At 44.5% G+C, this 72089-nt stretch overlaps 1 protein-coding gene across 1 annotated transcript; it reads right to left on the bottom strand.

Annotated features, from left to right (window-relative positions):
- Positions 1-19183: 19183 nt before the first annotated feature.
- LOC309857120 (ral GTPase-activating protein subunit alpha-2-like) lies at positions 19184-52085 on the bottom strand. Its single transcript, XM_082749984.1, has 4 exons — positions 52018-52085; positions 42001-42138; positions 24639-24816; positions 19184-19263 (listed from the first exon to the last, which is right to left on the bottom strand). Exons 2-4 carry the CDS (start codon positions 42079-42081, stop codon positions 19205-19207), a joined length of 318 nt encoding a protein of 105 aa, XP_082606110.1. The 5' UTR covers positions 42082-42138; positions 52018-52085; the 3' UTR covers positions 19184-19204.
- Between the last annotated feature and the right edge of the window lie 20004 nt (positions 52086-72089).

The following is a 72089-nucleotide window of genomic DNA, read 5'->3' as shown; positions in this document are numbered from 1 at the left end:
AACATGCTCCATGCTTGCTCCTGTGGACTCCAAGTACATGAGTCCATTCTGGACCTAAGGTTCTAGGATGTAGAATCTGCCTTTGGTACATCGTCAGTTTTGAAGATTTGGAAGTCATTTTGGCTCGATTTCTAGAGACGCTACAAGTACTCGTTATAAGGGCCGCTAGGCCAGAGGGAGTCATTTTGTGTTTCAGCAGTAAACTTATATTGAACCCATGCAGTAAACTAAATTGACCCTACTCCTCCCAGAGGAGCTTACTCTCAAAGCCTAGATACAAGGGTGAATCAGGCCAGGAGAAGACATCCCATTAGAGGAGCACGCATATATCTACTAGGGTAAATTGAGATCCAATTGTCCACCCATGTGTTACCTAGCATTTTTGTTTTTGTGGTGTAGCAGACTTAGCACGACTGTGCAGTTTTTTCTGTATTGTTATCTCATTGGCCAACTCTGTACAGCCTGGCTAAACTACCGCTATAAATGTTAGTCTGTGAGGCTGGGAGTGGTCGCCTCTTTGCAAGAGAAGGCCCTGACCGGTCAATATGATTCTCGATGCTTTGTGCAAAATTAACGTTTGCTTGAACTTCACTTTGTATCAGTCTCGCTCCTTTGAATAAGGACCCTATCTTTGGAGGGCCACCCGAATTCAAATGATGAGAACTGAAACAGCATTGGAATTTTTGGAAAAGCCTCTGGAGGTAAGATCATGGGATCCTGCATGGAGCTGCAGGCTATGGCCCACTGGTAGAAGTTGGCAGCAGCCATGCTCCCCAGAGCTGGTGTGGATGCGGAGATGCCCCATCCTCTGCTGGTAGATCGTATGGGGATTCAAGTCCCCCTGGGTGGTCAGGGGGTTCGAGTCCCCCTAGATGGTCAGGGGGCTCGAGTTCCCCTTTGCGGTTAGAGGGGGTTCAAATACCCCTAGGTGAACTCCAGGGGGTTCGAGTCCCCCTGGATAGTCAGGGGGGTTCGAGTACCCCTAGACATTCAGGGGGTTCAAGTCCCCCTGGGCGGTTTGGGGGTTCGAGTCCTCCTAGGCGATCAGGGGATAAAGAAAGCCCCCACCAGTGGCAGGTTATGGGTAAGAATCGTTGGGCCTATGATTGTCTTTGCCTGGTCCTTTTGTTGTCTGTTGTATTGTTTGTTATGATTGAAGGAATGGGGCAAGCAGAGAGTAAAGGGACTCTGACTTTCATCTCTCTGTTCTTCATAATAGATGTGAGGCTTCTCATTCACTCATTTCGTGTGTTAAGGGCTATGACTGTAGCCAACTGGGGTTAGTCTAAGAGTGAGTTAAGGTGCCCATGCTGAGGCTCATTGGAGCTGAGCATGGAATATGAGTGCCTATTGGACCACTTTTGGTAAGCAGAACTGGCACTGTGGGATGAACCGACCTTGAGCCAAAGACTTTAAAAAATATTCCCCAGCAGCTGCCGAAACCCCCTTTGTTTTGGGGAATTCTTTGCCTTCTCTGGCCTGATGTGGACTGCCTAGCCCCTCCCCCTTGTTGGCGGGAGAGCATGGCATCTGAAGTGGAGATAGTTATTTGTCTGTCTCAAGGTTTTAATGGGTAATTGTTAAAGTGGCTTCCAAAGTCTTTGGTAACCTGAAACTGTGAAGGGTTGCTTGAATGACAAATGGAATTAAATTCGTTGGACATGTAGGTCTTAACCAAATGAGATATAATGCTAGACCATTAGGTCAAAATCTCATCTTGACCACCACACACGCTATCGCGGACCTTCGTAGACTCCAACTGACTGATGGATGGTGAACACCCGAGTGACAGGGTATCAGGCCCTCCTCCTCAACAAACCAAGAGTGATCTCACAGCCACAAGTGGTGCTAAATCCAGCCACACTGCTCCCAGAGGAGCTGGCTGAACATCCACACAACTGTGCGGAGGTCCTAAACCAAGTCACAGGAATAAGACTGGATCTCAGAGACATGTTCTTCCCAGATGCAGACATGACTCTGTTCATGGAAAGAGGTATGTGAGGTATGTGAGGGCTGTGGTAGTTTATCCTGAGCAGGAATTCTGGGCAGCACCCTGCCACATGGAACTTCGGCACAACAAGCAGAACTGATTGAAATCACTAAGGCACTGCAGATGGCTAAAGGTAAAACCACCAACATCAATACGGACAACAGGTATGTCTTTGCTACTCTCCATATACATGGAGCTACTTACAAAGTAAGGAGCCTATTAACAGCAGAAGGAAAAGGAATTAAAACAGAAGAGAAATATTGGGACCCAAAAGAGGTGGCTGTTATGCATGTCTTGCGACACCAAAAGGGGACTGATCTGATTTCAAAAGGAAACCAATTATCAGATCGAGATTTAAAGCAAGCAGCCTGAGAAACAATGCAAGAGCTGGTTACACACCTGGATCTATTCCTACCAGATAAACTGGAGTATTCAGAGGAAGATTTAAAGTATTTACAAAAATGGCTAAATTATATTATAAAGGAGACTGGGCTAAGACTAAAAGAGGAAATTTAATTCTTCTTCGAAGACTAGGTAAGAAATTAGTAGACCAGATACATCAGGGTACTCACCTGGGGTCACTCAAACTCAAGGAACTTCCAGGCTTCTAAATTACGATGTATAGTTCAGGATATAGTTGATAGATGTGCTCAGTGCCAGGCAGTTAATGTGGGAGGAACTAGAATTGGAAGAGGGAAAAGAGAAAGAGGTAGGGTACCAGGAATTTATTGGAAAATAGATATTACAGAAATAAAACCCAGAAAATATGGGGACAAGTATATGTTAGTTTTTGTAGATACCATTTCAGGCCAGGTTGAGGCTTTTTCCGAGAAACATGAGACGGCAGGAGTGATAGCCAGAAAGCTACAAGAAAAATAATTCCTAGGTCTGGGCTGCCTCTCACGGTTGAGTCAGACAATGGCCTTGCATTTTGAGTTCAGTCTCACAGGAATTGGCCAAGGCCCTGGGCACAAATTGGAAACTACATTTTGCCTATCAGACCTAGAGTTCTAGGCATGTAGAGAGAATGAACCGGACTCTTAAAGAGACCTCGACAAAACTAACCCTGGAGACGGGCAGTGGATGGGTGGATCTGCTTCCTTTCACCCTACTCAGGGCAAGATGTACACACTATTTAAACAGGGTGACCCCATTTAAAATGTTTGGGAGAACCCCTGCTTCTGCTCTGTTTTCAGCTACAAAAGGTTGCCCTAGGAGAAATGACTGATCAGTCTGTACTCCAGTCACTGCAGGCATTACAGTCTGTATTAAAAAAAAAAAATGCAGGGATCCAGACTGCCCACACTGGTATGGAGAAGGAGGTGGAACCACTTCCTTTCCAACCCAATCACTTGGTTTGGATATGACATTATCAAGTGGGGAGCTTGGAGCCTCGCTGGATGGGACCTTTTACTGTTACCCTGACCACACCACAGCAGTAAAAGTAGAATGCATCAGGGCCTGGATTCACGCATGTCACATCAAACGAGCCAAGGATGAAGATGACCCCAAAAGGTGGAAGCCACAGCCAAAGATCCTGTTCACTGTGGACTAAATCTAAGACTGAAAAGACTATGAGTTTGTTGTTGCTCCTATTTTTACCTGTTTATGTAAAGTATAGGTAGTTAATTAGATAAAGGAAATTAGAAAAAAAAATGGAAAGGGTTCTATGAAGCGGTAAATGGGTAAGTCATCAGCCGACTGTGCACTAGTGTCATTTACACTAGTGTAAATATACAGCCGACTGTACACTAGTGTCATGTACAAAAGAAAATGAGAGCGATAAAAATGTTAGAATTACATGCTCAATAAACCCTTTATAACCAGAGAATGTAGAACTGGATGAAAAGTCAAGGATTGGACTAATCTCCAAAGAATAGGGAGGAATGTAAGAGCCTGGGTGGCCAGAGGGAATCATTTTGTGTTTATGCAGTATACATAGATTGACCTCATGCAGTAAATTTAGATTGATACTGCCCCTTCCAAAGGTATTTACTCTCAAAGCCTAGATATAAGGGCAGGTCAGGGCAGATGAAGATATCCAGTCAGTGGGGAGCTTATATCTACTAGGTAAATTGAGATTCAATTGTCCATCCGTGTGTTACTAGCAGTTTTTTTCTATGTCTGGCAGACCTAGCACCACTGTGCAGTTTTCTCTGTGTATTGCAATCTCAAGGCCACCTGTGTATAGCCCAGCTAAACTACATCTATACATGTTAGTCTGTGATGCTGGAGGGGGTCGAATTTGGAAGAGAAGGCCCTGACCAGTCAGTATGATTCTTGATGTTTGGAATGAAATTAAGCTTTGCTTGACCTTCGCTTTGTATCAGTCTTGCTCCTTTGATTAAAAACCCTAACACTTGTGTCTGCACTGTGGAAGACTCCAGACATGTCTATGTCATGATTGGGGGTGTTCCCTTTGAGCTTTCCTTGGGTGGCCCTTCTCCTGTTCAGAAGATTGGTGAATGGGTGGGAGGGCCTAACCCCTGTGCAGGGCTCAGATTCCCTCCCCTGAGGTTTGCTTGAGGCCTGATTGTTACTTGACCTTTCCTGGCTAAGATGGAATGGTGGATTCTTGCCTTTCTCCGAAATCCAGAGGGCTGGTGCTGACAGTCAGGACCAAACACTACGAATCGGGCCATGGAGATGGTGATACCGACTCGCTTCACAAATTGCCTTTGTGAGAGACCCAGGCGGCTCCAGCGGTTTGGGATGGCTAGGGGTCCTATTGGCACACCCATGAATACTCCAACTAAGTGTAGTGATCAGGCATGGGTTTATGAGGATTGGTTGCTATGACCTCAAAGCGTTGTGACATCACAGATGCTGGCTTCACTGAAGCAGCTGTCCCTCTCCCATGACCTTGGTATCCTATGGCTTTAGGTAGGAAGCCCCGGGAAGGATAGAACAAGAGTCCTCTGAGCCTGATCAGGAACTCAGGTTGTCTTGTGGGTTAATGTCCCATTTCCCCTTTCTAGATAAATAGGAAAAAATGATGTTCATTATACCTTCCTTTAGGCCAACAATTCTCCAGAGACAGCAAGGTGTCCTATTTCCACTACAATTTCTAGATCTCAAGAAACAGTGAGGCATCTTGGGTACCAACAGCTCTCCATGGGGTTTGTCATCCTGTGGGTGAGCAAGTCCATTGTCAGTGTCTTTTCCCAACGGGTCAGTGATGACTAACGGACAGAAAGTCCCTTTTTGAGGAAAAAGGTGAGGGCATGGATATATGGTACTGCCTTTGTCCTCATCTCCTAGAGTTCTGAAACACAAGGTTAAGGGATTAGGGCTCTGTCTACCTGGTTTTCCCTTAACTTTGCAAAGTCTTCGAGAAAAGTGACGTTCTGATCAGAGCTAACTCTTCAGGAAGAGGCCTGGACTACATATATCTTAAGCCATGATTTTCTTTGCAAAGGTCAACATTGATAATGTTCTAGTCATACCTCCGTGTACCAGGAAAGAAGTAGCATATTTCTTGAAAGACACAGCTATAAAAGCTCCATTGAGAAACCGTAAAGATGGAGAAGGGATTTGCAAATTATATATCTGATAATGGACATCTATTCTGATTATTAAAAAATGAATAAAAATAAAAAACCTTACTAATAACCAAACAGAGTATCCAATTTTACATGTGAAGGAAATAATGGAAGAGACATGTCACCAAAAGGATATGGATGGCTTATAAGCACATGACAAATTTCTCAACATTTAGGCATTAAAGAAATACAAATTAAAATCATAATGAGACATGCTTACATATCTATTAGAATGGCTAAAATTATAAAGGCTAATTGTACTTCGTCTGAGCTAGATTGAGAAGCAACAAAAAATCTAAACTGTTGTTGGCATATATCATGATACAACCACTTTGGGAAATAGTCTGAACATTTTTTTAAATGCAAAATATGTTGCAGTTACACAAATAGCCATTTTACTTCTAGGCATTTAACCAAGAGAAACAAACCCTATGTTCATACAAGGACTTGTATATGAATTTCATAGCAGCTTTATTTTTAAGAATTGAAAACAATGGAAATGTTCATCAATGTCCATCAATAGAGCAAAGACAAATTATGATCTATTCATTAAAGAGATTACTATTCAACATCAAAATGAACTATTAACAGTTGGAGATTCTCAAAATAATGATGCTGAGAAAAGAAAAGCCAGGCAATGAATAGTATATACTGTGTGATTCCATGACTATAAAAAAATCTAGAAAATACAAATTTATATATAGTCACAGTCACCAAATATATTGGTGAGATTTTAGTGCCTTCTTCTGTGCTCCCATAGCTTCCTACACTTGGATCTCTGAGCATTTGTTACACCATGTGAAAATATGAACTCTTTTTCTTTATTCTGTCTTACTAGAATAAGAATCCTTGAAATTTTATGGACATTTGAACTCTCAGCTATTAGCAGAAATTCTATCACACAGTAAGTTTCCAAATATAAAAGCCAGAGTTTTACAATGACTTCTAAGCTTTTACATGATCTAGCCACTCATTTAACCTCTGTGACCTCTTTCCCTGCTACTCTTCAGTCACTCACAGTGGCCTCCTTGCTATTCCTCAGATATGCCAGGCATGATCCAACCTTATGGCCTTCAAGATAGCCAATTCCTTTGTCTGGAGTGACCTTATTGCTGATAGTTCTGGGCAAATTCATCACCTTTCCATACCTTTGTTCAATTGTCAGCTTCATTGTAACTACCCTGATCTTCCTATTAAAAATTTTAACTCCCCATCCCCTGCCTAGCAACCTTGATTTTTCTCACCCTGATCGAATTTTTCTTTTTCCCCATTATACTCATCAATTTTGAATGCACTATGCAATTTTTATTAAGGTTTATAGCTTTTAATTGTCTCACCCATGAAAATAAAAGTTCTACAAAGCCAAGTATTTCATTTACCAGTGTAGTCTGAAGTAATATCTGCCATATAATAGGTTCAATAGACAATTGGTAAATTTCAGAATAAATTAATGTTGAGAGTATACTGAATTTCATAAGTCATTTCAATAATTTTTTTTCCAAAATATAAACTATGTAAAACATACCTTAAATTTACTTTCAAAATATTTTATAGCATATAATGGACAATATACATAAGCCTTAAAGAAACAATCATATAAATAACCATTTCATACCTACTTAAAAACTGCATAATACCGCACTCCTAGATCCTCTCTGAACGTTCTAAATTAACCCTTCAAAGGAAATACATTTTTAAAAATAACAGATTTTTTTGTCAAATAATTTAATAAAATAAAAGTTTCATTCATCTATGTAGATCATAATAAATGTTTTTAATAAGCATGAAATTATAACTCTGAAGTATGCTAAAATGAAACCACCTGCGAAGGGTGAGAGAACAAAAATAAACATCATTTTTCCAAATAAGAGGAATTTATTACTTTTGAATCCAAGCATGTGGATTTGTTCAAACTGGCAATAAAGGAATATGGAAACACAAACCATAGAAAGTCATATTTTAGATTTCTAAAAGACTTTGAAGTGAAGAGTATACATTTTTTAAATGTTACATAATGCTACATAATGACAAGATGACAGGTTGTGACAAATAGCATTTTAAAAGCTCTACTCATAATGGAACGGAAGGTGTCATTTCCCTATAATTTTATATATATATCATTAATTTACTATATCTGGATACAACATATTACCAAACAGATGTTCATCAAAGACTAAATCATTTTTAATGGAACATAATAATTTGAACCTACATGTATTAATCATTTTTTTTGATCTAACATTTATAGTCTCGCTAAACATTTTATCAGTTGTCGACAAAATTCAAAAAAAAATAGGATAAAAAGTCGTGTTTGGGAAAGTAGGTTTTTTTTCAAATTTGCATTTAAATGAAAATATTTGATGATATTTTTAAAACTTTAAATGTAATTTTATATATATCTGACCTATCAGATGATATAAAATTTTTGGAGAAAATATGACATATTTTTTGATCTTGGTTGAAGGTATTAATAAAGAGCAACTTTTTGTATTATTTGTATTGTGATATCTTAGTTAATAAACATGAATAACTGATATAAAATATGTTTTTTAAAAATTTTTATTTATTTACTTGACAGAGATCCCAGGAAGGCAGAGAGGCAGCCAGAGAGAGAGGAATGGAAGCAGGCTCCTTGCTGAGAAGAGAGCCCACTGTTGGACTCAATCCCAGAAACCTGGAATCATGACCTGAGCCGAAGGCAGAGATTTTAACCCACTGAGCCACCCAGGCGCCCTAAAATATGTTTTTTTTTTTAATATATATATATAGAATTATAGTTCTTGCCAAAATATGGAACTAGCTGGAACTGAATGCCTCCTTCAAAGTCAGCTCTGGAGAAATTATGCAAGTGTAATATGGAACTATTTCAGATATTAACCAAAAACAAAGAAATGATGATAAATTCCTTAAAAGACTCAAAGTTGCTCTTGACTGGTATGTTTCAAGCTCTATTCCTGGTTTGAAGACAGGTTTTAACAGGCCTGTCACTGTAGAAATCAGCTGGATGTTTAGAGGCTATCAGAACTGTACAAAAACCTTGAAGGGGTAAAGACTTGAAAATTCTTTAGAGAGATTAGCTCCCTAAGGCATTATTCCTCCACACGTTTTCCTCCAATCAATTAAGACTGATGGATGAGGTGCACCTGAGTGGCTCTCTCATCACGTGGGTGGTGGGTTAAGCCTCTGCCTTCATCTCAAGTCATGGTCTCTGGGTCCTGGGATCCAGCCCCACATCGGGCTCTGCTCAAAAGGAAGCCTGCTTCCCTCCCTGCTTGCCTGCATCTCTGCTTACTTGTGATCTCTCCCTCTCTTTATCTCTCTCTGTGTCCAATAAATAAATAAAATCTTTTAAAAAAAGGCTGATGGATGATAAATTATGAAAACTGCTCCCTCCAAATGATGTTTCTTCATAAGGATTTAAGAATTTAAAATTGTAAGAATTTAAAATTGAAACTTGATCGTAGGATTTATCTTATAGAATAACATCAAGTGAAGGCAGTTATTATTAGTTTTGAAGTATTTGTGATTCTGAATTCTTGGCCTCATTAGTAAATTTATTTTTAAATTCTCCCATGGAGTGGTGATTGGCCTTCAGTCTTTCATTGATGTACATCATTGGGTCAAATGAGATGTGTGTGCCCAGAACTATATATAATCTTCTTTGTATTTCACTGGAGATGGCATTTCTGAGTTTTGTTCAATTGAATTTGGACAGCTGTTTTAATAGTCACTTCTAGAGTTGGCCCTGGAGAATATCTTCCTTTTTTTCTCTTCCCGATTCTCTGAAAAACCCTGACTAATTCACATTATCACAGTAATATCACAATTCAAGTTTTTCCAAACACTATAGCTGCAAAATAGAAGGAAGCTACTCAGAATGTAATACTATTGTGAATGATTGAGAAAGAAAACATTATTATAATTAAGCTACCAGGTTTCAATGTATTTTATTGTTGCTTAGAAAATCCTAGCATACCCAGACTTTACAGAGATTTGATGATCCGAAGAGGAGCTGAACTCATGGACCAAAATAACTATGCATATAAAAAGTACAATTACTTACCTAAAAAAGATGATGTGGTTAACTTTATATGGCAATCCAAGTGTTATTGGAACAGGAATTAAAAAAATAGCTTAGGGGCGCCTAGGTGGTGCAGTGGATTAAGCCACTGCCTTCAGCTCAGGTCATGATCTCAGGGTCCTGGGATCAAGTCCTGCATCAGGCTCTCTGCTCAGCAGGGAGTCAGCTTCCCTCTCTCTCTCTCTCTGCCTGCCCTCCTTGTGATCTCTCTCTGTCAAATAAATAAATAAAGAAAATCTTAAAAAAAATGGAATGACTGTACTTTTAAAAAATAGCTTGAAAGGGGCGCCTGGGTGGCTCAGTGGGTTAAGCTGCTGCCTTCGGTTCAGGTCGTGATCTCAGGGTCCTGGAATCAAGCCCCACATCGGGCTTTCTGCTCAGCAGGTAGCCTGCTTCCCTTCCTCTCTCTCTGCTCGCCTCTCTGCCTACTTGTGATCTCTCACTGTCAAATAAATAAGTAAAATATTTTTAAAAATAGCTTAAAAGTATATGATAAAATAATGATATACATATACAAAGAAAAGATACTATACTGTGAATATAAATTAAGTGAAAATTGTTGAAATAAAGAATACAATAAATGGAGACTAAGATGAATATAGCTGTAAAATGAATAAATGAGTTGGGAAAAACAAACAAACAAATTAATGACTTCTGCCCAAATGCAGCAGAAAAGAAAAAAAAAATAAAGAAAATATTTAAATAAGTACTGAGATAAATTTTGGAGAATTAAAGAAAGATAAAAATTACCAGACTTAAAATGATGCCAAACATGAGAAATCAGAAACAAAACAAAACACACACAAAACCACTCATATACATTATGGTGAGTTTTAAGAATATCAAAAACATAGAAGAGCATAAATGATGCCCAAGAGAAGAACAGATCACCTAAAATGTACAAGAATAATACTGACAGCAGAATTCTCAATAGTAATAGCATATAAAGGAGACAGCTGGGGGTTTGTATAGATGGAAAAGATATTTGAAACTAGATATTATACATCAAGCCAAATTATTGATTAAATTTGAGAGTACAGTAAAAATACAATGAAGCATGTTAGGTCTTAGAACATTTATCACACAGAGACACACATTTTAGAAAACTTCCTTGGAGGACAGCTCAATTTAGATAGAGAAAACAGAATTATGTACTCAAAGACACATTTTAAAGGAAGGATTGAATATAGTCTGCACTGCAAATATTCTTTAATCGTATGTTCTGAATTTCCTAAATTTAAGAAGTATTTGTTCAAATATTTATCTTTAAATAAACCCTAGGAGACTTTTTCTTGGATTCTGGAAAATCAAATTCTACTAAAATTTGGATACAAATCTTTTTGCCACTGATGGAAATTTTGATAGCCCTTAACAGTGGAATGCCTAATGTATTGTTACAGCAATTGTCATTTGCCAATACATGGGTGATGTGTGTGTGTTGTGTGTGTTTATTATTATTTTTGATGGTTTTACTCTTCTATGAGATTTTTAAGTAGACATAATTTTAATAAATTATGATTTGTTGAAATTTATCTGAGGTTATATATAATAAAATGAAATTTGTGTGAACTAAAGAAGTGCATCTCCATTTTTTTGTTTTAAGAGTAGACTGGTCTTTAAAAATTGTCCAAAGAAGTACATTATATTCATTATTAAATTTGATAATATACAATAAAGTATTTATGGGCATATGGAACCATATCAAATTCTACTATTAATTCATATTAATAATTACCATAAGAGGAAAAAGGGATATTTTTCAAAATGAAAATTAGCGTATTTTTCAGAATATGATATAGTGTTATTCACTGAACAGAGGGAACAAATGTCAAAGTTTAACACAGTTTACAGAATGTTTTAACATAAATTGAAATTTAAATCTGACCCAATTTCACAGTTTTAAGTAAAATGGTAGCACTTATAGTTGGGGATGCCTCGCTTGCTCATGGCGGAATGCAGCCCCTTCACAGAAGCTTCGCTGGCTGGAAGCCCGGCCAGCCCAGGGCGGAATGCCGCCTGCTTCAGGAAAGCAGAGCACCCGGGAGGTTAGCTCAGGGTGGAATGAAAACCGCCTGCCTCCCTTATCCGCCATAGAGCCTTTCTCTTCCCAGAAGTGCCTGTTGCTAGTTAGAAGAGTTCTTTCAATGTGCTTGTTTAACTATAAACTTTATCCTCCTTCTTGCTTGTCAGCAAGATGGGATTAACATTTGACCTTCCTCAATCCTTCTTTGGCTATTGTTTTCTATCCAATAAAAGTGAGACTGTCGAGTTGCTCTTGGCAGACGTCCTTTTCGACTGTTGTCCCCTGCTCCCAGTCTTTTCCAGCTGACTGGTTCGTGCCTAATTCTTCTCTCGTCGCCATCTGGAAGCGGCACCCAAGCTTTCTTGGGCTTCCTGTTTTTGGTGTTCTGTTCCACTCATCTCTGCCACCGCCCCCAGGTCCTCAAAATGGTTTTCTATGGTATCTTCCAGAAAACTTCTGATGTCCTCTTCAGTATGTAGGCTACATCAGTAGGGAATAGCGTTAAAACCTCTTCTGTTCCATGTGGATATTCACGTCGTTGAGCACCGCTTGGTCAAAGTCTGCCCTTTTCTGTTGGTCTGTTTTCTCTGGTCACTTCAGGAGTCCTTCTGTAAGAAATCCTATCCCATCAGATGCTCCTCTCACTCTCTTTCTCCCTTACTCTTGCTCTGGCTTCTTTCTTCAGATTTGCCGGGGAATGACGAGTCCTTTTCATTCCTATGAAGATAGAAGAATTGGCTAATCCACAGATACCATTTTTAGTGATATACAAGTGTATATATAATAACTGATATGGAGATGTACATGTGCACCTACATATATATTCTTTAATCTATAAAGTATGGAGGTTGGATTAAGTCTGAAGTCTCTCATACCGCTTGATAACCTGTGACTCTTTGATCAATAACTTCCATTTTCCCACAGGTCAGAGAAATGGGAAAAAATGCACATATGAACATATGTAGCACGTTAAAAAATGATCACAAATCCTATGACTCCCCATTCCCTTTGATTCACATGGGCTATGTGACTGTGTTAAACAGTGAAATAAATGTGTCAGTTTCAGGCCCAAGTCCAAAAGGAACCCCTCTCTTGGAACATTTGCTATTGGAGCTCTGAGTGGACAGGAAATAAGTCCAACAACCTTGTTACAAAGACTGCACGGAAGTGGAGGGCCATCTGAGCCTCGTCTCACAACTGTACCCATCAAAGTGACAGGCATGTGCATAAAGTCATCCTGAATCCTCTAGACCAAGCAGCCGCCTGCTGAAGGCCACCACCCACTGACCTCAGTTAATGCCGTATTAAGCATAAAAATTGCCCCATGAGATCCTGCCCCAATTTCTGACCCCCAAAACATATGTAATATGACAAAAGGGTTGTTTTAAGCCCCCAAATTTTGAAGTCATTACATAACTAATTGGGTAACATGGCAAATACGTATCCAAACTAATGGACATCAAGGAATATGTTTAAAGGCACCAAGTTATCTTAAAAAGTTCTCTGAACACACAGAAAAACAGAAAAAGACCCATAACTACAGAGAACAAATTGATCGTTTCCAAAGAGGAGGCAGCGGGTGGACAGGCAAAATGCGTGAAATACAGTGGGAGATAACAGGCTTCCAGTTACAAAATTAATAAGTTGCAGGACGAAAGGCACAGCATAGGGAATATGGTTGGTGGTACAGTACGGCGAGCACAGCATAACATACAGACTTGTCAAATCTTGTTGTTTTATATCTGAAACGAATGCAACATTGTGGGTCAGCTATAATTCAATTAAAAAATCAAAGGAAGTTTAAAAAAATTAAGAGTGAGCTCTGTTATCCAAATAGGACATACGAGATGGATTTCCCATCATACCATAAATTGAAAACGACTTCTCTTGATAGAACAATGCTTTCCTTAGTCTTAGTCCCTACTCCCTCCACAAAAACAAAACAAAACAAAACAAAAAAACAAAAAACAAAAAAACAACTACTTTTGAAAAACATCTTGGTATTTTGAAAATTATAACTGCAGTGAGTGATGAGAGTGAAAACAAACTGATAATCCACGTTTCCTCATTTCTTATCCCTTTTATGAAGATGAACAGTAAAATCATAGTGTAAGAATTAACCCGAGAGAGGTCCATTTTCCACTCACTATAATCAAGCTGGAATTCTCAACTATTATTTAGTATTAGTTGATTCTGGTGGCAAATGCAAATATGGTTTCACTTCTTGGGCACATGAGGAAGATTTGGTTGGTGAAACAGACATACCAGGTTGGCCCAGGCCTGCACTGCCAGGGTTCAGAAAATTGCAAGATACAACCTGACACTTAAAACTTCCCATCAACAACTACCGCTGCCCCCCCAACATCTTGTTTCTTCCCACAGACAGCTCATACTGAGACCTGTCCACTGTCAGGGTCAAGCTAAAGGGGGATGCCCACAAACTAGGTGGGAAATGAGAGGATGCAACTGCAGCTCTCTGGGGATGCCTAAGGCCACTGAATGCCCCGTCATGATTCTCCAGCACAGATGGGGGCAGCCTGCACCACGTGGGTGGAGCTCGAGGACACAGAAAGTACTGGAGTGGCAGTCAACAAACAAATGTGTTTGTGTAATATATAAACCCCCATAGGGTTGTCAATTGGTGGGATTCACTTTTTCTAACTGTTCACCCCATGACATACAACTTCAGGAAACCCAGAGCCCATGGATTATTGTTGAAGGGCACATTCGGACTCAATCAAAGTGTAACTAAGCGTAATCATACAAATAAATACAAATATCATTAAAAAATCAATACCACCTCAAACTTTCTTTTTCATTCCCAAATGAGCTTTTATGGGTTTTAATATCAATTAATGTGCTTATAGAACTGGTAAAAAAAAAACAGTCAATGATGAAATTTTAAAATTACCACTCTGCTTTCCCTAATTTCTGTTGATGTACTTTTATCTCACACAAAAATGAATTACTAAGGAATAAATCATACTTCACTGAACACGTTTCAGCTGAAATGATGCACCAAGATGTACAGCTTTGGTCAGGCTTATACTGTTGTTGTCAACATAGTATATGGGGTGTAAGAGCTACTGTCTTTTCCTTCTCCCATGAATATTAGTCCTAACAGATTCTTCACGTGGAAAGAAAACTTAGTCTAGAAGATACACTAATTCCTCTCCTCCCTGGTGAAAAATACTGTTAGAGGTATTAGTTTTAGATAGAGAAGCAAGTTCACTTTGGAAAAAAGCACACACACACAAAACCCTCCAACATGACCTTTAATACAGTGATAAGGGTGAAAGTGTAAACTTCATTTGGAAACAGCACTCAAAATACTGTTTTGAAGGGCCTTTACAACAGCGGTATACTCTTTGAAAAGATTTTTCAGATCAACTGATTGAATCATATTTAATTTACCTAGGGACAATTAGATAAAATTTAAAATTCCAAACAAAAACTTTTAGGACACAAATAAAATTATATGTGCTTTTATTCCTGCAACTATCTCCAAAATCTAATATTCAATGGTTTAAATTGCTGCATTTCTCATTTGCAATGCAGATGAAGAGAGGAACACAGCAGATACATGTGAGATGAGGTGTGAGGCATAAAAGGGAGCACAGGAGGCAACTGACCAGCTGTATAGCGACTGCCCCAAAGATGACCATATCCTGAGCCCAAGAAGCTCTGAGTACTTTACCTTACCTGGCAAATGGGATTTAGCAAGCATGATTAAATTAAGGTGTGAACGGGGAGAGATTATCCTGGATTACCTCGGTGGTCCCAATGTAATCATGAGGATCCATAAGGAGACAGGAGGATCAGAATCAGAAGGCAATGTGAAGTTGGAAACAGAGGGATAAAAGGTGGTGCAATGAAGGGCCACAAGTCAGGGAATGCAGGCAGCTTTAGAAGCAGGACAAGGCAAGAAAGTGGATTCTCCTCTAGAGACTCCAGAAGGAACACAGGCTGCTAACACCCCGATTTTACCACACTGACACTGATTTTTGAACTTCTGACCTCCAGAACTGCAAGATAATCAATTTGTGTTGTTTCAAGCCACTGAGAATTTGTCATTTGCTACAGTGGCACTAAAAACTACTAGAAGAACTCACTGAGACATATTGAGTCTGTACAATGGCAGGGACCATTTCTAGGTAGGACTATCTTCAGGGTGTGGTAGTACTGGATCTGGAGAGTTGACTGCCAGCATCCTTCCTCCCTCCCCCTCCCTGAACCCCAGTGCACTGTGTGCCTCCTCCACTGCAGCCCAGGTGACTCACAGGAAGCTGGCCCCATCCACACTACAGGGAAGGGGTCTGTCATGGAAGCCAGTCATGTTCCTCCTGGGCCATTCACACAGCCAGCTGCACGACAGTCAGTGCCTTGTTACTGTTCTATGAGAGACAGTAACCTAGGTTGTCCCACACACACAAACGGGAAGGGCTTTACAGAAATATCTGGGTTGTCTCTGAATGTGAACAAGAAAAGCAGTGCCCCCACTGCGGGCAGCCATCACACAGTCAGCAGGGGGTGGAAGACAAACTGGCCAGAGGGAAAGGGCACAGTAGGGAAAAATGGAGAAAATCATGGAGACAGTGTGAATAAAACACATTCTCTGCAAGCACTGCCATGAGCTGCTTCTTCATGAGATTGAAGGTTTTTTTTTTTTTTTTTTAATCTTTAAGACAGTTTGAGTTAGGATGAGACAACCATCCAAACTGATTCAGGAGGTCAGACTTTACGGAAACTAAGAAATCCAGATAATAAAAGTAGATGACTCACATGTGTGAAAAGTTTCCTTTCCCACTAAGGGCGGGGGGAAAACTAGAACCTTGAATTTGTGGCTATTCCATTATTCTTGCTATTTTTCATCACTCAAATGTATTTTTCAAGAATGAGGAAATTATTCTCAATAAATACAGTGATGGTTCCCTGAAAATTTGTAACCAAGTAGGGAACAGTCAGAGTCTCTAAACAGATTGTTTTGAATTGACTTAACAATCACACAAAATAGACTGTAAAATTTATCAAAGAGTGGGGCTGAGTTTCTTATATATGATTTCATGCAAATTTTTGTCTACCTGATGATTTTTAGTTTTTGTCTACAGGGTGAGTGAATAAAGGTGTCTCAGCATGGTCCAGAACTAATGGTGTTCCCTGGCTCACTATGAAATCCAGGGTCATTTCTGTTTCCTTTTCCATGAACTTCTCCTTCCTCTCATTTGGTCTGTTTTTCAATCGGACTGTTTGTCTTCTTCTCAATTTGTAGGCACGTCAGAGACATGAACTCCTTGAACAGCTGATGTTACAGATGCTTTTCACAGCCTGTTGCCCACATGCAGCTTTACTCTTTTTTGATATACAAATCTTTTTCAAATTTTTAAAATAAAGAGGCATGTCATTTCTTCTATGGTCTGTGGGTCTTATCTCTACCTAAGGTAGTCTACCACTTCCCAAATTTTTACATGCCCCTAGATTGTCTCCAAATTCTTTATCATTTTGTTTGTAGAGTTAGAACTTAAACCAATTTACAAGGTTAATCAACCTGAAATCTCCTTACATATGTGATAGGAAGCAAGAGTTCTAAGAAAGAGAGTTCTTTCAGCTCTGAGGGATAGAGCTTAAAGTCAATATTCAATGATAATCTGTCTCATTTTCTAGAAGGAACTGGTGGTTTCTGTTTGGAACTCTGACAATTTTTTCTTAGTCCTTTAAAGTCAAATAGGTTTACGTCTGTTTTGGTTTGAGTCTGTTCAGCTAATTCTCCCTGGGACTTGAAGGCTTTATGAACTGAAGGCATGACTGTTTTTCAGCTCAAGTAAATGCTGCATTAGTTCAGTTATAACTTCTGTTATTTTCTCCTTTTGTCCTCAGGGTACTTGCAAGGTAGATTTGGACCTGACCTCAGATCTTACTTATTCGTTTCTCATTTCCATCTCTTTGAAATTTTCCTCAGTGTTCTGGGATATTCCTTTGGAAAATCAATTTTGTGGGGCACCTGGGTGGCTCAGTGGGTTAAGCCACTGCCTTCAGCTCAGGTCATGATCTCAGGGTCCTGGGATCGAGTCCTGCATTGGGCTAACTGCTCGGTGGGAAGCCTGCTTCCTCCTCTCTCTCTGCTTGCCTTTCTGCCTACTTGGGATCTCTCTATGCCAAATAAATAAAATCTTTAAAAAATCAATTTTGTTCTCAGCAGTGATCATTACTGTTTACAGGGTTCCTATTACATGTTACAACTAGTGAATTTAAGTTTCAAATCTTTCTTGTATTTTTATGTTTTAAAAGATTTATAAAATTTATTTGACACAGAGAGACAGAGAGAAAGTGAGCACAGACAGGGAGAGTGGCAGAGGGAAAGGGAGAGGGAGAAGCAGACTCCTCACTTAGCAGGGACTCCCCACCCCCCACCACAGGGTTTGATCTCTGGCAGACATTTAACCAACTGAGCCATCCACGCACCCCAAAGCTCCCTTTCAAAATCTTCAGTAAGTATTTTGCTGCTCTTTACTGTAACTGTATCCCCCTCAGACTTCTTGACAATAAGTTTGTCTAGCTCTGTAGTCAGTTCTTAATCAATGAGGACACGTGCTCTGGACCTCAGTTTGGTGCTCCTCCACCAAGATGCTACCTGCCACTCAGGTGTGTGAACTCTTGCAGCTCAGGCCTAGTCACACTTTTGGGAACTCTGGGGCATCAGCGAAGCTACTCTAAGGGGACCATGCTTTGTGCATAAAAGCAGGCCCCTGCCATGAAGCAGCCCCTCTCAAACCTCCCCAAGTTGTCCTTCCTTACACAGCACAAAGTCTCTAAGAAACTCAACCTGCTGGGAAAGCCCATTTCTCTATGACCAAGGACCACAAGAGAGGGAAGGTATACCATGGGCCCCACACAGAAAGAGGTCTTCACTGAAAGCCTTCTAAAGAGAGTCTGCCTTTTCTTCCAGGCATTCTATCATGGCACCTCAAAATCCTGAGATCTCTTCCACTGCTCCCTCTGAGATGCCAAGAGGCACTTGGCAGTCAAATAGGTCCTTCCCACAGCCCACCTACATGATTATTGAGGGCCTGCCTGGTGCTGGGGATGGGTGAAGGCAACACAGGCCCCTGGTCTTATGCTCTGATGTCACTGGCTCTTGAGCAAAGGAAGGAAAATGAGAGGGTCCAGGAGACTGCACACAACATCATGTTTTCAGAACATCTCCCTGGCCCCCAAGATCACCTTGTCATGGCAATGTCAGCAGGGCATGGCAAGTGCTATCTCAGAAGTCCCTCTGACGCCTCAGCAACAGAGAGAGAGCCCACCCATAAACATAATCCCTAGAACCAGCATCCTTTAGGAACCCAAACCCCTATGAGTCAATTACTTTGGTATGTGTTAGTGTATTTTTACCTATGTAAAATATAAGAAAAAGAGGAATGACATACCTGTATGATTTGGGGCAGTACAGCAACTCGATTTTGAGTGTTTTGGATTATAGCTAGATACTTTTTTCCAAAAAGAAATTTATAATCCATTTAATAAAAACAATGTGAATTGCCATGTATGGAATTTTTATACTATAAATGTTTTCATTGTCTTGAGTTGTAGTAATGTACATACACTGGCGCTGGTCTCAAATGGGGGATGTCTGGAAGGAAACAGAATACATGATTAGGGGAGTGAGTGTAAGCCACCACCCTAAACAGTTCAATTTCTCACAAACATATACCTCAGCTCTATATTTGATTGGATGAATATCAACTAAAACTTTAAAATTAAAGTACCAGAAATTATTAGGGATGACATTTTTTGGTAGACTTGTTTCTGATTCTGCCTTGTGACCTGACAAAGGTGGGATGGTGACTCCTGTTACTGCTTGCTTATTATAGCTATGGCATACAGCGGTGGAAGTACTAAGTACTAAGCCACTAGAAAATTTGAGAAAGGATAAGCAATTCTAATAGTAAGGATATTTTCACATACATTATAACTAATTTAATATTTTAGGACTGAAACAAATCTAGAAGAATGTACAGACATTCTTCATCATTTCAGGTACTTTAACATCCAATACTACCCTAATCCAATCCATGGGACTTTAGTTTTATAGCCTTTTCCTTGTCGATGAATCTGAAGAATAGAATCAGTATAAACTACTTTATGTCTGAAAAAATTCATCTTTGAATTTTGACTTGACCAGCTCCACAGAATTAATAACAAGTCCCTTTCTTGGTGCAGCCACATTGGGAAACAGTGTGGAAATTCCTCAAAAAAATTAAAATGGAGCTGCCCTATGACCCTGCAACTGCACTCGGTATATACCAAGAAGATACAGATGTAGTGAAAAGAAGGGCCATCTGTACACCAATGTTCATAGCAGCAATGGCCAAAGTCACTAAAGTGTGGAAATAACCAAGATGCCCTTCAATGGATGAATGGATAAAGATGTGGTCCATATACAATATGGATTATTATGCCTCCATCAGAAAGAATGAATACCCAACTTTTGTATCAACATGAACTGGTCTGGAAGAGATTATGCTGAGTGAAATAAGTCAAGCAGAGTCAATTATCATATGGTTTCTTACTTCTGGAGCATAAGGAATAACACAGACGACATTGGGAGATGGAGGGGAGAAGTGAGTTGAGGGAAATTGGTGGGGGAGACAAACCATGAGAGACTGTGGACTCTGAGAAGCAAACTGAGGGCTTTAGAAGGGAGGCAGGTAGGGGGTTGGGTGAGCCTGGTGATGGGTATTATGGAGGGCACATATTGCATGAAGCACTGGGTGTGGTGCATAAACAATGAATTCTGGAACACTGAAAAGAAATAGAATAATAAAAAAAAAGTCCCTTTCTCCTTTAAATTTCATAATCAATACAAAAAGTTACATGGTATTGGACTTGAGCTACTACTTGCTGTATGTCCAGCTCTCTTACTTTCTTTTTTTTTTTATTTTCAGCATAACAGTATTCATTGTTTTTGTACCACACCCAGTGCTCCATGCAATCCATGCCCTCTATATTACCCACCACCTGGTACCCCGACCTCCCACCTTTTATATACCTGGAGGCACTTGCATGAGGCAGACAAGTTCTCAATAAAGAACTTTAATTCAATATATTAAAGTATACTATGTTTTCCACAGTGAATATAGACTATTTATCAAATCAGAATCAAGTTCTGAAAAAAATACCCATATACAGATAGCTAACAAATACACAGCCCGGTACCTCTAAAGGTTAGTACTTCTACATATTTCAAAAGGCATCAAGTTTTTGCTGCTTTCCCCTGATCCAAGCATGCACATTTGTGTGTATGTAAGTAAACACCCAAAGACAACTGAATTAGTAGTCCACATTCACCACATGGATTAATGCCTGTTGTGATCTCTTTCACTCCCAAATTGTTTCTGATTATTCACTTTAACTAATTTTGCCTGCTTTCCAATAATAGGGAGAAGAAAATTTGCTTCCCCACCCCAGCACCAATCAAAGGGATACTTATGTCCTGTGAGCCTTCATTTTTCATAGGGGAAAACAAACAAACAAACAAACAAAAACCCAAAAAACCCTGAGCAGTGAAACTAGAAATTCCCTCATGTTTCCTTCCTTTCTGGAGCTTACTGCCCTTAGGTTGCACAGTTGCCCAAATATTGGCCCCTCCATAAGAAGCTGTAAGTAGCACGTAGTGGATGAAAGATCCAGGATATAAGGAAGGGCTACTCTGGGCAGTTGCATGGCCTGGGATGGTCTGCCTCACCACTGGGCAAGGTCTGGGGCCTGGGGTCACCGTACCTCAACACCGTTAAGAGAAGACTTCAACGAGAATGTTTATTTCAACATCTTTGCATGAGAAAATAAACACTGCCTTCAATAAACAGTTTCAATTAAAAATTAAAATTTTAAAACTTAATTTTAAATATAATTATACCAAGAAGAATCATGACACATGTTGAATTATTTTAGGAGCCACAGTCTTCCTGAGGTACAAATAAATAGTTTGTACAAATAGGTAAAATCATTTATTAGGAAACTTTAAACCTCTTACAATAAAGTTACCATTAAATATAAGAATAAAGTGACTATTTTGTTTAAAAATAAACAAAGGTCACTTTGAAAGAGAATGGCAGCTTCCCTGTGGACATCCTCTATACCCAGCCCAATCAGTACTTACCAAGTACAAGTTTGTAGATTTTGCTAACATGGTAAATGATGGAAATAAATGAGGAAGACAATATTTTCAAAACAGTGTAAAAAGAACTTTAAAACAAGTATCTTGATTCTCCTTATTCTTCCACTCTGAATTTGTAGCCTTTGGATAATATGTGGGAAAGAACATATATACATTTAAATTTTAACTTAAATGTCTACTGAAATAAAATGCTATCTTATTAAAATTCCTATCCGAAATTTAAAAAAAAGTCATGGTGACAAATAATGTTGACAATCATGTAATGTAATCCTATCTTAAAACTCAAATTATGCTAAGAATGAATATTTCAAAACTAAATGGTTCACTTTGTTAAAAATATTCTTACTGAGTATTAAAAAAATCACCCAATGGTATCATGTTTTTAAACTCATTCTACTCATCATGCCTGTATTTTATCTTACCAGTTCTCTCTAATGACTTAGCATTCTTTCTTGTCTGCTCTCCTCTCTCATTTCCTTTCACCAGCACCAAAAACACAAAGACTCCAACGTCCTGAGAGCAGACTGGAGTATCCCTTTGCCTTCTAGAAGCTGTGCATTTTGACCCTACTGGTCCATTCCACCTGCCCAATAGGCAAGATTGCCCAATAGGACAGTGCAGTCAGGAAGGGAGGCAAGGATAGAATCTTGAGGGATAGCAGAGAGAAAGAATCACCTTAAGAAAACTGGCAAGAATTCCTATCTTACATTGAGGTCTTCCATCCATTTTGAGTTTAATATTTTGTTCTAATAACACAACTCTGGGTGGGCTCCGAGATGGCTCCTCAGTGGGGACACATCACCAGGAAGACCACACCATGATTAGAATTTAGAATCTTCGGCACCCCCACCCCAACCCCTACATTCCCCCAGAGAGGGGAGGGGGCTAAAAGCAGAGCACATCTATGTAAGGAATCCTCCATAAATATCCTCATAGCAGGGACGCCTGGGTGGCTCAGTTGGTTAAGCAGCTGCCTTCGGCTCAGGTCATGATCCCAGCGTCCTGGGATCGAGTCCCACATCGGGCTCCTTGCTCAGCAGGGAGCCTGCTTCTCCCTCTGCCTCTGCCTGCCATTCTGTCTGCCTGTGCTCGCTCTCTCCCCCTCTCTCTCTTTGATAAATAAATAAAATCTTTTAAAAAAAATCCTCATAGCAGGGGTTTCAGGAAACTTCCAGGTAAGTCAACATATCCAGGTACCAGGAGGGGGATAAAACCCAGCTCCACAGGAATAGACATTCCTGTGCTTGGGACCCTCCCAGGCTGTGCCCTTTGTGTCTCTGCATCTGACTGTTCATCTGTATCCTTTATCATATCTTTCATAAATTGCAAATGAAAACAAATGTTTCCCAGAGTTCTGCGAGCCACTCAGTTGAACCAGAGGAGGAGTTGAAGGAACCTCTGATTTGTAGCCAAGTTGTAGAGAAGTTGTGGGTAACCTGGGCTCCTCCTACTTATGACTGGCACCTGAATGTGATGGAACAGTCTCACGGGACTGAGCCCTTAACCTGTGGGATCAGATGCCATATCAAGGCAGACAGTGTCAAAGCTGAGTAAAACTACAGGACACCCAGCTGGTGTTGCAGAGTTGCCTGGTGAGGGAAAAATCCACAGCCTCAGCCACAGTGTTAGAAGTAAAGTGTTCTGTGTGAATATGGTAATATAAAAGCAGATGGGAGAACTGAAATGTTTGCTTGACATACACTGTCACACAAAATATTATGTATGCCAGGTCTTTGCTGATGTGATATAGCACATATTCAAGTTCTAGTGAAATATCATAAAGAGTCAACTCAAAAAACAAACAAACAAACAAACAAACAAACAAGCAAACATACAAAATATGGATGAGCTGGGAGAAAATAAGCAATGTTTCCTCTTTCCTATCAAGAGAAAGACCATTCCTGAATTATCCAAGATTTTGCTTTTACCTGAATAACCATACAGTTCAATAGGACTTGAAGGAAAAAGCATGTTTGGTCCTCAGCGATCCTTTCCCCTGATATGGCCGGCAAGAGTGGAGTGATTCTTGTGGATATATCTTTGCTCCAGAGTGGGGGAAAAAAAGGAGTTCTTTCACCAACGTTCAAAGGGTTTTTAAAAAATGGCCTTCATTAAAATACATCTGCCCCTCCTTTGGAACCTGCTCACGCTACACTCCAGGCCAGCGAGCATCAAGGGGTTGGAAATACGGTACAAACTCCCATGAAGCCACATCTCCCTCTAAACTATTCTTCTCTCTGCCAAATTCTGCTTCGGTCAGCCTAAGGATCAAATACCTGTCTTTGGGCAATAAAGTGATGTGCATTAATCAATCATTGGCCCTAACTGGCAAGTTCCTTAAAAACTCATGGGACACAGATGGTTGCCATGACTTTCCCAGGAAGCAGCTACTGTCTTTCCATGAATGCGGCATGAAAATACAGGGCTGGGTGAGCAGATGAATGTCCACTCGTGAAACAATCATGCTGAGGACAATAAACAGTAGTTTTGGATGGCAGATTTAAATTTCATTCACAGCCAAGAAAACACTCCAGATACATGATGTGTCTCCACTTCCTGTTGTTCCCAACATCTGAGTCCTCCCTTCCATTCCTGTTTCCACCACTTCAGTAAATGTCTCCCATCCTCATTGCATATAAAAAAGGCTCTGATTCTTTCTATTCTAATGTCTGTAAGACATTACTGTGAACAAGAGCAGGGGATAATTCCTCCTCCAAACCCATCTACGAAATAAAGGGTTCTATTCAGGATCCTGACAAGCTGAGGAATCCCTCAAGAGAACTTCCAGAGTCATTTCAACCTGTAAGGCTGGCTAAAATGTTCCTCACCATCCGCCACACCAGGGCTAGGACTGATGAGTGTCTCCACCATGCAGGTCCCTCTGGATGACATGATCGCTGGGAAACCAGGCACGAGGCAAGCAAAAATCAGCACCTGCTCTTCTGCAAAGTTTGTCTGAAGTGCTTGAAGCCACAGAAGAAACAGATTGACTCCTTCAGATCTTACCTAAAAACAAAATTAAAGGTGACAAAATTAAACACATGTTTATGCAGAGATGCACTGCAATGCAGATTCAGTTCTGAGAAAGAAAAACTAGAAGTTAAAGGTACCGTTAAACTCCTGCACCAAGTTCTTAGTGACAAGAAATCAGGCGTGCTGCAAGAAGCCCAAGGGTGAAGAGTTGGGGTCTGGAGCCACAGTGCCTGGTTCCAATGCAGGCTCTGCTTTTTGCTTGCTTAGCTGTGGCCAGTGGAGAACCACCAAACTTCTCCCTTTGCATCAGTCTCTACCTCTGAAAAATAAGGATGATAAAAGAATTTACCACAAAGTGTTTGCACAGGGATAAGTGACTTACAACAGTGCCTGTATCATCAACTGTCATTTAATCACAAAAATAATGCAAAGACATCCTCCAAATTTACAGTGTGCTTTGAATAGTGTTTTTTCTATAATATGCTTATGTATCATGGAAAGTTCTTGAAAAATCTCCGAGCTTAATAAGACCTTAAAGACCTGGCTCAGTTATTTGACCTTGAAGCCCATATATTAGGCATTTCTACACCAGCCCTCCTTTTTTTTTTTTTTTTTTTTTTTGCCTGTGCAGGTAGCTACCTTGAGGGCTGCCGCCAAATCATCACTTCCACAAAGAACCATTCAGAAATTTCTGGAACTCATATCATTGCTGGACTTCTGGCATAAGTCCATTGTTCCTGGTGGATGCTTCCAGTAGTAGGAAATGGAACATGCTCAATGAGGGCAGGGGGTTGTGTTTGACTTGCCCACTGCCATATCTCCAGCACCTAGAAAGGTGCCTGAAACACATAGCTGGCATCCAGTAAATGTGTGCAATAAATGAGTGAACTAGACAAAAATAGATATGCACTGGTAGATGTGGCCTGTGGAGTTCAGCTTCAAAAGAGGGAGAGTATTGAGAGTCCTACATGGCAGGTTGCATGGCACTGAGTTAAAGAAAATGGGTCCTACAATCAGACCAAAGGTTAAACCTCGAAAGTTGTGCGATCTTGGACAAGTCACCTACAAGAACAAAGACCCCTGTCTTCTATTGATAACAGCTGGGAAGAGAGAATCCATTTCAGAACGAAAGGGGACACAGGACGGCTGTGTACGACACTTATATTGTGGTCAAGATGGCAGTGTGAATTCACTTCATGGGGTCCCACACCATCATCCCTCACTACCATTTGAAATACATGGTAATAAGAGATGAAATATATATATATATTTTTTTCAGTGTAACAGTATTCGTTGTTTTTGCACCACACCCAGTGCTCCATGCAATCCGTGCCCTCTCTAATACCCACCACCTGGTTCCCCCAACCTCCCACCCCCTACCCCTTCAAAACCCTCAGATTATTTTTCAGAGTCCATAGTCTGTCATGGTTCACCTCCCCTTCCAGTTTCCCTCAACTCCCTTCTCTCCATCTTCCCTTGTCCACCATGCTATTTGTAATGCTCCACAAATAAGTGAAACCATATGATAATTGACTCTCTCTGCTTGACTTTTTTCACTCAGCATAATCTCTTCCTGGAAGAGATTATATATATATATATTTTTAAAAGATTTATTTACTTACTTATTTATTTGACAGAGAGAGATCAAAAGTAGGCAGAGAGGCAGAGAGAGAGAGGAGGAGGAAGAGGGCTCCCTGCTGATGCAGGACTCAATCCCAGGACCCTGAGATCATAACCTGAGCTGAAGAAACAGGCTTAACCCACCCACTTAGCCATTCAGGTGCCCCTAGATTAAACACATATATTTTTTAAAGATTTTATTTATTTATTTGGCAGACAGAGATCACAAACAGGCAGAGAGGCAGGCAGAGAGAGAGGAAGGGAAGCAGGCTCCCTGCTGAACAGAGAGCCTGATGTGGGGCTCAATCCCAGGACCCTGGGATCATGCCTTCAAGCCGAGCCGAAGGCAGAGGCTTTAACCCACTGAGCCACCCAGGCACCCCTAGATTAAATATTTTTTTTTTTAAGAGAAGAGAAAAGTTAGCAAGTGAACCTCGGTAAAAAACAAAACAAAACAAACAAAACCCAAAACTGACAAACATCTCCATGAAGCAGCAACCGCAGAAATTCTCAGTGATGCACAGATGTGTAGCGACAGGAAAAGATGTCTGGAGGCTGACTTCAAGGAGGACAAGTCGCTCCCACTGGAGATAAAGGCAGACAGAAAGGCCTGCTCGCTTGCTGCCTGAAGCCACAACTTCAACTGGGCTGCGGACTTGATTGCACACCACTTGCTTCACCAGAACACTGTGAGGTTTCCAGTAGCTCATTACATCTAAACACTACTGACTCCTTTAACAAGGTTTCCCTTCCAGATTGCCCCTGACTTACAGGGATAGGCAGTAGGTGTCCCTCCACGTGCTCCTTCCAAATTCTCTCCTCTCTCTGCTTTCTTCTGATCCACTTTTTATTTATGGGCTAGCTTTACAGGATATCCCTTCTGTGATTAAACAGGTCTTAATAATTCTACCTTTTGTAAAGGAAGCCTTCCCCAATTATTTAGATGTTGATAAATATTTACCTCTGAATCTCCATAAATCATCACTTTATATGGCACCAACATGTAGAAAATAAGAATAAAGTTACCCAATTTTCAGAATGAACCATACAAATGACAACCTACCATCTAAAGCCAGAGACAGAAAGCGAACATCTGCATAAACTAAAGTAATGCGGGTTCCTTATTCATTCATATTTATTATGCAAAATGGAAGTTTTAGAAAGATTAGAATAATGCATACTTGTTCTATTATATAGGCAACTAATCCTCTGTAAATGGTAATGTATCCATAACTCCATCTCCAATCTAGAATTTCTGAACACGAGGAGAGGGTATTAAAATCTCCTCTGTGGGAGGCAGAGCATTACAGTGTCTGGCTCTGGCCTTCCTGCTGCAGGATGAGACTTGCAATTAGTGATGGCAAATGGAATTCACAAAACATTTCTGGGCTTTAGAAGACATCGGAAAACTAGCAAAGGACTTAGAAAATGGTAGGAAAGGAAGCAGGAAGAGGGAGGTGGCAGAAACAAGTGAGCCAAAACCTGATCTGTAAGCAACAAGCTCAAGAGAAACAAATCAGGGTGCCAGAGAACAAATTCCATTTTCACTGCAGGATCTCTACAGGCCTGTGCCCTCCAGACCCCGTTCCCACCACACGGTAAGTTGGGGGAACTGAACCTGAGATTTCCTTAATAAACCAGGACCCTCAAATGGAACCAAAGTGATCCCAACCAAGAACACTCCCAGCCTCCTGGCAAAGGAAAGACAAACCCTCCAGGAAAAAACAGACAGACAAACAAACAAACAAACAAACAAAAAAAAACACCAAAAAACAGAATTAAAAGAGATTACATCTATGTTCCAATAAATCTGGTCTCAAAATCCCTTCACAGAGCATGCAAGAAATGAGGCCACTGTGAGAGACAGAAGACTGAGGGAAAATGAAGACTTTAGACACTGGAATGATCAGATACAGAATAGAAAATATTACATGTTAATTGTTTAAGAACACAAAAGAGGTTTAAAAATAAAGAAGGATCAAGAGCCTATCAAAAGCAACAGGCCAAGTGTGAACATGGAACTGAAAGAAGTTAAACAGGGACCAAAAATCACTGAGACGTAAAACACAACAGAAAACACACCAGAATGGTGGGGCAGTAGATGAGCCCCGAATGAAGGACTTCACAACACTGCACCAAGAAGTGAAGACATTCCCCAGAATGCAACACAAGGAGGCAGGAGAAGAGGATGAATGCCAGCTTGAGAGATACGAACAACAGACGGGAGGTTTAAATAAGAATCCTGGGAAGTACAGCAGAAGGACAGAGTCAAAATTTCAGAAGAAAACAGCTGAGGATATTACAGAAATGATAAATCCAGAAATACAGGAAATGCACAGATACCAAGCAAGATGAGAAATCTTCAATTAAACATTTTGTGGTAAAGCTATAGAACACCAAAAACTAAGAAAAGGTTTTAAGGAAAAGGCATTTAAAGGAATGAACAGGGTGGAAACAGGGTTTAAAGCTGCTACAGTGGTAAGGAGATTCTAGTAAAATGGTACCTGTAAAGGGTGACAGGAGTATTTTTACTGCCACTACTGCTAATACTGTGTCTAATGCACATAACAACTGAAGACTGCGAAGGTTAAGCTGGAGCAGAAAAAAATTAAACAAATTATGACCTTCAAAAGAAGGATCATGTCGGGGCGCTTGGGTGGTTCAGTGGGTTAAGCCTCTGCCCTCAGCTCAGGTCATGATCCCAGGGTCCTGCGATCGAGCCCCGCATCGGGCTTTCTGCTCTGCAGGGAGCCTGCTTTCTCCTCTCTCTGCCTGCCTCTCTGCCTACTTGTGATCTCTGTCTGTCAAATAAATAAATAAAATCTTTTTTAAAAAAAAAGAAGGATCATGCCAATGAATTTCACAACTCTGGTGATCACTTTAAAAGCATCTCTTCTTTTTATCATAGCATTTGTATCATGTCCAGGATGAGATATTACAGCACACATGATAGAATATTTTAAAACAATAGTCCATTTTGCTCAAACTCCATGTTGAAAGCAAACGACTCTGTCAAACACTTTGAAGAAGGTAAAAGTAGTGGAACCATGTTTTGTCAAGAAAGCCCAGGGAGAAAAGCAGGTAGTAAAACCAAGTAGCAGTATCGAGGAAGGGCAGCCTCAGGAAGAAAATGAACACCGTTTTCTTCTGCTTTGTTCTCTTTTTTTGTTTTCTTGTTGTTGGTATCTTTTTTTTTTTTTTTTTTGGTCTTTCCCAGAAATCACTTCATATATATACATTTATCTGTTCAACTTCAGTGAAAGTTGGGAGGAAAAGGTGCCAGAACTTTTGAATGGTTGTCTTCAGCTGAGTGCTTATTTTCTTCCTTCAGTTTCTCTGGGGTTTCCCACTATTCTTCAATAAACATGTGTTGCTTTCTGGCAGGGTAAAGCCAAATGCATTTTTAAAAGAAGTAATGGCAGGTCATCCGTCCATCCAGATCAGGAGAGAGCCCATACCAGAAAAGGCAGAGAGGGTAGTAGACTCCCCTCTGTGAGTTCCTGCCCTCTTGGTCTTTCCTCAGCCCTTGCTCTCTGCTATGTCTCTCCAGTCACACCCCAAACCCAGAGAAACAAAAGGACTCTTCAAAACTTAAACCCTGTGAGAAGGGCCACGCGGAGGCAAGGAGAGCCCTGTAAGACTCTGAGCCATGTGGTCTGTATCTGAGACTGCACATCTCCTTGAGCCACGTTCCATTCCCTCCATGCCTAATGTTGGCCTTGTGTTCTACAGAAGCAGTCAGGGCATCCATACACTCCTCTCTGTGTGCTTTTCTGTATACCTGATCCCATCTCAACCCATAACATCCAGCAGCATGCACCATCTGTCATCTCCCTTCAGTCAACCTGCAAATAGGTAAACACAGCCTGTAAAACCCACCCTTGTCCAAGCTATGTCTGGAGTTATGATCGTCTGTGTCTTTACCATCAAACTTTCTAAAAGGCTATTCTTGTGTGTGACCTCCATGGTCTCACGCCCAGGCACTCTATCTCTATGTCTGGCTTAGGACTCCACTACTCACCTCCCATTTTCTTTCAGTACTCAGTGACAACCTCCTCGATCTACCCCCACCCCCTAATCAAGCTGCTTTGCAACTTTTCACATCATCGAACATTGCTGACATTTCATTCCTTGAAATCTCTCTTCTCTAGACATCTGTGCAAAAATGCCTTCCTGGCATCAAAGCCATGTCCCTCCCCTTCCATCCACTACTCCTTTATTCTTCCCCTTTATCTGCCCAAGAAAAGAAGGAATTACCCTAAATCCTTAACTGTCACTCTCTCTACAAGGAATATATCCCTTGGCAACAGCATGATTGCATCTCTCTTCCCCCAAGCACCCATTCCTACATTTTGACTGTCCAACCAGAACCTACACCTGCACGTCCAACAGACACCTCAACTCAGATTGCCTAAAGCTGCACTCCTCCTCTTACCTCCTGCACCTGGCTCCCTTCCTGAGTTGCCATGACTGTTGTGGCAGTTGACACATCAGACTCAACATTCTGAAAGCACAGAGGCACCCCTAAGCCTACTGCAGCATTTTTTTTTCCATAGCCGAGATATGGAAGCAGCCCAAGTGTCCAGCAACAGAAGACAAAGTGGTACATACACACAATGGTATATTACTCAGCCATCAAAAAGGATGAGATCCTGATATTTACAACAGTATGGATGTACCTAGAGGGTATTGTCCTAAGCAAAATAAGTCAGACAGAGAAAAACAAATACTGTATCTCCAGGGATGAATCCTTAAAAAATGCCCTACATATTCAAGTTTTAAGGCAGGACCAGAAGCAACAGTTTTAGCATATATCACCACGATATAAAATAAAATCTTTAAAAAAAAAAAGGAAATAATAGGACAACAGCAATTAGGGTAAAAAGACTTAACAACTGTCTTGCTCAACATCACCAGCACCACACCAGCTACACGTCTGACCCCCAGACCAGCATAGCAGGTGTGAGGACAGGTCCAAGCAGAGAAAGTGTTACTTGTCACATTTTTTGAAAAATGATAAACAGAAGGGATTCCTGGGTGACTAGGCTGGTTGAGCGGCCAACTCTTGATCTCAGCTCGGATCTTGATCTCACGGTGGTGAGTTTGAGTTCCACACTGGGCTCTGCACTGGGTGTGGAGCCTGCTTTAAACTAAACTAAACTAAACTAAAATAACACCTCTGTCAAAAGTACGTGAATTCACAACTTACATGTAAGTCAAGTTCTACTTGTTCTAAGACAGCATGAAAACCAAGATGTCGTTAGCGAGACAGGAAGCAAGATAAATTGTGTATTCCATGTGCCGTGAGATGACTCCAACTGCATCCAAGTCAGCCATGGCCCTCCACACATCTGCAAGAGAGGGTATATTATCCACATTAGCACAGAGGAAACCAAGGCTCAGAGAGGTTAAAAAAAAAAAAAGAGTCCAAGATCATAGCATCATTTAGCAGCATAGCCAGAATGTATAGGAATTACCTCAAAACAGGCCACACTAGTGGAAGAATACCTTAGTGTGGAGTTATGAAAACCCAGGTAGAACGCTGCCTCAGAAAGGCAGATAATCAATAAAGGAAAAATAAAGAGGCGCCTGGGTGGCTCAGTCGGTTAAGCATCTGCATTGGGCTCAGGTCATAAATAATCCTGGGATCTTGCCCTATGTCAGACTTCCTGCTCAGCAGGGAGTCTGCTTCTCCCTCTGCCTCTGCTCCCCATTCATTCTCATAAACAAATCAATAAAATCTTACCCCCAAAAAAGAAAAAAATAAAGATTATAAGCTTACAATAAAGATATGAATGATGAGTCAAAGCTTTCAGTGACACACCCACACCTGCCTACAGTTCTCTGGCTAAAACATGGGTGGAATTGATGGGGTTAGAAGAACAGGAGGCACATAGGCCCAGACAGCACAGCCCCAGCAGATGCAGAATCCTGGTGTAGGATTAGCTAGCTTTCATTGTCCTTTAAAATGTCAAAGCTAAAGAAATCTGGTAGGGTTATTGAAGTCTGATCCTGGGGGATGCCTGGTTGGCTCAGTCTGTTAGGCAGCAGCCTAACATGACTCAGGTCATGATCACAGGGTCCTGGGATCAAGTCCGACATCAGACCCCTTACCCAACCAGAAGCCTGCCTCTCCCTCTGCCTGTTGCTCCCCCTGCTTGTGCTCTCTCACTGACAAATAAATAATCTTTAAAAAGAAAGAAGAAAGAAAAAAAAAGAAAAGAAAAATAAAATCTGATCCACAGTATAGAACAACACAAAGGATGGTACTTTCTTGGGCTGATTTCTGTTTGTTTGATTTTAAGTAGGTTCCACAGCCAGCACGGACACTAGTGCAGGGTTTGATCTCAGGACCCTAAGACCATGAACTGAGCCAAAGGCAGACAATCGATTAAGCCACCCAGGCACCCCACTTTCTTGGGTTCTAATGGGACTTTTCCTAGGTTCTAATCCTAGCTGTACTGGCTGCCAGGGGGAATGAAGTCCAGCACCACAAGAAAAGCATCCCAAGGCAGCAGTCCTCTGCAGAAGATTTGCTGGTGGCTGCCATCATCAAAGAGTCAGTGGGTGAAGTTGTTGAAGCACAGTGGGAACAATGATAGCCACTGCCTTTTGGGTGTCACTGAATCATCCTACTCATCTTCAGGAAGCCTGGCCCTTCTCCAGTCAACGCAGCAAAAGCAAACCTGTTAGAAGAACAGGGGAGGGGGTCATCTCCCTCCCTCCCAGAAACTGAAGCAACCAGCCAAACAGTGCAGCACTGGAGTAAAAATAAAAATATGAAGGAATGTGGCTGCACCTGGGTAGCTCAGTCTGTTAAGCATCTGCCTTTGGGTCAGGTCCTGATCTCAGAGACCTGGGATCTGAGACCCACATCAGGCTCCATGCTCAGTGAGGAGTCTCCCTTTCCTTCTCCCTCTGCCCCCGCTCCTAGCTCATTCTCTCTCTCTCTCAAATAAATAAAATCTTTAAAATAAGAAATTTAAAAATGAAGGAATGAATCAAAATGCAGAATTCAGAAACAGAACTACAGATATAAAAACTACATATAAAAACCTGAAATATGACCCGGTGAGTGAGGAAGGATTATTAAATCATGATACTGTATGAATTGATTGCCAATTTTTTCTTAGAACATAGAGCACACTGCACTACACGAAAACGAAAACACAAAATTAGGATTGAATACAAAAACAAAATTATCAGTGTTATTCCATCAAGTGTTTCTCTAACCTACTGATCAAAACCTCAGTTCATCCTCCAAAAGAATCTGGGCACCACCTCAGCACACATGAACACATTTTCAGGCCACAGTTCACACTGCTCCAGTCCTCACTCTAAGTCCTGAGCCATGGGCTCCTCCAGACAAAGCCACCACCAACTAGGCCCCTGCCCTAGAAATCCCCAAACCCAACCACTTCACAACAGGGAGACTCAGGGAGATTCAAATGGGCAGAAACGTGGGACTTTGACTTTTTTTTTTAATTAAAAGAGAAATACAGCAAGAAACATTTCTAGCACAAAGTGAAGAGCTAATCTTTCACAATGTCGAGAGTATTAGAATTATCAATACACCATCAGTAGTTTGATAGGTCAAACAGGCCAAAAGCTGGAAACACAAGAGGAAATGCTCACAGCAAACAGACCTGAAAGCCAGGGCCTGGACCGGCTGACATGGCTCTGCCGCTTACCACAGCGAGAAAGTGTAACTTTCCTGGGCCTCAACTTCCCTCCTGGCCAGCAGGAAAGTGGCAACACCACAAAATTCATATCTGGTCGGGGATTACGTGAAAGGAGAATGCTCAGTGAGAGCCCCGCCACACCGCCCGTCCAGCCACAGTCTGCGCCCAGTGAATGGGAATTTCCTCTACTGCAGCCACACGAAGAGCTGAAGGATCTGCACAGGATGCCTGTTTATTTACCAGTCACAAAACCACGTTCTGCCATAAACAGAGAGGGCAAGAGACCCCAAGAGATGGGAATATCCCTCACCCTTGCCTGGACCAGGCTTTCAAGACAAGTTGGAAAGCCCACAGCAGCTCTGCCACTGACTCTGAATGAGCCTTTGGAAGACAACACCATCCCAAACAACAGTTTAATTTACTTCTCTTTAAAAAGCAGTGAGACAAGGTCTTGGCCACATCTTCATAAATTAACAGCTTAGGAGGCTAAACCCCAATGATTTAGTTATGTCCCCAGCAGGCACACCTCCACTCGTGGGCAGCTTCAGGGAGAAAGGGTGCCTCCCCATCCATGAGGACACCCTCTGACATTCATCTGAAGATGCTTCCTACCCATGGGCATTTACTCCCTGGAACCCCCCCCCCCCATCTAAGTTCCTCTCTGGATGCTGCACGAGGCAACTTCCTCACAACCCCATCACCACTGGTGACACCTCAGCTACCCCCGAGCCTTCAAGCAGGGTGCACCTATCTTTGCTGCCAAGCGTCCCATCAGCCCAGCTCCATCACTGATTTCTGTACCCATAATTAATTAACTTATGCATGTATGTATTTATTTATTTTTACAGCTTCATTTATTTTAGGGAGAGATAGACAGAGAGAGAGAGATACAGAGAGAGCACACACACACAAATACAGGGAGATAGAACATCCAGCAGATTCTACACTGAGAGCAGAGCACACCTCAGGGCTCAATCCCACCACCCTGAGATCATGACCTTAGCTGAAACCAAGAGTTGGATGCCTCAACGACGGAGCCACCAGGCACCCCTCTGTACCCTTAATCTTAAGAAAAGACAGACACCGCTTCTTTCTGTCAGCCACGGCCTCATAAGCCATCTGTCACACAGCCAAAGTTTCCAGAGGGTAGGACCAGGTCTGCAACACCAGTGATGCCAGAGTATCTCCATAAAACTACAATCTAGTGAGTACCAGGCTCTGCTCTAAGCTCCTAATATGGCCTTCTATTTTGTACCCCTCACAGACCTACATGCTAGGTATTATCCACAGTGCAGAGGAGGACACTGAGGTCCATGGCTTACCCAAGCGATCTACTTTTATGTGGCAGCAGCAGGGGCCTGAACCCAAGTCTGTGACTCCAAGGCCCCTCCGTCAACTCTGTTACTCATGCAGCCCCAACACAGTCATCAAATACCTCCCTAAACCCTCATCCCTCCTGTGAAAAAGCATGGTCTTCTGCCATTTCCCAGATGGGAAGAAAGCCGGCGTGAGCCAGATATAGTGACCTGCCCATGATGGTACAGGCGATGTCTCCTCTGTTCTCCCCCCAACACCCATGTCATTCTGCACGAGGCCCCATGGGGTCCTTCATGCTTCCAGTGGAAAACTCTGGTGAGACCACCAGTCTCCTGGCAGGCCTTCAACTTGACCCTGGAGGACAGGACCAGTTAGGAGAAAGCGGCTAGTTAAGCCTCTGAAATGGGGTCCTACCACCCAGGAAAAGCCCCTTATCTCCAGGGCATCGCCCGTGTGAATTAGCTGGATTTGTAGAGGGCTCCACAAGCACCAGCCTTGCTGAATCACTTTCTCTAAGATGGTGGCTGAGACAAAAAGGACCCAGGAAAGAAAGGCATAGGCTGTTGTGGAACTGCAGTGCCTTGGCATCAACAATTAATGTGAGCAGCTGCCTCTGCTCACCAGATCTGCATTTTATGTGGGGCACACTGTTCAAAGTTTACACCCCCCATCTCTGTAACCTTCACGACAACCCCTGGAGCTCCCTGCACCATCATTACCACCTCACAGACAAGGAGACAAGGCATGAGGGGTGTGTAGAATGATGCAGCTCTGTGCTGGGGCCAACCGGGGGAGGACTCCCACAGGCTTGCTCTTCCCACTGCTGCAGAAGCAGCTGAAAACAATGAGTTTTTCAGTTTGCATTATGTAGAGTGGAAAAGTCAACCATAAAGGTCATTCAATTTTTAAATGGGTTATTCCTCAGGATAAAAACAGTTCCAAAAAATAATTTCCGAGAAGTTCAACATATTCCTCCTTCCAGGTGCCTGGAATGTGATGGAATGTTGTTAAAATAAGTTCTGGCCCATCAGTATGCCAGACAGAAACTGGAAGTAAGCTGTTGCAGGTCCCCAAAGGCTCCGTCACAACCCTAAGGAGAAGACATATAACTTTCACTGTCCCAAAGTGGTTATGTTTAAAAAAAAAAAAAAAAGGCACAGGTGGAACATTTTAAATTACAGATTTTCAATGCAGGGGCAGTGGGGGCGGGGGGGGGGGTGTCCCCCAACTACCCCCAAATGTTTCAGCTATATATAGTGACTTACCAAAGTGACTCATCACAAGTACCTACAAGGCGACTGACAGGCAACTGACCGATGAGGAAGGTATTCGGACTGCTTAACAAAACCAACACAACTTAGAATTTTCATTATTAAGAAGAGAAAACCATTTATTAAACACTCGCCAGGCACCAAACCCGCTAGGCACTGTCACACGCTCTACTCATCACAAGGCTGCCAAACTCAGTGCAGAAACTGAGGCTGAGTAAGTCACCTAAGATCATGCAGCACCAGAAACTGGATTCCAACCGGTTCTGACATCATAGCCTACCCCAGCTTGCTGCAATGCTTCAGAACCTAAGCTTTGTGATGATCAATAAACTGCATGCTTAACAATGTTTACACATCTCTGTTAGAATTCAGGGAAAGGTTTTTAAAAATGACATACACAAGGGGAAAAAATAATACAGTTTCTGGAGGCAGGCTGCCCAGGGTTCAAATCTTGGCTCCTCCACTTGAAAGCTGTGTGACCATGGACTCCTTTAGCTCCCCTGTGCCCATATTTCCATGCATTAAAATGGGAGCCATAACAGACCCTATCTCCTAAGGCAAATAAAGCATTTTGGTATTGTTGTTCTTGTTTTAAGATTTTATTATTTATTTGACAGAGAGAGAGAGACAGGGTGAGAGGGAACACACACAGGGGGAGTGTGAAAGGGAGAAGCAGGCTTCCCACTGAGCAGGAAGCCTGGTGAGGATTAGATCCCTGCACCCTGGGAGCATAACCTCAGCTGAACAACTGAGCCACCCAGGTGCCCACAAATAAAACATTGAGAATCATTCCTGGCAGGAGTTAAACCTCAGAAGGTGTGGGCTGGTGTTACTTCTTGCTGGCCACTAGATAGAGTCAGCAGCCTCAGGCCCACTGTTTTAGCAACTCATTTGCATAAACAAAGCCCAGGCTCAGCCACTTTGTGCTTACCCTATGATTTCTTCCTGTCACTAACATCTCTCCTCACTCCTGCTCTGTGGCACTAAGCTCTGGGCCTCAACTTCCCATCTGTCAAATGAGGTGAGGAGCCCAGCTGATCTATCTGAGGTCCTTCCAGCTTGGCAACCTAGGGTTCTTGGTAACTCAGGGCCCAGAAATTTCAGAACCATCCTAACACAAACATTACCAGATGACACTCACTCAATTTCCTCAAATCTTCTCTTCCGTGTTATGTATAAATGCTTATTTTCATGGCAAATCTTCTCCAAGATCCCAGAGCTCCACGAGCACCCAGAATAGGCTGGGCAGGCATCCCCAGTGCTGAGGCTGGGGACATGATGGTCAGAAGCTCTGACCTCCAGGGGAGATGGATTCCAAATCAAGCTGCTCTGATAAGCAGGTCTTCCCTGTTAGAGAGGATTTCAACAGAGCACAGTTAAGAGGAAGTGCAGGTAAGAAACTCAGAACTTGGCCCACCGGACAGAGGGCAGTAGGACAGTGGGCCGGAGGAGTGACAGAGGGATTGAGAGGAATGGCACGATCAACAGAGGCCAGCCAAGGCAGCACTGATACTCAATGTGAGAGGGTGGGCTGGGGATACACTGTGAAAATGGCTTCAAAGGCAGGAAGCAAGCCCAGCTCAGCACAAAGCAAAGTCCTGAGCAGGAACCTTCTGGGACCAGGTTGGACACTAAGGTGAGCTGAAAATGGCTGTGGCACCCAGTGCAGTCTGAATCTCACCCATGCCTCTCACAGGCTGGGTGACCCCGGACCAGTTATGCTATGTCCTTTAATGTTTCCTAAAGGGTATATTCACTCCATAACCCTGAGCCATGTTCTCATTTCGGTGAGTGTGGGAGGCCGCAATAAGGCTTGAGACGAGAACCAAACCAGACCCTGACTTGTGCCTCCTTTAAAGTCCAAATAACCTAACAAAAGGTTTAGGACGGGAAAAGTTCAGTAGCACTGGGCAAGAGTCTGTGCTATGGGGCGCCTGGGTGGCGCAGTGGGTTAAGCAGCTGCCTTCGGCTCAGGTCATGATCTCAGGGGTCCTGGGATCGAGTTCCGCATCGGGTTCTCTGCTCCGCGGGGAGCCTGCTTCCTCCTCTCTCTCTCTCTCTCTGCCTGCCTCTCTGCCTACTTGTGATCTCTCTGTGTCAAATGAATAAATAAAATCTTTAAAAAAAAAAAAAAAAAAAAGAGTCTGTGCTATGTGTTGTGCGCTCGCCTACGTGACTTCCCACACGCTTACTAAACAAATGAGAACAATTTGGTTGGGCTAAAAAGTTCGTTGCTGGTCCTTGCTGCCTTAGTACAACCCATAATTTACTTTCAGGTTTGCTGTATTTGTACTGGCATCAGCCATTTGGCGTCATGAGGAACCATAGTTGCTTAACTAAACACAGATGTAATGTCACTATATATATGGCCTTAAGGCTTTGAATAAACTTAGCACTGTTGGACATCCTCCTCAGTGCTCCTCCTGTCCCCCATCTCTCTGCTTCTCGAGTTCTTTTCTTCATCCTCTTACCCTCATGTTCCTGGTTGATTTGTTGCGCCGGCCACGACAGGTGAGGATCTGATGGTGCCCACTATCTACAGAGATCCAATATATACAACTAGGACAGCCTGGAGGGGGGTGGGCAACCCAGGCTGGACAGGGAGTTAAGAAGGAGTCAGGAAGGGTGCCTGGGTGGCTCAGTGGGTTAAGCCGCTGCCTTCGGCTCAGGTCATGATCTCAGGGTCCTGGGATCGAGTCCCGCATCAGGCTCTCTGCTCAGCAGCGAGCCTGCTTCCTCCTCTCTCTCTCTCCGCCTGCCTCTCTGCCTACTTGTGATCTCTCTCTGTCAAATAAATAAAATAAAATAAAAAATCTTAAAAAAAAAAAAAGGAGTCAGGAAGAAGTCATTCCCACACTTGAGGCATGGGTTGGTACTGACCAGAGACACTGGGCAAGAGACAGTGTCCTAGGACTTCTGTAAGACTAGCCGGGTCCAGGCAAAGCGCCTAACAGTGTGTAGATGTAACCCATCTGTAAAAGGTGGACGGGGGGTGGTGGTTGCAGCTGGTTGAGCATCTGACTCTTTGTTTTGGCACAGGTCCATTCACCTGGCCCATTCACCTGTGCCTGCATGTGTTCTGTAGTGTGCTCTTTATCTCTCTCTCTCAAATAAATAAATCAAAAAAAAAAAAAAAGGAAGTCAGGAAGGATCAGGAGACCTGCTGTTAAGGTCCCAAAGACTCCACCCTCCTCAACTAGCCTCCGGAAATAAAGTAAGTGGATGCCCAGGAGCCTCCTGGACACAAAACTTTCCAAAGCAAAGCTTTCAATTTCATACTGGAGAAAAGGTTGCTGTGCAAATTAAAGACAAAAAAAGCCAGCCATGGTGGGGTGGGTTTGGACAGGGTTGGTCCTGTAGGGCTCTGGCCACTAAATGCCCACTGCCCAAGCCAGGAGCCTGGAGTCTGTGCAGCCAGTGCTTCCTGAGGCTTCCACATCATAGCCTCACTCTGAAGTTTCCTCCTGGAAGCTCCTTACCCAGGGAGGCCACCTGTCAGCACCCCCTCACACACACCCCAGCTTCTGCCCCTCCATCCAGCTGGAGTGAAGGATCCCCAAGCCTGCTCTCTCTGGTCTCTCCTGCACAGAGAGGAGTATGTGCCCTGGAAAGGAGGGTCCCTGAGGATACCTGAGTCCTTGGCCCAAAGACAGCTGGCTTGAGAATGTGGGGTTTCGGTGCTCTAGGCACAGCAGTTCCTAGAGGAAACAGGGTAGGGAGCTCCAAGGTGGAGGGGAGTCCCGGGAGTCTGGGATCATAGATGCCAGTGGCCCCCAAGTGGAAGGGTTTCAGTAACTCCAGAGGTGAGAGGGGCCAGGGGTCATGCCTGGAGGTGGACAAGGACCACCAACAAGGGGTAGGGGGCCGGAAATGGAAGTGATCCCAGGGTGGTTGCAGGCCCAAAGTAGAGGTGTGGGGGTGGGGGTGGGGGAAAGGGGTCCATGGGCCAGAAAAAAATGGTATCCTGGGGCTCCTGGGTAAAAGGCACTTGAGGTGGAGGGGGCCCAGTGGGGCCCAGGCTGCGCGGGCTGAGCCAGCGCCTCTCAGGCTGGGGAGCCCGGCGATTCTGAGGGACAAAATTTTCCATCAAGTTCTAGAAAAGAAGCCTGTCAGCACAGGCGTCTCTCCGGGGTCCAGACGAGCCCAGTGGTGCTGGGCCCCTTGATGTCAGTAGGGCCCCGCGGGTTCCCTGGATACCGAGAAGTGGAGCGAGGGCTGTGGGGCAAGGGCTATGGGGCGTAGGAGCACCAGGCCGCCAGGAGCCTGTCCGCCAGGCCCCCCTCCCGCTCCCTTGGACGAAGCAGCAGGTGGCAGCGGGCAGCAGGGCCCCAGTCTCCCTCTCTGCCTAGCGCCCCTACCCCTCCCCAGCCCCTCAGTACCTGAGTCAGCGGGGCACCGATGCACTCCCCTGCGCCTTGCCCAGCCAGCCCAGAACCCCTGCCTTCCCGGGAGGCGCTACTTGCGCAGTGAGTTTGCTGGGCCCACAGAAGGCGGTGGGCGGGGCAGGCAGGTGCGGGCGAGCTGTGGCGGGTGGGGGGCGGCAAACAGCAGTGCAGGCCTCTCTGCAGGCCTGCGCGCCCTCGCCCAGCCTCCTGTTCTGTCCTGTCCGGTGAGGGGGCTGGCTGCGCCCCCTGCTGTTTCCCGCTGCTCTTCTGCTGACTCCAGGACCCCAGGCCCTGCCTAGTCCTGGCTTCCCTGCCGCTCCCTGCCGCTGCTTGAGCTCCAGGCTAGGCCCGCTGCTGCTCCTGGGTGGCCGAGCTGCGGCCCTGGTGCGGTGTGGCTGGCCCTTTTCTCTCCCCAGGGCACAGTGGAGCCACGAGGGAAGGCCTGAGGGGATCTTCCGTCTGCTCAGTGCCAGTGGACACTCTCCAGGGGCCTCTCTACCTGGTGGGCTCCACCCATGGCCATCTTGGAACCCCTGGAATCCCCTTCAGAGACCAGGTGAAGCCCTCCTTGGGGAATCCAGGCTCCTGGGACCAAGGCGAGTTGATCTTGTGTACTGCTGTGTTTGTTCCCTGGCCTGGCATGGATTGACAGTTGCTGAATTAATCTATTCTGGGGTCATCAAGGGCAGAGCAAAGAGTTCAGGGCTGGGATCCCCAGGCCTGGGGTCCACACAGGCTTGGAGCCCTCTTGGCTGTCCCTGACAGAATGACCAAAGAGGAACCCTCAGAAACATGGATCTGCCATGATCTGGCAGAGCATTCAGGGACAGGAAGGGGAATGTCTCCTTCGCAGAGTATCTGGAAGCCTGAAGTGGAAGATGGATTTGTCTGAGCCATGGTCATTAGTGTTGGGCCAAGAAACCCCTGGCTTGCTTCTCTTACCTGCATCCTAGGTCTAAAAGGGTGTCTGGGTGGCTCCCTCAGTGCAGCATCTGTCCAGGGTCCTGGGATCCAGCCCTGCATCTGGCTCCCTGCTCAGTGCAGATCCTGCTTCTCTTTCATCCTCTCCCTCTACTTGTGCTGTCAAATAAAATTAAAAAAAAAAAAAGTTAAGTGGGGGGACAAAATGGCGCGGAATTAGAAGGCGTCTTTTCAACTTGTACCCCAAAATGAGCTGATTACCTACCAATCACCCATGAACTCCAATCACCCATGAAATCAGCCTGATATCAGAATTATACACATGTGGATCTCTACAGGGGGAGAAGAAGCCAGTGGGCAGGTAAAGCGGAGTGGGAACTGTGAACTGATATCAGAAGATAAACAAAAGGGGGAGGGAGCTACCAGAGGCAAACAGTTGGAAAGTAATACCCCAATACAAGCGAGAGTGCCCTGCGTCTGGGGACCAGCATTAACTCGGAGACTGGTTGAAAGCACTCCAAAAGAGCAAAGCATCTCTGGGGAAATTGTGGGAATCGGGGCGGCTAGGGACAAGGGCTTAAGTCCCTGGTCCCAGGACAGCCTCCCTTGGCACTGAGTCAGAGAGAGTGCGGCAGAGAAACCAGCTCTTGGTCCCTAAGCTGCCAGTGCAAGGAGAATGCATGGGGTCCGCTTCCTGTGAGGGAATGGGAGCCACACCAGGCAGCAGAATGCAAGAGTCCTGCTATAGAGCCTGAGATACTCCCCTGAGAGAGGTATAAAGGCCCAGCAGGTGCCCTTTGATAAACGCCCTTGTTTCAGAGCCTGCACCAAACTTTCGCCCCAGAGAGGTGCACGAAGGCCCAGCCTGGTGCTCTGGGACCTGTGCCCCATTCTCAGAGCCTGAGACCCGCGCGCGAACCTCTGCCTTCCCTGAAATTGGTGCATGTAAGGTGGGCGCTCTTAGACCCAGAAAGACCGGGCACTCGCAGCCCGGGCCAGCGGGAAAATCTCAGTGTGCGATTGCTGCTTGGAACCTCTCTAGCAGTCTAGAGGTGCCCAAAAGCTGCTGCCGTGCTTTTGGGTACAAGCAAAAGATCCTCCATCCCCAGGGACAGCGACTTCGAACCTGCTCTGCCAGCAGCCAAGGGGGAACTTATTTGGGCTCTGCAGCCAGACTGAGGCTTCTCTCTGAGAGGGAGATCAGGGTGCGGTTTGTTTTCCTCTAAAACTACAAAATCCATCAAAAGCGGTCAAAGTGAGAAAAAAAACGTGAACAAACAAAAAACCGCCAGAGAACAAAAGCCTGAAAAAAAAAAAAGTTTCCTCAGAGCCCACCCCCTTGAGGGGGGCGGTAGGACTTAAGTCAGGGAACATCATTGACTGAAAACCCACATGGCAGGCCCCTTCCCCAGAAAACAAACCAAGAAAGAAAAAAAAAAAAAAAAAAAAAGAGAGAGAGAGAGAGAGAAAAAGTACTACAAGAGAACTACCACTACTACATAGGACACTTTTATCTTTCATTCATTCCCACTATTCTGGTTCTTTTATATATATATATATAGGTAATTTTTTTAACCCCAGCAGGATGGTGGAAGGGGTACATGGCTGAGTGCCTCCCGGGTCTGACCCTGTGTGACGCCACCCGGTGCCTGCAGCTGCCCTCTGGAAGGTGTTGCTTTAGTGGCAGAGCCGGAGGGCACCAAGCGTGTGTGTGTCTCCAAAGTCCTGGGTACCACATCACAATGCCTTCCTGAGAAGCAGAATCAAGGACAGTTGCTGATCTTCATTCCTTCCTACCAAAGGTATCTCATACACCATCTTTGGAAGTTGGAGCCAGGGGGCGCATGGGTGGCTCAGTTGGTTAAGTGTCTTTCTTCAGCTCAGGTCATGATCCCAGGCTCCTGGAATGGAGGCCCACACATTTGCCTCCCTGCTCAGCTCCCCTGAGCCTGCTTCTCCTTCTCCCTCTGCCATTCCCCCAACTTGTGCTTTCTGGCTCTCTGTGTGTCAAATAAGTGAATAAAATCTTTTTAAAAAGTTTGGGCCAGGGGGTGCCTGGGTGGCTCAGTGGGTTAAGCCGCTGCCTTCAGCTCAGGTCTTGATCTCACGGTCCTGGGATCGAGTCCCGCATCGGGCTCTCTGCTCGGCAGGGAGCCTGCTTCCCTCTCTCTCTGACTGCGTCTCCATCTACTTGTGATTTTTCTCTGTCAAATTTGCCACCTCCCTGAATTTACCTGCATCTTTTCCAAAATCTACTTATCTTCCTGCCTTTGTGACCATAATGAGTCTATAAATTTTCAATAGACAGTGTGAACTCACATTGCTAATATTTGCATAACATGCACCTCTTTCAATCTCAAAGAAAAGCTTCACACCACAATGGTCTCTAATCTCCAATTAGTTTCTGTTCTGGGATCCCACTGGAATTCTATGCGCCTGTCCCCTAAGATCCCATAAATTGTGGTCCAGTTTCCCAGCCAGCCAAGGAAAGCACATGGGAAATCTTGCTGAAGTATGAGTAAGAGCTAACGAAAGGGAACATATTTATCTGCCTCGAATGCTGGGACCTGAGGAAAGCAAGTTTCATTACAGACAAATCAGGAAGGAGGTGCAGATTGCTTTTTATGTCACTCTGGAGTGGAGGTCTGCTCACTCACAGAAACTCAAAATCTTCACAAAGGACAATGTCCCCCACCCCCAAAGTCAGCTGGGGATTCTCAGGAAAACTTTAATTGAAAGTATTACGGATTCTCCAACTTCCCAAAATGCAGGAGGAACATCTACAAGCAAGACTGTCACCACTTTTAGGCAATTACACTTATTTACCTTTTTTCTTCCTAGAAAATCATCCTCTCTCCCAATCCATGATCTTCTTTTTGTAACAGTTTCCTAAAGAAGGAAACAGATGTCCTCCCATTCCAGTTCCATCCAAAATAATAAAATAAAAATCTTTAAAATTTAAAAAAAAAATTGTGATTTGTTGAGACAGAGCACATATGCAGAGGGACAAGCAGACTCTCCCACTGAGCAGGAAGCCCGATTTGGGGCTCGATCCCAGGACCCTGAGACCATGACCTGAACCGAAGGCAGATGCTTAACCAACTGAGGCACCTAGGAAGCCCCCAAATAATTCAATTTTTAATCACTTTGCCATAGACACTTTTGGGTGGCTTTGAAACACCAGAATCTCATGGACTTATCAGTGTCCTCTTCACCATCTCAGAAAAGGACTGGGTGCCTCTCAGAGGCCTCTCTCCCCTCCTGACCCAGGTCCCAGCCAAAGGTCCTTCACATTAGAGTATGAGGAACTGAGCGGGATGGGGTGTGGAAGCACCCTGGGGTGGGGGGCTCTGGGGCCCTCCCACTCCCAACTTCAAAGACAGCGCCTGCTTTCCCCTGCCTCATATAGGTACCCTGGGTTTGCCCTCTTTAAGGTTCCTGGTTGCTGCAAAGGTCTGAAAATCTCCTAAGTAGCACAAAAGTCATCATGTGCATTTTGGCCACACAGGACAGAGGGAGTTTAAAGGAAGAAAGATAAAGCTCCCCAGAATGAGCCAGCAGCTCTGGGCTTCCCCGCACATCTTTCCTGACCTTCAGAACCCTGGGAAGGAGCCCCTTGGTGCAAAGTCACAGGGGGAGCCCACGCACAGCCCAGGCCACCTGCCCCAGGTCCTCTCCAGCCATAAACTGACCCCCTAGCCCCTTCCAAACCATCTACAGCCTCAAACCACTGACGTGCGGTTCAGCACCCATCTCCAGAGCGCAGGATGCACGTGGCTTCCCGGCACCCTTCCGTGGCCGCTCCCAAAATCACCGTGGAAATGTCGCAGCAAGGAGACAGGGAATCGATTTTTATCCTCTGGGTTGTCTTCCCTCGTAGCCCCTCAGGAGTCCCCACGCAGCAATGCCGTGTGGGCCCTACTGCTCTGAATCCACTTCCCTAGAGGAATCCGCTTTTCTTCAGCGTCTGTGTCTGCAAACCCGGCTCCTCTAACACCCCCCACCAAACGTACCAAGAACCAACAGGGGAAGAAGTTCATTTCTGGCCGAAAAGCCTTTAATCCCTGAGAGCTGTGGCTGATGCAGGAGCAGCTTTTCTCCAAATGGTGATTTCGATACGAGGTCGTTTTACCTGCCGGCCCCCAACATCCCTGACGTGTGGCTCCCAAGGGCCTCCCCGCGGCCAGGCCTGAGAGTGGAGCCCACCCTTGGGCTCATTTTCCACCGCGCTGAATCCAGGCAGCGGCCCCGTCTCACGACAAAGGGTGCTGAGCAATGAGGTGCCGCCACCAGGAAGAGAGGCAGCAGGTCAGACAGATCTGGAGAATGACACTGGCCTTCAAGGGCCCCTCACAAGGGAAATACCATTAAGTAGCAGATCTGAACAGATATACTGTGTTCCACATTCACGCCGTAAGGATGGGGTTTCCTCGAGCCCTAATCAAAGGAACTCTTTCACCTGAGATCACTTGACCAATCGGTGACTCAGTTTCCTTATACTAAAAATGAGGATAACAATACATCACAAGATTGTTTTGAGGAGCACACACGTTACAAAGTGTTTAGAGGCACCTGGGTGGCTCAGTGGGTAAGCATCTGACTTCAGCTTAGGTCATGATCTCATGGTCCTGGGAGAGGGCCGTGTCAGGCTCCTTGCTCAGCGAGGAGTCTGCATGTCCCTCTCCCTCCCTCTTCACTTCCTGCCCTCTTTCTCTCTCTCTCAAATATATAAATAAAATCTTTAAAAAAAACCGAAGTTCTTAGAACACGATATGCACATAGTACAGGACACACAAGCACTTGTTAAACAGATAAAAGGGTACAAGAGGCTGGCTTCCCTTCAGATTTCTAATAGGCTCCTGTCTGGGGGTCTCTAGCTCTTAGGAAGTGGGGAGGCCTCAGAAGCCCAAGATTGTAGAGTTCCTCCGAGGCCAAGTTCAGTTTTCTATGCAGGACAGAAAACCTGTAAAACACATCCCAGACTTGCTTCGCTGCCTTCCTAGTAGGGAATCCGTTCCCTCAAGAGTGATCCAACCTCTCTTCCACTATTTGGGATGTAGAAAACGTTTAGACATTTCTCCATTGGTGCTCATTCCATCCTCATTTTTAACAATCTAGCTGTGTGTTCATCTGGTTCATCTGGTCTTCTGTTAGTTCCTTTATTCAACAAACATAGAGGGAGGCAGCAACAACACGGACCCAGAGGAAACTGTGTGATACCACGGACTCATTAAAATCGACATTTAAAAATGTAAATGGAAAACGACTACAATATATTAATTACAATTAAAGAGCAGGTCACCCAACAAGCTGACACCTAAGATATATGAAGAATATACTCAATATGATTAACTATGATTAGCTAAGGTCATGAGGGGTTATGGGATTTCTTAAAATTTTATCATTTTCCCCTAAAATGTACATATATTACTTATTAATAAGAAAAAATACACAATCACACTTCTTAAAAATAAAGGTGAGTTTTCAACTCTAAAACTGAGTACCAGGGGCGCCTGGGTGGTTCAGTGGGTTAAAGCCTCTGCCTTCGGCTCAGGTCATGATCTCAGGGTCCTGGGATCCAGCCCCGCATCGGGCTCTCTGCTCAGCAGGGAGTCTGCTTCCTCGTCCCTCTCTCTGCCTGCCTCTCTGCCTACTTGTGATCTCTATCTGTCAAATAAAATAAATAAAATCTTTAAATAAATAAAATAAAACTGAGTACCAGACCCCACACAATTCCCAGATTCCTCATGGATTCAGAGCCCTGCTGCCTGCAGAAGCGCTCTATCGACGCTCATCACAGTGGCTGAGACAGATTAAATAAAGAGATAACATTGCAGATTTCCTGTCTCTTATCCGACTGTGCAGATTGGTTACACAAATCCAAATCCATACATGCATTAGATCTCACTGAACTGCGTACACCCTGAGAAAAAGACCCTGTAAAGCAATTCCCTGTAAAAATACAAAAGTATTTCTGACAGCAAAAGTTTTCAGATTGCTGTAACGAAAAAAAAAACTAAAAAGGCACAACCTTCCCTGATTAATCAAGTCTCCCTCGAGAGAAGGCTACCACTTCCCCAGGTAATCTCATCGCCTCAGACGAAACCATGTTTCTCTGTGAAGTGGAGGTGATCGCAGCTCTCTCGGAGTACTCGCAAAGGTTTGGCGTGATTATGAAATGAAACACTATGACCGGGGCCCGCTGGTTGTGGTCACCGTCATGCCCACAGCCTGAACACCACCTCCCTCCAGGAAGCTCCCTTCTCTGAATTCTGTGTGGTAGGGGCACGTGGCTGACTATTAGGGAGCACTGCATAAGGCGTACCCTGTCGCTTGCCCAGACGCCCAGCTCCTCCCGGAGCCACCGAATGCCATACAGAGCTAAAGCTGGGAGCAGTGGCTCACCGTGGACACCAATGATGAGGGCTCAGGTACCTCAGCTCACAAACCCATTACAAGCATATACATTTAACTCTAGCTTTAAGATGTTTCTCCTCTTACTTCTCAGTCAAAAAAGACTTTAAGCCGAGTAAACCAACAACAAACCCTAACCGTGTTAATTTCCTAAGGCCTACGGTCGTCTTCAGCTTCTCAAGGTCACACCTCCCTGCTGAATGATTACCGAGGGTTGCTGACAGGGTACACAGAAAAAAAAAAAAAAAACTCTTAGGATGTCCAGCCTCTAAGAGAAAAAGCAAACAGCTCAGAATGCAGCCAGCCACGGCAAAGGAACCACCGACAAAGCCAAACACAGAGGAGCCCCTGAGCATCTGGGAATCTGCCTGTTCCTTTGCCTCCTCAGAGGAAACGAGTCACAAGACTGCTCAGAATGGGAAATGAGAAGGGCAGAAGCCCAGAAACCAGCGCGTCCTGAATTTCGTGCTGCTTCCAAGGAGTGAGCCCGCCTGCTGTGCTGCTGTGTCAGTTATTTACACAGTGGGCAGGTGAGGCTGACAGCTTGAAGGGGTTATTTTAGAGGGAGAGCTGTAAGACTGATGAGGAGAAGGTTCTGGACCCTGGGGTCCCAGCACGCATCTCCAGCTTCCAAGCTGACCCTCCCTTCAGACAGGGTTTAAGAGGCAGCAGGGCAAGCATGGTCTTTGTATTTAAATCACCTCAAGGGGGCCCATATCTCCAGGCACAACCAGAAGCCAGGGAGGAGAGGGAAGGGGGAGAGGGAGAGGGTACCTCCACTCCTATCTGCTGGCTGCACTTCTGGAGCGCCTGATCCAGGAAGCTAAATGTGTGGACAGAACAGAAGGAAGAATCTGGGAAGACTGGAAGACTAGAAGAGCTGTTCGTGGACTAGTCTCAACCTGAACCACAGAAACACCTCTGCCTCCCTGCCCTCCTCCCCTCGGCTGGGCACCAGGTGCCTCCCTACTGCACTCCAGATGCAGATCCAAGCTCAGGGGTGCCCAGTGCCGATGCCTCTCTCCAGCGCAGGGACTCTAGGGCATCAGCGGGACTCCTAGACAGCACCTGTGATCTCTAATTTAAAACCAAAACCAAAATCCCCAACCAGCCCAATCCCGCACAAGCAATACATATTTATGTGTAAGACACCTATGCACACATACACATTCACTTATCTACACACACACACACACACACACACACACACACGCTTTTGCAGCAGAAGGCAGGCATGAAACCTGTTCCCTAAGTCCTTTGCTTTCCTCATCTGCTTCTAGCAGCAACAGCCATTTCTGCTACGGATTTTCCTATTCGAGGGTTGATCACAGATCCAAATGCCACCATCCTGTTTGCCACCCTTTCCTACCCCACCGGCCCGCTGACGTCTGTCAGTGAACCAGGGAACAAAGATGGAAGACAGGCCCAAGCTGCCTTCCTAAAGTGGGGTTATATTTGACACTTTAATAAACCTCAGAGCCTGAGCCTCTCTGCTCTCAGACTGGCCAGGGTGCAGCTCTCACTCTTACCAAACCCGTCCATCTCTCCTCCCCCCACCGCGGGGCACAAGGGTTTTCTCTGCCCGGCATCTATTTCCAGGCCCCATAAATCATATCCCATTGTTCCAGGCCATCTGAACTCATGCTTAATAAACCATCCACCTCACCCTTCCGCCACCACCCCGAATTTCCCACAGGGAAAGACTGTTTCAAGAAGAAAAGGAAATTCTTCATTAGGGCTGGATTTTAAAAGCAAGCTTCCACAAAAAACCAGAAAACAAAATTGGGTATAAATACCATCCAATAACCACTAAATGTCTTTGGTTAAAGCACCTGCCTGCCTGTGATTCTCAGGTCCAGATGTGAGCTCAGTGCACATCCAAAGGAAGCAGAATTTGAACCTGATGCTAAATGACAAATGATCCTGAACTTCATGACCATTTAAGTGCCACAGTGGCTAGACTAAATTGCTCTGATGCAGAATTTCTCCCAAGTATAGGATACTGAGAAACAGAATATTGCTTGAAAATGTATTTAGGTGCGCTCATCCTTCTCAGACCAACACTCCTGGGCTCTTAGTCATAACCAGGCTTAAGCTAACACGATTCCCCTATTTTCCCCAGAGAGGGAGGGAAACAAGAGGACATGTCTCTCATGTTCCAAGATCAAAAACTGGATCACAGCACTCACAGCATCAAGTCTGTCAAACCAGAGCTCTGGGTACGTACAATTCTTAAAGAGCTAATTGAATGGAAAACAGCCATCTGGGGCTGGAAACCCTTATGACATTCTGGGAAATGTATGGGCTTTAAAAGGATTATGCAGGGTGATGTGACTTTCAAAATTCCCAAACTCTGAACTGAAGCCTAAATGAGAATATGTTAAATTCACCCATTCCAAAACACAGCACAGTTGACTCGGACCCTAGAGCCCAGCTGTAGCTCAGGGTGTCCACACTGCAGCCTGTCTGTGGGAGGTCTGCAGACCACTCCCTGCTGAGAGAGTCCAGCCAACCCAATCAGCCTACCAGCAGGCTGTGGCACAAGGTCCAGATCCTAGCCCAGGCACCAGCCAGGGTTCCCTTTGGCCTGCTCTCTTATGGTTGAACAACAATCATGGAGAGCCACAGGGAGAGCGGCATTGGGTCCAGTATGGCCACTCCCTGGTCCTCCACAACACTGGTTGCACACTCTTCAACACAAGAAAATGGTGTGCAGAAACAAGGGCCTGCCACAGTAGGCTGTCGAGCAAGGAACAGAAAGCATCAGGGGACAGGTGGGACTGCTGGCTGGTCTCCACCTCTCCCAGAGGGCAGAGGCCGCAGAGCTTCTGCAGGCTAAGCAGAGACGTGTCAGAATTACCTTCCCAAAAAGTAGGCAGTAAAGGAGGATTTCAAGCAGCCACAACCATCAGCAGGCCTGCGACCTCCAGATATCAGGGGCTTGACCATGACCGTGTCGGTAAGCAGAACACACAAGTGCCTTCTGGAGCGAGAGAAGACAGCTTAACGCTGATAACTGGTCCTCTCACTCTTCTCTGCTCTCAGCAAGTGATCCTGAAAGGGATGGACAAAGTTGGTCAGATTCACTGGAGAAAACACGAGCCAGTGAAGACGTCCCGGCTCGCACTAGGCCTCCCTCCAAAGGCTGGCTGCCCCACCCCTGGCACCTGGGTAACGCTGCTCTGGGGCCATCCACACAAAACAATTTACGTACCCCCCACCCGCAACAAACAGACACACACACACACACACACACACACACAAGCTGCATCGGGCTTTAGGAACCTAACTGAAACGCACCCCTAACAACAACCCCACAGGTGTGACTGGGTTGGACACTCCCAGCAAGGGAGGAAAGGCCCTCCCCTTGGGTCCTTGCCAGCGGCAGGGTGCCACCTGGGCCTCCGCCTCATCCTCTCCATCCGCGAAGAAGTCGGAGCGGCCCCCACCAACCACCACCACGCAACCAGATTCTCGCACTTCAAATCCCCGCTGCCAGGGCCCCATCTGTGTGCTGACCGAAAAGCCGCCCTCAAGCAGCCGGCCCGCGGAGCATCCGGAGTTCTCCCAGCCCCGCGCTCACGCCTCCCCAGGCAGCCCCCGCACCCGCGGGCCGCGCCTTACCGCCAGTGTCCACGAAGCGCGGGGGCGGGCGGTCCCGCAGCGTAGCACTCCAACCCGCGCTGGCCTCGTCCTCGTCGGACTCCTGCCCTTCGGGGGCGTCGGGAGGCAGCAGGGGGCCGGGGCCCTTGTGTTTGGCGTCCGAGGAGGCGGCGGAGGAGGAGCGCGAGGCGGCGGACGTGGAGCGCGAGGCGGCGGACGTGCTGTAGAAGGCGTTCCCGCCGCTGTCCGGGCCGGACTCGCCGAACACTTCGTCCCAGATGTGCAGGCTCTCGTGGCGCGCGAGGGCCGCCTCGAGCAGCGCCGGCGCCCTCCTCCGCGCGCTCCCGCCGACCTGGGCCCTGGCCCCGGCCGCCGCCCGCGCTCCCGCCCCCCAGAGCGCCTCCCAGCCGCACGCGCCGGGCACCGGGCCCGCGCCGCGGCCCGCCGCCCCCCACCAGCGCGGCCCGCCGCCCCCCACCAGCGCAGCCCGCAGCACAGCGCCTGCCGCCCCACGCCCGGCCGGCCCGCCATCTTGGCCGCCTCGTGCCCAGCGCCCTCGGAAGCGCCCTCGGAGCTCGGGCGCCGCAGGCTGCAGGCCGCGAGGGACGCAGGGCGCGAGGGCGGGAGGCAGGGGCTGCGGCCGGGCCCAGGTGCCGCCGCTACCGCCGCCGCTGCGTCTCCTCCGCGCCCGCTGCGTCCCCGCGCGCCCTCCGTCCGCACCCCGCGCTCCCTGGCCTACCTTCCCGGGCGCGAGCCGCCAGAGACGGCCCCGCCTCCTCGCACATCCGGCCCGCCCGCCGGCCAATGGGGAGCAGGCCGGGGCGGGGCCCGCGCGGGGCACGCCCCACACCCCTTGGCCGAGCGGGGCAAGGAGAGCAGCTGCGGCGGCGGTGGCGGTAGGGGGGAGGGTGGCCGGTGGCTTCCTCGCCTGCGGGATGTGTGGCCCGGGACGGCCACCCGCAGGCCCCGCGCGGCCCCGCAGGGGGAAGGGAGGAACCGAGTGGGTGTCGGGGGTTGGGGGGGACGCAGCCGGTCTTCCCGCCGCCCCAGCCGGCTCACGGTGCGTGAAGCACGCGCTCTCGGTCCCCTTCCGCAGTCGGCGCCGGCGGCGGCGGGGAGCTGTCCGCCCCGGTGATTCTGAACCAGGCGCTGCGGAAATTCCAGGTAGGCGCCGGGCCTGAGGGTCACGATTCCCGTGGCTGCTGTGGCTGCTGCTGCTTCGGTGCTCCACAGCCGGCTGTACCTTGAGCTCTTGCAAGCACAAGGGCTATCTGGCTTCCGGGAGCCTTGCTCTAATAAGGAGCCCTCCTCGCTGGTTCATTCCTGGGGTCAGGTGGTGACTCAGTCTCGCTTCAATACCCCTGTAATTTGAGGGGGTCAACATCCGATCTTAGTCATTCCTTCCGTCTTTGACCTTTGACATCTTTAAAATCAAAATATTCATTACCTTCCAAATATTAATTACTCTAACACCACCACTGCAACATCTTCACCCATACATTTGACACACTTGTCTGTTAAAGTACGGCACAATCACCCAGGCTTCAGTGTTCTGATAAACAATAGATCAGAAAGGTTTCATTCATCCCTCTGCCTTGGCCAGGAGTGCGTGGCACTCATTCCATTGATGACGATACACGTGATCAGGCGTTTCTTGCTCCTCTCTCCCTCCCACAATAATGCAATAAGTCACAATGATGGTAATTGGGCCATAAAGTCACTTGCACTCTGAAATAAAATAAATCCACAGAGATGTGAAGGGCTTGCAAATCCTACTGGGTATTAACTAAATAAGGATTACACGACAGGGAAAGGCATATTGCTATTTCATGCATAAAGGATGCAGATGCATAAAGGGTGAAGATGTTGGTACCACCAGCTAAGGTCGTTCTAACAGCAGGTGAGCTGCTTCTGCTCTCGCCCTCCCCTCGCAAGCCCCTGTTTCCTCCTCCCAAACCAGAGTCTCTATACCAGCATGAATTCCTGATCATCACTGAAAGATGATATATAAAAAGGAAAGGATTCACATGAAATTGCTTTGTATATGAATTGGCTGATATACGTGAAATTGTTTGCAAAGCATTTCAACTCCGTTGGAAGAATTGTGTCACAGAAAAGAACTGGTTTCCAGCACTTCTCTATACTGTGTTAACCAGGGAAAGATTCTGAAGAGAGTTCATACAGGTAATCAGACTTAAAAAGGTCATTGACACATAGATTAAAGACGAAAAGTAAGATTGCGTAGCTCAAGTTCAAATTCTGCAATTAGGAATTCTGTAATACTCCTGTAAAATTTAATGACATATATTTTAAAAAATGATTGAAAGGGATCAAAACACTGAAATACATAGGCAAGAACTCCTTCTCTTCTCCAGGCAGCCAATGAAAAAGTCAGCAGCTAAAGTAAGTATTTTAAAAACAGTGGCTAGCTTTGCTACCCAGAGGAAGCAGGAAGTAGAGCAGTAACAGTTACAAGGATGGAATCAGTCTTCCATTGTGCCAAATCTGCATTTGTATGGTACTAATCCCAAAGAAACCTTAGAGTCTTTGTGCTTATGAGCTCTCAAGTGCTTGTAGCTCACAGAGCATGCAACACTGGAAGAGGATTATATGGTCATAAAAGAAACAGACTGGGAAATCAAATTGTTATCCAAACCCTGGCCCAACAAAAATGAGATGGCTATGTCCATTTAGAATCAAGGGTTTAGCAACCAAGTGCTACTTTGTTTAAACAAATGTTTCCGACCAAGAACAGTAAAAATACTTCAGCCTTTAAAAACAGGTGGCTGATTCTCCTTGTGAAAGGAGGGGAGGAAAGAGAAGAAAACAACTGGAAAACAAAAACCAAAAAGCTTTCCCATCTGCTTGGCAACCTCCTACTCGATGCTATGATTATGGTTCTACATCATTAAGTTTTACAAGTAATGTTTTCTGACAGGATAATTATAGAACCAGCATTATACTGAGATCTTTTAACTTTGAGTCATTTAAACACATCTTCCAAATAATACAACTTTGTAATATAATTAATTTTAAGATTAATTATAATTAATATTGAGCTTTTGGTTCATAGTCTGCACAAAAGGCTCCAGGGTAGTAAGAACAACCCATTTCTGTAGTAGATTCCTTAGGCTTTGTTAAGCCAGAGAGGTTCATGCTCTTGTGAAACTGGGGATAATAGCCATATTTCATTGAGTCTTGGCCTCCTTTCCTGGTATAGTTTAATAAGAAACAAAAAATGCTACCATTCAAACTATGATACAATGTTTTCTTTTCATTAATATTTTAATTTAAATGTATTCAAAAAGCTCTTTGGTAAGTATTTAGACAGATTTTTATTACATATGGCCTTAATGCATACATAAAATAAAAGTTAAAATTTTGGGTTAACGTTTTTCCAAACCTCACATTAAGAATCTCACTACTTTTATTTACTTTCTAACTGAGAGATTTCAGTGCCCAGATTTTTCTCACAATATGTTCCTCTGAGCCACCCAGAGCTTTTGTCATGCTGCACTTAAAAAATTATTATTAGACATATACCTGACATTCAATGTTAAATTAGTTTCAGGTGTACAACATAGTAATTTGACAATTCTATACATTACTCAGTGATCACCACAGTAAGTATATCATCACGTCACCATATAAACTTATTATAATATCATTGGCTGTATTCCCAATGCTGTACTTTTCATCTCCAGATGAGAACAGGAAATTATTTTATTTATTTTATAACAGGAAATTTGTACCTCTTAATCCCCTTCACCTATTTCACTCATCCCCCATCCACCTTCCCTCCCATAACCACCAGTTTGTTCTTTGTATTTAAGAGTCTATTTTTGTTTTGTTTTTTTTTTTGTCTGTTCACTTGTTTCTTTTTTTATATTCCATATAGACGTGAAATTACAGGGGCCCCTGGGTGGCTTAGTGGGTTAAAGCCTCTGCCTTTGGCTCAGGTCATGATACCATGTTCCTGAAATCGAGCCCCGAGTCGGGCTCTCTGCTCGGTGGGGACCCTGCTTCACCTGCCTCTCTGCCTGTCTCTCTGCCTACTTGTGATCTCTCTCTCTTTCAAATAAATAAATAAAATCTTAAAAAGAAAAAAAAAAGGAAGTGAAATCATATGGTATTTGCCTTTCTCGGTCTGACTTATTTCTCTTAACCTAATACCTTCTAGATCCAGCCATATTGTCACAAATAGCAAGATCTCATTCTTTTTTATAGCTGGATAATATTCCATTATATATCTATATACACCATATCTTTACCCATTCATCTACTGATAAACACCTGAACTGCTTCCATATACTGGCTATTATAAATAGTGCTGCAGAAAACCTAGGAGGGCATATATCTTTTTGAATCAAGTGTTTTTATTTCCTTTGGGTAAATATCAAGTACTAGAATTACTAAAGCATATGGTAAATCTATTTTTAATTTTTTGAGGAACCTCCATACTGTTTTCCACAGTTGTTGCACCAATTTACATTCCCACTAAAAATGTACAGAGGTTCCTTTTTCTCCACATCCTGGCCAACACTTGTTCTTTCTTGTCTTTTTAATACTAGCCATTCTGACAAGTATAAGGTGATAGATCTCCCTGTGGTTTTGATTTTATTTTCCTGATGATGAGTGATATTGAGCATCTTTTCACATGTCTATTGGGTGTCTGTATGTATTTTTTGGAAAAATGTCTATTAAGTCCTCTGCCCATTTTTCAATTGGATTATATGTTGGGGTTTGGGTTTTTTGGGGGTTTGGTGTGTGTGTGTGTGTGTGTGTGTGTGTTCTTTACATATTTTGGTTATTAATTCTTTATTTTATTTATCATTCACCACTTTCTTCTCCCATTCTGTAGGTTCCCTTTTGGTTTTGTTGCAGGTTTCCCTTACTGTGCAAAAGCTTTTTATTTTGTTGTAGTCTTAATAATTTATTTTTGTTCTTGTTTCCCTTGCCTAAGCAGACATACCCACAAATAATGTTGCTAAAACCAATCTCCAAGTGATTACTGCTTATTGTCTTTTAGGAGTTTTATGGTTTCAGGGCTCTCATTTATTCATTTAATTTTTTTTTTTAAGTAAGCTTTACACTGAATGTGGGACCTAAACTCACAGCCTCAAGAATAAGAGTCACATGCTGTAAAGGCTGAGCAAGACAGGCACACCTCACACTTCACATTTAGATCTTTGATCCATTTTGAGTTTCTTTACGTGTATGGTAAAAGAATGTGGTCTAGTTTCATTCTTTTGCAAATGGCTCTCCAGTTTTCCCAACACTGTTTTTGAGGAGACTTTCTTCTGTTACATATACTTGCCTCCTTTGTCAAAGATTAATTGACCATATAATTGTGGATTTATTTCTGGGCTCTCTATCCTGTTTCCGTTGATTTATGCGTATATTTTCTCCCAGTACCCTACTGTTTTGATTACTATAACGTTGTAGTATATCTTGAAATCCAAGAAACTGATACCTCCAGCTTTGTTTTCCTTTCTCAAGATTGTTTTGCATGCTACACTTCTTATAAAAGTATTCTGAGGTCATCCATTCTGCTTGGTTTGATGCTGGTAGGGTTTCTCTTTTTCTTTTTTCTTTTTTTTTTTCCTTATCTGAGATTTTCATATAATAACCAGTTTATTTTCTTTCTTTAAATGGTCCTCAAAAGGCCTGTGGCTTGGCATGCCAAGGGATGTAGATGATCAGTTGTGCCCTAGGAGCAGTAACCACATGGCACAGGGTCAAGCTGTGGTCACTTTATAGGGACTTCCACCTGCTCAGCCCCAACTATAAGACAATTCCTGACATTGGAGATGTGAAAGAAAATGGGAGGGGAGGGGCATCTTAAAATCCATAAAATATGGCATATTGTCTCCTGTTTGTACTTTTACAATTTCTGATTTTGCAAATGGCCAAGCTGCCGCAGGGAACAAAAATGAGGTCCTAAGGTGGCAGAGACTGACCTGGTCAGCCCTGTACTGCACAGGCTATGCGTTACTGGATCAGTATGAATGGAGAAAGCAGGGGTGAGTCAGGGAAGCTGCTGCTTCTCCCTACATTGCCTTCATCACCCACAGGAAGGGGGCCCAAAGCCAAGGAGGACCTCCTGGAACTGAGACAGGGGAGGGGAAAAGAAAGCTGAACGATGCCACAGCTGCTGAACCATGACCAAAATATGGGGGAGAAGGCTGGAGGCAAATGTGCATGGTACACCGTGACATTTGGAGTCCTAGGTGACATAGAAGCTTAAGGATCCAACCTTGCTCAAACTGACTTTACATGATGATTTTATCTACTAATCAACCCAGAGATGCAGAGAATGAAATAGGGCAATACTATAGAAAATGCTTGAGAGAAATCTCTCTTATGATTGAGATAACCTGATATTTCCATTGATTCATTCATTCATTCATTCATTCATTCGTTCAACAATTATGTACTGAGTATTATGTATCAAATCCTCTTCTGAACACAGAATAAATAAGGAAAAAAACCCACAAATACCATTTTTATAGCACATGCATTCAAATAGAAGAGAGAGAACAGACAGTAAATAAATAAATATATAATATGTCAGCTGTTGACAAGAAGTCAAAAGTAGAGAGGGACAGAAACTATGTTGATTGTGATGGTGCTGGTGCTGGCTGTGTGTGCAGTTAGGGGAGATTACTCTGATAAGAAGACATTGGCAGATCCTTGAGTGGATTCAGAGAACAAGACGGGTACATTTAAGAAGAGGAAACAAGTGCAACGCCCCAAGAAAGGCATGCACTTGCTGTACTCTGTTAAACACTAAGGAGGCTGGTGAGCGGAGGCAGAGACAGCTGAGTGAAGAGGTAGGAGATGAATTGAGAAGGAAGTTGAGTGTTAAATTTTGTAAGACTGAATTTTGTATTGAGTGAATTGGGGAGCCATTGGAGATCTTAGAGCAGAGAAATAACAAGGTCTGACTTTTGTCTTAAACGGATTGCTTTAACTGCTGAGTGGAAAATAAACTAGAACAGAGCAAAGATGGAATCCAGAAGACCAGATAGGAGACTATTACAATAACTCATAGAAGACGGTGTTTTGGACCACAGTGGGAGTAACTGAAATGTGGAGAACTGGTCAGATTTAGAATATATTTTGAAGATAGAATCCACAGCTTCTACCAAAGAATTAAACATGGGCAGTGAAAGAAAGAGATGAATCAAGAATGACTCTACAGTTTCCTGTTTGAGCTATTGCAAGACCAGCAGAGCTCGAGAAGAATAAGAGCTTGGTTTTGAACATGTTGGGTTTAACTCATCTAGGTAGATCTGGAAAGCAGGCAGTGGAAGAAAGCTCAAAATCCAGGTCTGGACTGGAGGTGGAGATGTGGAGTCATCAGGAGATAGATGGTAGAAGAGGGACAGTCACCAAGGACTCAGTGTAGACAGAGGAGAAGTCTGAGGTTGGGTCCTGGAGCACATTCATACTCAGAGATCAGGGAAATGAGAAGAAACCCCAAGTGGAGGGGCTTGTCCTCACTCAGAAGGGATTGGAGTAAGGGTTCCACCCAGGTAAACTTAGTGGGATTCTGTGGGTCTTCTTTCCTTACCGATTTTTCTTTTCAAGATTTATTTGAGAGAGAGAGAGAGAGAGAGAGAGAGAGAGCAGGAGCACACACATGCAGGGGGAAGAGACAGAAGGAGAGGGAGAGAATCTCAATCAGATTCCCCGCTGAGCATGGAGCCTGACGTGGGGCTTGACTCCATAACCCTGAGCTCATGACCTGAGCCAAGATTCACACGCTTAACCACTTAGCCACCTAGACACCCACCCAGTTTGTTTTTCATTCTTTTTTTAAAATAATTTATTCATTTATTTATTTGACACAGAGAGAAAGAGAGAGAGAGAGAGATCACAAGTAGGCAGAGAGGCAGGCAGAGGGAGAGGGAGAAGCAGGTTTCCTGCTGAGCAGAGAGCCTGATGCGAGAGCCCGAGACCCTGAGACCAGGATCTGAGCTGAAGCCACCCAGGTGCCCTCAATTTACTTTTCTCAGTGAAGTCATCAGAATGGTTGGTCATCAGCTGTATCTGATGGAAGGTGTTCAATTCTCACTCTGAACAAAATGGCTGTACATTAGAATCACTGGGAGAATTTTAAAAGCACACTTATATCCAGACCCTAATTGGATATTAATCTAATTGGTTCTACACCAATTAGATCAGGTCCTTTGGAGGTGGGCACTCCTGTGTTTTAAAGTCTTCCAGGTGATTCAAAAGTGTGGCCAGTGTTGAGAAGCCCTGGCTTAAGGTTGGAGGAAAGAAGATGTGAAATAGTCAAAATATTTCACGAGAAGAATGGAGATTCTGTCGGTCAGAGAAACATACTTGGATTTGTGGCTGAGAATTTAATGTGAAAGGGGCGCCTGGTAGGCTCAGTGGGTTAAGCCGCTGCCTTCGGCTCAGGTCATGATCTCAGGGTCCTGGGATCGAGTCCCACATTGGGCTCTCTGCTCAGCAGGGGGCCTGCTTCCCTTCCTCTTTTTGTGATCTCTTCCCTTCCTCTCTCCTACTGTGATCTCTCTCTGTCAAATAAATAAATAAAATCTTAAAAAAAAAAAGAATTTAATGTGAAAGCTTCCAGCATTGTTGCTTTTCTCACCAACCACCTTCAGCTGCCAGGGGCAGACATAGGGTGGACAGAAGGTTGGGTTTTTACCAGGGTGGGGTTTTATCAGGTATGTATGATGTATGATGGAGGTGAGAGTATGGGACAGGGATTATAGTTATGGGAGTGGACTCTGTGCCAGCTGCGGAGGCCTGTGAGAATTTGGGGTAAGGATCAAGAACCACAGAAAATGAAATAGGGGGACGCATGGATGGCTCAGTTGGTTAAGCAGCTGCCTTCCGCTCAGGCCATGATCCCAGCGTCCTGGGATCAAGTCCCACATCAGGCTCCTTGCTCGGCAGGGAGCCTGCTTCTCCCTCAGTCTCTGCCTGCCACTCTGTCTGCCTGGGCTCGCTCTTGCTCCCTCTCTCTCTCTGACAAATAAATAAAATCTTAAAAAAAAAGATTCTCTTCAAAAAAAGAAAATGAAATAGGTAAATGGATTCTTCTGAGTGACTTAGATAATTAATACTTCTTGAAATAATTTAGTGTAGCCAGACCCCTGCAAAGCAGCACAAACAACTCTGATGAGTGCTTCAATCTACCACTTCTTCCCAGGGCTTCAATCAATTGCTTTCAACAAGTGAACATTGAGATATTTAGAGCAAAGGAAAAAAAATAAATATTGGAAGTTCGCATTTTTTTTAAGATTTTATTTATTTATTTGACAGAGACACAATGAGATAGGGAATACAAGCATTGGGAGAGGGAGAAGCAGGTTTTTCCTCTGAGAAGGGAGCCCGATGCGGGGCTGGATTCTCAGGCCCCTGGGATCATGACCTGAGCCAAAGAGCAGATGCTTAACAATTGAGCTACCCAGGCTCCCCTGGAAGTTAGCTTTTTACATTCTTGGAAAATGGGATTTTGTACATTTATGTCCTTTTTCTGTCCCCTTGTGGATATTTTCCCTCTTGAAGCACACCCAACCCCTGCTCCACAGTTGTCCAGTAAAAGAAAGGGATCTGAGTGCCATCCCCAAAGTTCACTTGCGTTTAAAGGAGAAACAATCCTGGGAAGCTGTTTTACACAAAAGAGTAGATTGCTCAGTTGTAGAAACTCAGGTATTATAAGAAAACGGGAGAGATATTCGTTACTAGAAGGGGGACTTGCTCAGCGTTTCTAAATTCACATTGGTAGATTGTTGAACTGTTGTAGGCTGAGTGTTAAAATCACATCTTTCCCTCCGTTTTCTTACAGAGACAATGATGGTTCTTCCAAGATTGTCTGTGAAAGGCTAGGCACCTGCAAAACCACACATTTGACCTGAGCCATCACCCAAGTAGAATGTAATCCGCTCTCAGATCATAGGAGAAAAAAGAGAGAGAGAGAATCCCAAGAAGAAACACTCACGTCAGGATTTTCATCAAATTTAGTGCACGTCTCACCATTTATCTTCATTTGCGGTAATTTTTTAAATAAACACTAATGTCGAATTGCCCTGCGTTACAACGAGCAACTCAATTATCAGAAACTCACGAGTCTCCAACGTTTGTTCTAATTACTAAAGCAGAAGAGTGGACAGAGTTTAGAAAATTTTCAACAAGGCTTAAACAAGAGAGATTTTCCACTTTTTTCTAATCAGGTCAACATAGATACCACTTTCCCTACAACCTTGTAGGCAGTTGGTATTTTTCAGAGATATCATTTGGTTCTTTATAGAAGGCTTAAAGTTGGAGGTCCATAAAAACGATAATCAACTTTTATGTGTGCCTTCTATAGGCCAGGAACTGTGCTAAATGAACAGTATCTAATTTAATCCTCCTAACAAGCCCTGTGAAGTCAATACTACTGACTATTCTCACTCCAAGGGGGGGGCAAAGCAGATGCTTCGAGAGTTGAACTCAGTTTTCCAAGTTCATACAGCTCGTATATGATGGAATCAGGACTTGAGCTCAGTCTAATGCCAGGTTGGACCCTCAGTGGCAGCTACTGTAGTTTTTTTGACCATCACCTGCTTCCCTCCCCCACCCCCACCCCCATCTCATTCCCATTTAGGGATAATCAGCCATACCTAAATGACAGTGGCCAGGCAGGAAGGGTGGCTACTGGGTTTAATTATTTATATCCAGGGGGAAGAGCCGCCTCGCCCCATACGTTCTGCTTCAGCTCTTGCCCTGCCAGGGGAGTAGCCATCCTTCAAACCATCAGTGTTAATGGCTGGTGAGGGATGAATTAGGCGGCAGGGGTCACACACAGTTTACTAGTCATGCATATTTCTTTCAGAATACCTAAGTACCATTCCCTTGGAGATGAGAAGAAATGATGGGAGGGATGTTAAAAGGGACTCCCAGAAATATTTCTGGACCAGTCATGATCACTAGCCCTTATGATACTCTTGGAGTCATTTTACTGGTTCTTGAAATGAGTGCACTTGCCCTAGGATGGCTTGGCCCCTCCCAGTAATCAGAAGCTCCCAGGATGGGTCAAAGATTACTTTATTTGCTATAATTCTGCAAGTTGAATGTATCTCTCAGCCATTTCCTGTGAATGCTATTATGGGGCAGGCACAGGGGGATGACTATGGGACAGAAACATATCAGGTGAGAGGGATCCTATGCTTTTGTATGAAGGAGAAGCCCATTCTCCTTGGTGATGGGAGTTTTCCTTCTGCTCTGACTCCTGCCCAGCCGGGATCAGTGGGGAGCCTCCTCCTTTGGGCGACAGGTCTCTTTCTTTCTAAATCTTCTTTTTTTGGGACAAAAAGCAAGACTACCCTTCTTTTCATCTTTCAGATTTTTCATCCTGGCCAACGACACTCAAACACCCTCGCCCCCAATTTGGGCTGCTAGACTATGCCAAGAGGCCACATACTGGATATATTACCTCAGGCCCAGTGTTTGGACTTCACTGAACCTTAATTGTAACATCTGAGAAGGGTTGGGGAGGCGGATGTTGTGAGGATTCATTAATCCAATGTTAAATTTTTATCACGGAGTCAAGAAAGATCTCTTGTTAGGAATGTGTTCAATCTTACCAGGATAGAGGGCAAAATAGCATTTTACATATATTTTTTTTAATAAAGTATTTCTTTTTAAAAATTATTTATTTGACAGAGAGACAGAGCAGGAATACAAGCAGGGCAGTGGGAGAGGGAGAAGAAGTCTTCCTGTTGAGCAGGGAGCCCAATGTGGGCCTCCATCCCAAGACCCTAAGATTATGATCTGAGTGGAAAAACGACGCTTTAAGGACTGAGGCACCCAGGTTCCCTGCAAAAAAGCATTTTTTTAAAAGATTTTATTTATTAATTTGACCGACAGAGATCACAAGTAGGCAGAGAAGCAGGCAGAGAGAGAGGGAGAAGCAGGCTCCCCGCTGAGCAGAGAGCCCAATGAGGGGCTCCATCCCAGGACCCTGGGATCATGACCTGAGCTGAAGGCAGAGGCTTTAACCCACCGAGCCCCCAGGCACCCCGTAAAACAGCCTTTTAAACAATATTTATATTTTTATTTTATACATATATATGTAAACAGAGAATTGAATGTATACATATAAATATAACTTGTAAACACATTTGATATATATTTATGTTTATCCTAGGATGCAACACTGCCCTCCTGAGCAGCGCAAGAGGGTGGGTTTTTACAAAGAATCACCAAACAGCTTGACCCAACTGAACGGCCTGCCTTGCGCTGCTGCTTAAGAGAAAGCCTTGAGTTGGTTAAGGTTTGACAAATACTGAGAAAAACCAGTCAATTAATATGTTAAAAACACTACCCAACCACAGTATGAACCATTTAGACATATGGCTTTAATTTTGACTTTAGTCTCCAAAGCCTAGGGGTCCCTGGGGAAAGGGGGCAGAGGGAGAGAAAGGACCAGCTTCTCTGTGGGCCAGGTTTCTGGGGTTGCTCCCAGCCCTGCCCCCAGAGGGAATGCCCCCACCCAGGGCTTTGCTCCCAGAAGGGCCCCTCCCCCAGAAAGCCCCTTCCCAAATGGCCCTGACCTTTGGCCACACCCTCAGAGGTCCCATTATCCACCCCCAACCCCCTCACACCCCCCTACCCTGCCAAGCACCGCCCTCAGAAGGGTTCTAAGGTGAAGTCAGTGTGCTTCTCTCTCAATGTCTAGGAATTACTCAGTTTTATTTTTGACTTTGTGTTTTTTGAGCGAAGTGGGTGGTGTAAGGACCTACTTTATATTTTTATATTTTAGCCAGAGGCTTCCATTGAGGTTACACAATAACCTTGTTGTTTAACCCTTAAGCTGTCCCTGCTCCCCTTCTCCCAGTGGACTTAACTTAAAAACAAGTCCCGGAAATCAACCTCAGGTAACAAAGCCCAAATACAAGGGTGGGTCAGGCCAGGTAAGACATCTGATCAGTGGAGGGCTGCATACTGTCTCCCTAGCTACCAAGGAGTATGGGTCCCGCCCTTTGTGAGTCTTTTGGGCGAAAATCCTAACCAAGGTGATAGGCTAGGTCAAATATCTACTAAAAGGTAAGTTGTAATTCAATTGGTCACCTAGCATCACTGTGCAGCTTTCTCTGTGTGTTACAATTTCATTGGCCACCTGTGCATGACCAGGCCCAACCGCATGGCCTATGTCCTTAAAAGCTAGTCTGTAAAGGAGAGAGGGGTTGACTTCTCTGTAAGAAAAGCGGCCCTGGCTGGTCAGTTTGATTCTTGATGCTTGGTGCAAAATAAAGCTTTGTTTGACCTTCGCTTTGTATCAGTCTCGCTCTTTTAATCATGGACCCATTATTGGGGCATAACAGGTGGGATAGTGGAGCACGTACATAGTGGAGGGGACAGCCCACTGTGGGTATCCACCATTCCTTGCCTGTACTGCTCATTTGCATGTACTGCTCGCCCTGCCCGGTGAGCACAGCATGGAAATGGACACCTCGTGAGTGGTGGTCAACGAGACTCACTGACCACGTGATGTCTATGACCGAGTCAACCGGAGCTCGCCTTCCCTACAGACCAGAGCTTGCTCTGAGCACCGGCAGGAGGCGGTGGCCTCTTGTGAGCAGCCCAGAACCCTGTCTTGTCCTTTCTCACTCATGTCACCTCCCTGTGTTAGCCAAGGCTTGGAAGTGGTGACTTAGGAGGGAAGGGAAAGAAAGGCAGCCCCTGGCTCCTGATCCTGTCAAGTTCCGTACTCATCAGGAAGCCGAGGGCAGCAGGGTTGGTGGAACAGGTGTGAGTCCCCAGGTGAGGTAAAGATGGCAGAGCTGGTCTTGTGCAGGATTTCTACGGTTCTGATAAGAAGAGGGCACGTGGGTGTGCCCCAGCTGTGGAATCCCTGCGTGAATTATTTAACACTGACATTGCACCCTGCGAAGATGAATGGCATAAATCATGCCCATAATCACATTATAAAATTTTTATTTGCTTGGAATGACATTAAATGCAAATAGAAAACAGCAGCCATGCCCCTTCAGAAGACAGATGGTGGAGGAAATGAGCTTTCTATTTTAGTACCTTTAACAAACACTTCCTCCCTGTTTTTGCCCAAAGGGCCCTATATCTTCATTTTGCATGGGGCTTGTAAATTATGTAGCCAGCCCTGGGGACAGCTGTGCAGTGTCTCAATGACCCAGTGCAGGGAATGGCAGGAGCCTCCCTCCTTGATACAGTAGTATTACACAAGCCCCTGAAGCTGAAACAGAACTTCAGGATAAAGTCTGGTGGGGAGGTCCTCAAATTTCTGAGTCATGGGCTGTCGTAAACAAAATAACAGCCGGGTGGCTTAGGCAACATACAATTTATTTTCTCATGGTTCTGGGCGCTGGAAGTCCAAGATCAAGGTGGCAGTAGGGTTCGATTCTTCAAACGTCTCTCCTTGGCTTGCAGATAGCTGTGTTCTCCACTCTGTCTTCAAACGATTGTCCTTCAGTCTGTACTGTCTGTGTCCTAATTTCTTCTTCTTGTAAGCACACCAGTCCTGTTGGCTTGGTGCCCACCCCCAGTGAGCTCGTTTTCCCTTTATCACCTCTTTAAAAATCCTGTCTCTGAATACTGCCACATTCTGAGATGCTGGGTGTTAGGACGTCAACGTAGGAATCTGGGGGCATCCAACTAAGCCCATAACAATAGTCAAAACTGGATCCGAAACTGAAATATAGACACATTTTAAAATGCTAAAAGTGTATATATATAATTTTTGTGGTAGGCCTGAGATGGTTGGTAGGCTGAGATGTATTTGTAACCTTTGAGGGAAACATCCTTTGGAATGATCAAAGAGAGCTTCTATGTAATTCCATACATCCACAATTAAACCCCAGAGCTTTTTAATTTGGAATTTGGCTGTTTTGTGCTTGGTGGTAACCAAAACCAGCCTAGGGCTTTTCTTTTGTTTTAGCAGAAAAGTAGGAGGCAGAGGACTTGAGCATTTAGACATCTTGCTGCTCTTTGGTTTAATCATACTCTACTGAGTTGCCCGAAACTAATTAAGCTCTTGGCTCTGTAGAGGAGAGATGATGTTCCTTACATGTCATTGGCCACAATGTTCCTTTTTTAAATTGTTGTTAGCATTTGTGTTATTTTTCAGTATAAGAGACAAGCTTTACCTTAGTTTGGGCTGATGTAACAAGAGCACCATAAACTAGGTGCTTTAAAGACATACTTATTTCTCTCAGTTCTGGAAGCTGGGAAGTCTACGATCAAGACCCTGGAAGATTCCGTGTCTGTTCAAGTGCCCACTTCCTGGGTCACAGATGACCATCTTCTCCCTATAACCTCCAAGGTGGAGGAGGCGAGGGATCTCTGTGGGGTCTCTCTTATGGAGACACTAATCTCGCCCATGAGGACTCCACCCTCATGACCTAAACATCTCCCAAGGACCCCATCTCCTAGTTATGTCCCTTTGGACATTGAGTTTTCAACTTATGAATCCTGGAGGGATACACTGTCTACAGTGAGCTTCGTCAAACATCTTTTATGTTCAAGGCACTGTTTTTTGGCAAAATTAATCATTTCCTACACATCCTTTGAAGCAAGAGTATTTCTGCACTTTGCCTTCCTTTAGAACCTTTCTCTAGAGAGGATCCTAAAAAGTTCAGAAAAGATGCAGAAGAAACCTGCTGGTTAGCTCGTTTTTCACAGTAGAGCAGAATTCATTTTGAAGTAGGTTAATCTTAGAAATCCAGGCGAAGACACTTTGCTTGAAAATCATCTCAAATGATCAGTTAGTTTTGTTAGTAGGAGTAATAGTAACTATAAGATCAATAGAACAACTTTTTGTTCTACTGTGGGCCTACTGTGTGCTGGGTACCTCGGAGCACCTGAGTCGAACCATCTCGTGATCCTTTCAACAGCCCACTGAGGGTCACACTGTCTTCTCCTCCACGTTATGGATGAGCCTTAAGTCTGGGCCAGAAATGACACAACTTTCCCAAAGCCATATTGCTACTGAGGGGCCAGCTGGGATCCATGCCCACTCTGGTGCCAGAGCCTGTGATTGCAAACGTGGGCTGCACTAGCTGTTCAGAACAAAGGACTGTTCATGGAGGTGACACAGCTAACCCGTGAGACCCACCACCCTTTTCCCTAAGGTCATCCCGGTACAGCTTGCAGTGATGGCCCGAGTTAAGCATTTGAACTTGGTGCTGCAGAGGGCGTGTTTTAGGGACAAGATTGGTGTTAAGGGGGTCTAATGAAGCCCAGAGGGAATGGAAGGAAACAGGACTTGGGGAAATATCTGGGTCCCTGGAGCTGTCATCTCCTTTTATTACTGTGCACCTCTCTTTCACAAAAATACATACATACATACATACATACAAAAAATATTTGCGGACATAGCACAAATTTAAGCAAATTTTAAATTATAAACTCTACTACTCTACTAAATTATTATAAAAGGCATGCAAAAGCTAAACAGTTAAATGGATGACATGAAATATGAATAAAACTTATAATATTTTCTTCCAGCCCCTTACTGGACTATTTGTCAAACTCCCTTTGGAGAAGACTTTTTAAAGATTTGTTTATTTATTTATTGAGAGAGAGAGAGACAACACGTGTGTGCACATGTGAGTAGGGGGAGTGGGGCAAAGGGAAAAGGAGAGAAGCAGACTCCCCATTGAGCACAGAGGCCTCACTAAGGGCTCAATCCCATGACCCTGAGATCATGACTTGAGCCAAAATTTTGAGTCAGACATTTAATCAACTGAGACACCCAGGTGCCCTGGAGAAGACTTTTTAAGAAAGAGATAGGACACTGGATTTATAGCAATAATTCCTAGAATTAATCTTTAAAAGTGGAAAGATAGAAATGGTTTTTTTAATTTTTTTTAAAGATTTTCTTTATTTATTCATAAGAGATGGGAGGCAGAGACAGAAGCAGGCTTCCCGCAGAGCAGGAAGTCCAGAGTGGGACTTGATCCCAGGACCTGGGATCATGACCCTAGCTGGAGATAGACGCTGAAGATACTGATAAACCAAACTTTAGGGAAAAATACTGAACTTTACTGGGAAGATGAAGCAGAACAACAGCATATGGCAGCAACATGAGTTTTAGATAGTTGTTGGTCGCCCAGAAGGCTTAAGGTGGAGAGAAAAACAAAAGGCTGTAGTGACCCAAAATTGTCCGAGTTGTGACCCAGGAACTTCCGGGTGACATGAAGATTTGTTTATTTATTACACGGACAGCGCCATGTGGGGACAGAGCGAGGGGGAATGAGAATTCCATACAAACGTGTGAGTGGCTCTTCTCCCATCTCCAGGGGGGAAGGAAGAGATTGGGTTTACTCCAGTAAGCATGGTGATGAGTTGGTGAGGTAGGTTGACTAGATGTCTGGACACCTGAAAAAGCCAGCTAAGGGGGCTTCCTGGCCATCTTGTCAGTGTCTTATTGAAAGCTTGTCATGTGCAAGACTTTCTTTTAACAGGTTGCCAGGTGAATTGATGTACAAATCAGACTACCGGCCGCCATGTGTCATTGCTCAGGTGGTCCATGACACAGTGCCCTGCCACTAAGGGGATGCACTTAGCATTACAGACATCGTTCTGTCTTTGTTATTTTGAAATTTAGAAAATATCTTATTAATTTGTTCACCCCAAAGAGGCAATTTATTGCTTACTATGACAGTCTTTTGGTAGAGGACACAAAACTGCTTTCTTTGTTATGAAAATCAATGTGTTACACCAATTTTCTGAAAGATAGAAATGAATTGCCTCCTTCCAGCTGGGTCAGGACATAAGTGTACCCTATGTATTGGTTTTTCAATAGATTCCATTTACAGATTGTACATGTCTCTCAATACAGAAGACATTTGCTCACATTTATGTGTAGAACATTCCCGAACCTGGTCCAGGTTGCGGATGAAACCGTCACTCTGACTGGCAAGGCATAACGAAGAAGAGTTTTCCTGTAAACAATATGTGGTCATGGAAGGAATCAGCACTGCAATTCGTGGCTGATTCCAAAGGCTCTAAGAGGTGGTAGATGCACAGGCAAAGTGGTGACTTTTGCAGAGGAAGCAGGCTGAGGAGAGATAGCAAAACAGAAGTTTGAGAGGGCCCTAAAATCTCCTCCTGTGGGATTATTGGCCATTGAGCTTGAGAAAGGCTATGGTGAAAACTTGAAAGAGCATCAGATCAAACCCTTGGCCACTGGAGGTTGAAACTGACATGAGCAGCACTATCTCTATTCTTGACCCAAGGCCACAGGATGACAAGCTTTGCTTTTTCAATGTGGTCTCAGGTCTCTATACTGCCCTATAAAGAAAATAATACAAATAAATGCTGAGAGTGTAAAGTGTAAGCAGAGCTCCCCTTGGCCATTTCCTAAGTTTTGTCCACTCCGAAGTGAGTATCACTTTGGTGAGTGCATTGCAGGAAATGGCCTTAATGATCAATGGCAGACCTCCACTCCAGAGTGACATAAAAAGCAATCTGCACCTCCTTCCTGATTTGTCTGTAATGAAACTTGCTTTCCTCAGGTCCCAGCATTCGAGGCAGATAAATATGTTCCCTTTCGTTGGCTCTTACTCATACTTCAGCAAGATTTCCCATGTGCTTTCCTTGGCTGGCTGGGAAACTGGACGACAATTTATGGGATCTTAGGGGACAGGCGCGTAGAATTCCAGTGGGATCCCGGAACAGAACCTAATTGGAGATTAGAGACCATTGCGGTGCAAAGCTTTTCTTTGAGATCGAAAGAGGTGCATGTTATGCAAATATTAGCAAGTGTAAGTTCACACTGTCTATTGAAAATTTATAGACTCATTATGGTCACGAAGGCTGGAAGATAAGTAGATTTTGGGAAAGATTCAGGTAAATTCAGGGAGGTGGCAAATTACCCCAGGGAAGGTAGAATGGCTAAAGAGTATGGCCCAAACTTTTTAAAAAAATTTTATTCACTTATTTGACACACAGAGAGCCAGAAAGCACAAGTGGGGGGAATGGCAGAGGGAGAAGGGGAAGCAGGCTCCCCGCTGAGCAGGGAGGCAAATGTGTGGGACTCGATCCCAGGACCCTGGGATCATGACCTGAGCTGAAGGCAGACACTTAACCGACTGAGCCACCCAGGCCCCCCCTGGTTTCAACTTCCAAAGATGGTGTATGAGATACCTTTGGTGGGAAGGAATGAAGATCAGCAACTGTCCTTGATTCTGCTTCTCAGGAAGGCATTGTGATGTGGTGCCCAGGACTTTGGAGACAGACACATGCTTGGTGCCCTCCGGCTCTGAGGCAAAAGCAACACCTTCCAGAGGGCAGCTGCAGGCACCCGGTGGCGTCACACAGGGTCAGACCTGGGAGGCACTCAGCCACATACCCATTCCATTATCCTGCTGGGTTTGGAAGAGCGCTATCAAAGTCCCTGCTGCTGAAGGACCATCCAGAGTGACATGTTCCATGGGGCATGCCGGCATTCCTTTACCCCTTCAGGTTATTGGCAGCAAGGCTGGAGATTTTTTTAATTGCCTGGGAAAATGATAGCAAACAGCTCCAAAAAGGAGTTTCAGAACGCAGACTTCATACTATGTTTTGAGTACATTTCATTCATTTGGCAGGTACTGACAGGGTGCTTAAGTGCCAGGTGCTGCTGCATTAGAAACGAACTTGAGAAGTTAACAGGAGGGGGCTCCAGCCCTCAACCAGCACAAAGTTGAACAATGGATGCATGTGACAGACAGAGCACTGTGACGGGGAGTACTAGGTGCTGTCATAAGAAGGGTATGCCTGGAGTTAAAGGAACACTCGGGGGGAGCCAGCACCAACACTCGGGGAGAGCTGTGGGAAATATGTTGGATGCAGATGGCTCCAGGGGAAACCAGAGAACTGCTCAGATCCCTGCTTCTTAACAGCTCCAAGTGCCCGCCGCTTCAGAGTGGGGGCTGGGCGAGCAGGGAGCTGGGGTGGGCGCAGCGATGCCTAAGTTCCGACCTCAAGCCCCTGCGCTGTTTCACCTGTCCCTTTAGGAGTACAATGACATAGGATGTCACCAACGGAGGATCTACCCCTGCATCCTGGTACTGGGAAAGCACGCGAGGGCTGCGGAGCTGAAAGCAAGAGTT

This window comes from Mustela nivalis, assembly GCF_964662115.1.
Source record: "Mustela nivalis genome assembly, contig: HAP1_SCAFFOLD_398, whole genome shotgun sequence".
Lineage (NCBI taxonomy): Eukaryota > Metazoa > Chordata > Mammalia > Carnivora > Mustelidae > Mustela > Mustela nivalis.
This window is presented reverse-complemented; position numbering and strand designations above follow the sequence as displayed.

What these genes read in the sequence shown, in the direction of transcription:
- LOC309857120 (XM_082749984.1), bottom strand. Translation starts at nt 42,081, where the DNA reads ATGCAGGGCTGGATCCCAGGACCCTGGACAGATGCTGCACTGAGGGAG. An exon ending in CTTTTAGACCTAGGATGCAG is followed by an intron (nt 24,817 to 42,000) that starts GTAAGAGAAGCA and finishes TTTTGTTTTTAG; the next exon opens with GTAAGATCTGAAGGAGTCAA. An exon ending in TAGCCCTGGTGTGGCGGATG is followed by an intron (nt 19,264 to 24,638) that starts GTGAGGAACATT and finishes GTTTCCTTCCAG; the next exon opens with ACATCCCCCATTTGAGACCA.